The sequence below is a fragment of the Oncorhynchus tshawytscha genome, linkage group LG09 (genome assembly GCF_018296145.1).
Source record: "Oncorhynchus tshawytscha isolate Ot180627B linkage group LG09, Otsh_v2.0, whole genome shotgun sequence".
Lineage (NCBI taxonomy): Eukaryota > Metazoa > Chordata > Actinopteri > Salmoniformes > Salmonidae > Oncorhynchus > Oncorhynchus tshawytscha.
The window spans coordinates 56,061,346-56,131,880 of NC_056437.1; the positions used below are offsets into that span (position 1 = coordinate 56,061,346).

The following is a 70,535-nucleotide window of genomic DNA, read 5'->3' on the forward strand; positions in this document are numbered from 1 at the left end:
GCTTTATGGTGCTGTTTTGCTTTGACAGTGGGTGAATTGATCTTAGTACCAACTTGTTGTGATGTATTGAAGCGGGGGGTTTGATTATACTGGATTGATCATACTGAAATAATGTAGAATTCCTTACCACTTTGTTTTCGAGAAGGAAGTGAAATCCTTCAGATCCATGTGAAGACAAAGTGAATCCCCTGCTGCTGTTTTGTCAGCCTCAGCCTTTGTCAGCCTGGTTCAGTACACATGTTGTTCATGACTTGTTTCAAGTGACTGAGAATTGAATTGCTTCCTTGTGTACAATATTCAATATGTCAGGTCTGACATTTCGGTTACTTGAGAGTCAATAACGTTTTGTTATGGTCTCTTTAATAGTCCCCTCCCCGTTTTTATTTGTATTTCAGTCTGTCCCCTGGCCTCCAGTGACTCCAGGCCTCTCCCATCTGGGCTACCAAGTCCCCACATCTGGCTTCTCCTCTGTACCTTGCTGGGCAGGTTTTGTGTGTGTGTGTGTGTGTGTGTGTGTGTGTGTGTGTGTGTGTGTGTGTGTGTGTGTGTGTGTGTGTGTGTGTGTGTGTGTGTGTGTGTTGTGTGTGTGTGTGTGTGTGTGTGTGTGTGTGTGTGTGTGTGTGTGTGTGTGTGTGTGTGTGTGTGTGTGTCTTTCTGTCTGTCTGTCTGACTAGTCCTGGGACCAAGCTCTCTCTCCCTCCAATGGTGCACAGCCTTGACGTGTGGCACATCCTGTCCCCGTTCCTCACTTCCGTCCATGTGGCTCCATGGTTCAGTGTTGATTATTCCCCATCTCTCAATGGCTGCTGATGCTGCTCCCCACTGGGGGCCTGGTGCACAGGGGGCTTGTCTGCCTGATCTCCTTCCGCCACATGACTGTGTTTCTGTTTCTGCTGAGGAATCTGAGAAGCAATGTTTAGATTGAGATCATTTGGTTTTTCCATGCAGTTTGCCGCTGAGGTGTCCTGGTTGTCAGCTTGAGGCTCTTGAGGGTACGCTGATCTGACACATCCAGACAGACATTGTATTGCGTTGTCTGTCTGTCACAAACACAATGAACTGGGTGGTAGTAACATTATAGAGTCAGCAATTAATTGTAAAAAAAAATAGATTGGTTAAGTATCTTCATTCTGTAAATGAACTGTGAAATTAAAGTCTAATAGAAGTTGATGTTACAGGCAGAATTAAGCATATGAACATGTGAAAGCACATTCTGTACAGTTGAGCAACAGACCCTCAGGGTTACACTTCAAAAGCTCATTGAATTTGACCCTAAAAATAACTTGTACTTTGTATTGGTGCACTTTCACAACTATTTTTTTAAAAAGGCAGTATTACCTGTTGCTGTGCAACATAAAATATCTTAGGCTTTCCTGACTGAGAAATCATCAGTACACTATGTAGCCTACGGTGTAGTTGCCTAATGTTCCATCTGTTTTAACACACATTTCCCAGGAAGACGAACTTGCAGTCAATACTTGCACAGCAAACATTCACTGTATAGTGCTCCCATCATGTGGCAAAAAAATGTAATTGCATTTTTTTTAAAACTTTATTTAATTTATTTAACAAGGCAAGTCAGTTAAGAACAAATTATTATTTTCAATGACGGCCTACCAAAAGGCTAAAGGACTCCTGCGGAGACGTGGCTGGGATAAAATATATATATATATACATACAGTTGAAGTCGGAAGTGTACATACACCTTAGCCAAATACATTGAAACTCAGTTTCACAATTCCTGACATTTGATCCTTGTAAAAATGCACTGTCTTAGGCCAGTTAGGATCACCACTTTATTTTAAGAATGTGAAATGTCAGAATAATAGTAGAGAGAATTATTTGTTTCAGCTTTTATTTCTTTCATCACATTCCCAGTGGGTCAGAAGTTTACATACACTCAATTAGTATTTAGTAGCATTGCCTTTAAATTGTTTAACATGGGTCAAACGTTTCGGGTAGCCATCCACAAGCTTCCCACAATAAGTTGGGTGAATTTTGGACCATTCCTCCTGACAGACCTGGTGTAACTGAGTCAGGTTTGCAGGCCTCCTTGCTTGCGCATGCTTTTTAAGTTCTGCCCACACATTTTCTATGGGATTGAGGTCAGGGCTTTGGCCACTCCAATACCTTAACTTTGTTGTCCTTAAGCTATTTTGCCACAACTTTGGAAGTATGCTTGGGGTCATTGTCCATTTGGAAGACCCATTTGCGACCAAGCTTTAACTTCCTGACTGACGTCTTTGTTACGGTTTTCTTCCGTTGAAGGAGAGTCGGACCAAAATGCAGCGTGGTTAGTTCGATACATGTTTAATGTAGACAAACCACGATCAATACAAAACAACAAACGGACCGTGAAAACCTATACAGCCCATCTGGTGAAATCAAAACACGGAGACAGGAACAATCACCCACGAAACACTCAAAGAATATGGCTGCCTAAATATAGTTCCCAATCAGAGACAACGAGAATCACCTGCCTCTGATTGAGAACCGCCTCAGGCAACCATAGACTTTGCTAGAACACCCCACTAAGCCACAATCCCAAAACCTACGAAAAACCCCAATACACAAACACACCACAAAATAAACCCATGTCACACCCTGGCCTGACCAAATAAAGAAAGAAAACACAAAATACTAAGACCAGGGCGTGACAGTCTTGAGATGTTGCTTCAATATAACCGCATAATTTTCCTTCTCATGAAGCCATCTATTTTGTGAAGTGCACCAGTCCCTCCTGCAGCAAAGCACCCCCACAACATGATGCTGCCACCCCCATAATTCACAGTTGAGATAGTGTCCTTCAGCTTGCAAGCCTCCCCCTTCTTCCTCCTAACATAACGATGGTCATTATGGCCAAACAGTTCTATTTTTGTTTCATCAGACCAGAGGTTATTTCTCCAAAAAGATCTTTGTGCAGTTGCAGACCGTAGTCTGACTTTTTTTATGGTGGTTTTGGAGCCGTGGCATCTTCCTTGCCGAGTGGTCTTTCAGGTTATGTCGATATAGGACTCATTTTACTGTGGATATAGATACTTTTGTACCTGTTTCCTCCAACATCTCACAAGGTCCTTTGCTGTTGTTCTATGATTGATTTGCACTTTTCTCACCAAAGTACGTTCATCTCTAGGAGACAGAACGCGTCTCCTTCCTGAGAGGTATGACGGCTGCGTGATCCCATGGTGTTTATACTTGCGTACTATTGTTTGTACAGATTTGGTACCTTCAGGCGTTTGGAAATGTTCTGACATTTCACATTCTTAAAATAAACTGGTGATCCTAACTGACCTAAATGTATAAAACTCCTAAAAGGAGACCAGTGATTCAACTTAAAATACGTGGCTATGAAAAATAATTTGGCAGGAGAATTTTGCATGCAGCACCATTCCCTTCCCCCTACATCCATTCTGCCTGTGCCTTTGTTGTCAAAGAGAATCCACTAGAGGAAAAAAATTGTCTCTTTGTTTTCTTGGGGGTATAGCCTCTAGAAATTCCAAACGTTGAACACCATGTTAATTATCAACAAAATTACTGGTTGGGTTTACTTGATGTTTTATTAGAAAGAGACTAAATTCAGACAGTTTGTAAAAAACAATCCAACACTGTGTATCAAGAAGAAAAAAATCACACAGTACAATAACAATGTAGAAAAAGTGAATAAAAACATTTTACATGGGGGGGAAGTGAGGACAGCCAGTTTGATGTCTGTGTGCCACAGTGGGTGCGTCCCAAAAGGCACCCTGTTTCCTACATACTGTATGTGGCACTACATTTGACCAGAGTCCTGGTCAAAAGTAGTGCACCATATCGGGAATAGGTCCCTCCTCCCTTGTCCAGAGTACAGATGTTCTCCTCCACAGGTCTCCTCATGCGAATCTCATAGATGATGTGGGGCAGCTCCTTGGCTGACAAACTAGGGAAGCAGCACAACATCATCACACGCTGATCATAGACAGGTTTAACTGTAACCTAGTGCAGTACATTCCTGTACACATAAGTATACCAGACATGTAAAACATATTGCACACAAAACATAAACATTTACCAAGACAATTATTGCTTTATGTTTTGTGTTCAATATGTTTGCATGTCTGTTACGCTTATCACGTGTTTGCTTACCAGCCTGCCTTTAGAGCTCTTCTGTGCATCCCTCACGAGAAGAAAAGAAATAGTTCAAATCAGCATAAAGTCAAATCCACGTTTATTAGTCGTATGCACAGGAGGATACACACAGCGTACTGTACACGGTTCAATGAAACGCTTACTCTTACTTAGTTAGCGGCAATGCACTTTCACATGGGCAAACATTTCACATCACAGCAAGATGTCGGAATAAGTGATCATTGGCACACTGGGCTTTTCTACAGAGGATGTGAGTTTGTGGTACATACGTTTGAACCCCAGTATGACCAATGCCCCCACTATGAGTAGGAGTAGACTGAGGGAGAGAGAGAGCACCGGGATGTTGATCTGGAGAGAGAGGCTGGGGAAAGGGTCATCCACCTGGTTCCAGAGCACAGAGAGAGAAGCGAGCGGGTTAAACACATGGGGGCTTATTTTGTCTCTCATAGTCTTCCATTAACGCTGAGTAAAGGGTGATTATATGCCGGTGGTGTTACGGTATACAGTTTACTCACCAGTGTTACAGAATGCAAAACACTGGTGTTCTGTCTTGGAATGGCTATGTGTGACGACTCAACAGCTTTCCAGTGGTCTACAAAGGGAGAAACGACACAATGGAGATGATGATGATGGCACAAGCAAGTCATCTCTTCCCCATCACTTCTCAGGAAATCATGACATTTTATCACCCCTGAGACGTCATCAACCACTGCTGCTTGATATGCTCTTGAAATGAGAGCTGTCATTTCAACGCTAGTTTGTGGTTTCCTATGAGGTCTGCTGCACTTGCACTGAGCAACCCACTGGGATTCAAGATCACACTGCACAGCCAAACAGCACACCCTGTTTCATCAAGGTTATGTTTGAGATGAGGCTCTTTCAGTGATCAATCAGCCCTAGAAAAGGACTTAGAATTGTGGTCTGAGACTACTCTCTCTGAGAAGGGGTCTCCTCGTAGTCATTTTGAAAGTGAATGTTTGTAAGGCACAATGGTTAGCACATTTTACTCCCTTTGATGAATAACCACATCCTGGAACTGTGGGAGGCAAAGTAGTTTAATAATTGACATTGTACCACTGATGTGTGAATGAGGGGTAAATGTTTAAGTCGGCAGTTTTCTTTCCCATCGCTCCTTCTTCTTCTTTGGAATGTTATCGCAGACTACACCTGCTTCCTCTGTGTTTCCACTTTCCTCTCCGTTTGTGCTGTGCAGTTGACAACCACAGTAATAAAACGCTATAAAGTCCACCTTCCTAACATGCAACACATCGGGATCCCTCTGTTGAGAAGGAATAGTATCAAGGTGTCTCTCCTCCTGCTACCGTTACTTCTTCAACATCCCTCCTTTCTTCCACTCTTCTCACCGCCTCTGGATAGGAGACTTGCTGGACAGCCCTTATTATTGCCACCTCTGTCTCCTTCAGCCTAACAGGTTACTTCAGGAATTCGCGTGCATGTTCCTGGCCACAATTGCAGCGTTTAGGCTCAGCTGGCATTAAAATACTCCTCCCGTCTGCATATACACTTGACACATGGCCGAGTCATTTACATTCATCACACATGCATGTGTTTGGGTACGAAGGCTCTCACAGGTAATCTCGTATGACCCAAATACATGTGAGAAGGAAGAGACTCTTCATCAAAAAAAACAATAGAATGGATGGAGTGGTCTTCGTCACTCCATCCAACATGTGGGTCAGCCGGTGTGCACCAACCAGTTGATCCAATTCGTCACGTATATCCTTTGCGTTTACTTTCATCCCCACCCCAGAGATAACACCCTTGATAGGCGCCCTGCTTCGAGGTTCCACACACGACACATTCCAATCGGACATCTTCTTGAGTTGCGAAGCACGCTCCTTCTGTTCCATAGAAACGCCCAAAAAAAAACTATGAAATAAGCCCACTTCTTGTTATTCTTATTGCCGCCACCTCATCCAACACATCCACGATTTTAACTTCAACCGGATCTCTCAGGGAACAACATGGGATCCAAAACCCTTATTCCAACCAAAAAAAGACTCCAAACCTGGTTTTGATTTACTAGATTCCATTACCACTTTAATTCTCTTATTTCCTTTTGCATTCTCCACTGTGATCTAGGTCTTCTCACTCTCCTCTCCACGCCATCTGATTCAAACAGAACATCTGCCTTCGCCATTTTCCCGTCCTCCCCGTCTTTAAATGACTCTTTCTCCTTCCTCTTCCCCATCTCGTAAGGATTTCTCAACTTCAACTAACCACACATGAGTCATCATCATTACCACCGTCATTATCAACGCAGAAATAATATCCATTTTAATATCATCTCTGATAAGGAATATGCATCACACACACACACACACACACACCTGGATCACATTAGGTTTTTTATTATTATTATTTTTTTTACAATATACTCACCTGTGGCAGGGTTAGCTTCTGTGGTTGTTGACATAATGGTTACTGGAGCAGCTAAAAAAAAAACATTTTTTTTTTTATAACAGACGTATTAGGAGATTCAATTGCATTTTAGGTCTAAAGTTCTGAGTTCACAATGTAAGTCTGCTGTACAAAGCAAATGAAAACTAGAAAGTCCATCGATCCCCATTTTTGCCCAAGAATTTTAAATAGGGACATAAAATAATATTTTGCCACAAATTACCTTTCATGACCCTCAAGTTTTGGATTACTTTTTTGTCGTTGAAAATGCCGTCTATGTCCACTCTGCAACAGTATGGCCCGCTGTCCGTCTGCTTGACGTCGAGAATTCCAAGGTCCATTTCTCCCGCGAGGACATCACCTGTCATTCTGTATCTGTCCGAAACCTTGGAGATGACCCCATGTTCGTCTGTCTGCACGAGAATGTTATTGCACCAGAACGTGCCACATTCTCGGCCCCAACACACACCGCTCAAACCCAAACGGCCCACTGAATATTGACAGGACAATGTCGCAGTAGCACCTTCCATCACCTTGAACGCCGACACCGAACACCTGGCTGTTGAGTGGGGGAAAGAAACACAGGTCTGACAAGGCTATTTCCTTGTTCCAGAGTTCCATACACACGTTGTCAACATCCCGAGGTCGACTACGAAACTTTCTCAATAGTCGCCTGACGTTATGGTCAAAAGGCTATATTTTGTAGCTTGCTAGGTAGGCCCTTCAACTCGGTTGCTATAATTAAAGTAAAAGTAGGGTAGTCTTCTAAATAGTATATAAAGTGCATTCGGGAAAGTATTCAAACCCCTTGACTTTTCCCACATTTTGTTACGTAACAGCCTCATTCTAAAATGGATTAAACAAAACGTGGGAAAAGGTCAAGGGGTCTGAGTACTTTCCCGAAGGCACTGTGGGTTAGGCCTTTGTTGGTGGGAATACAAGCTAATACACAGCAATGCTAAAGAACTCAGAGTAACATCTTAACAAAACAGCCTAATTGTACAAAAATGTCCATGTCTCGTTGAATAGTTAGGCCTAGTCAATATAGCTACAGACAGCAAACACCATCACTTCCAACCTACATGTCTAGAACAAAGCCATTGGAGAGCTTGTCACTATTTAGAGGTGAACAAAGGCACAAAGAGTGAGCTGTCCTTTCTGTGGTGTTTGAGTCCATTTATGGGGACATTCAATTTAAACTACATCAACGTACCCAATCCCTCAATAGCCTAACCTCCAATTATTTGTGGTGTTTTAGATTAAATGTCCTTGCCTGAGACTGTTAGGAGGACAAGGATCCAACGCAGGAAAGATGGTCCAGAACCAGCAGCCATTCTGTATATCCAGTATGTAGGAGTGGAGGGTGCACACGACACTGCGTTGTGCTGGGCGCGGACAGGACGGCTCAGAGACAGGGCATCTGAATGGGCAACTGTGTTCTCGGTGCCACTGCCTGTGACATCTCCAGGTTGGACAGCCAGAGTCACTTTGACCCTTCTGTCAAACTCCTCCCATTGTTGATGGGATTTCCATCTGCATTTTCCAGCATAAAAAAAACTGCATTGATGAGTTAGGAGGCTCATCTCTCACGGTTCACAGTGTACATATCTGCACACAGGGATGGACTTTTTAAAAGCTATCCCCTAGCCTGGAGCTAGTAATAGCTTGGCTGGCCAGTGCCCAAAATCCTTAAATTGATTTTGTTAGGGCTTTTAGTAGTTTATTACAATGTATAAGTGGACCAACAGTGCTAACCTATCAATAATAAGACATGTTTGAGTTTCAAGTTAGAGTTTTTATTCATTATCATGCAACAGGTTGAGTTTGAATAAGACAGTACAGTGCCAAGTTGGGTGGAGACAATGTATGAAGAAAGCTGTGGTTATGTTTGACCTTTTACTTCGCTGCCTTTCTATGCCTGGTTCCTGTTGCAGATGGGTGAAGCTAAATGTCATGGTTAGAGGAGATGGAGGGGGCAGAAAAGGCTCCTTCAGAGAAAAGTAATTGCTTTTGAGCCATTCTTTGTACCTTTTATTACATACAAAAAAATACAGTCATTGTAATTGTTAGTGCTGAATACACATCGATAGCCATACTAGCGAGCCTTTCCTTTCAAACAAACATTTCAGAAATACAAATCAAGTAAAGTTTTACTCATTTATCACCAAAAAGCATCTGATTTTATAGTAGCTTGTCTTGTCCAGTTGAATCATTAGCCTATAAGTTCAGACTCAGCCCTGTAAACACAGAGCTACCGCGTGTTAACAGCATGACTGTGGTGATGTGTCCATGCTTTGTCGGGGGCACTCCTCATAGTCGTCTCTCTCGTTGTCATCTATTTGATAGACGTTCTCCACCGCCATCTCTCGAGTATGCACACCCAAGCTGGACTCTGAGTTGCTGTACAGGACTGAGCTGCCAGAGTGCTCTGGTCTGATAAAGGAAAGAACAGTAAATACACAGCCAAGGGAGACATGGATGCTTTTATTGACTGCATTATATTTTGCTTAGTTCCACTCTAGTGATTTCACCAATCCAGAAGAATTAATGCTGAGGAAAGTTTTGGAGTTTTAGTGTACAAGCTGACATAGCAAATAAAGTTTGTATTGATTTAAGATACTTATTTTGCTCTGCATTGTGACTATGGAGCATTTCCCCAAAAATATTTTACCTTTATTTAACTAGACAAGTCAGTTAAGAACAAATTCTTATTTACAATGACGGCCTACCCCTGCCAAAGCCTAACCCGGACGACGCTGGGCCAATTGTGCGCCGCACTATGGGACTCCCAATCACGGCCGGTCGTGACACATCCTGGAGAATACTGTATTTGTAATGTGTATTAGATTCTAAAAGCAATGACCTACTGGCCAGTTAGGTCCTCTCAAGTCATATTTCTTAACGACACAGACAAGAGTAGCAATGGCTCACAAGATGTTCACATGAGTGTTCAGAAGAAGCCCGGTTGTTTCACTTCCTCAGAGTGTTGTGTTCTTGGGTCTCATTAGTCAAAGTTTCAGTATTACCTCAGGTCAGTTGCCATAATGTTTTTGCTAATTAGGCAGACATGTCTCATGGAGGGACATTGCACTTTGACTCAGTTATTCTATTGGCATATTGTGGTATTTCATCTACTCTTGTCAGTTGGAAGAAATACAGGCATGGTTAGCATACTTACATTTGGACTACCGTAGCAATTGTTTTCCATCGCTTTCCTGTAATTACGTTAACAAAGACTGTGTTAGAGTATTCAGAAAAACTTAAATAGCAAACTATTGCTTCTTGTAACACTGTCAACACCATTCGAGATATATTCATGAGAATTAGTACTTATTATGCAGGCAAATGTAGAGATGTGTGTACTTACTCAAGACGACAAGTACAGACACAATCACCACCCCTGTCAGAACCAGTAGAATGGACACCAGGATCACAGGCTGACCTGTCATCTGCTCCTGTTAACATCACGGATTCAGTTAAAACGACATCTCGGTACAGTACCAGATCACACAGTGGCATTTCTTATTTGCCAGAATTTGCAGTGTGGAACTATGCATACCAAAATTGATTCGCTGTAAAGTGGCGTGGAAGTGTCTGAATACTCTATGGAATTTGTGGTCACATGACCTACACAGTGAGGAATTGACAGGTTGTATTTTCAGATGTAAGAATAATGTTGCACTAAAAACGATATAAAAGTATGATTTTGATGGACTGATGTTATTCTGTGCGCTGTGTTCCATACAGTGTGTGTGGTTGTCCATGGTCTGTTGAGTTATGGTCACATTAGCCGGTGCCTGAGATGTTGTCGAGACAGGTGCTGAAATCAGAAAGCAATACAGTACTAACTGCTCAGCTTGAAAAATATAGATGCTAAGAAATCATAATATATGTCAAGGCTGTGGGTAACTGGTGAAAGGAGTCAGGCGCAGGAGAGCCGAGATGCGTGGACAATGTATTTAATTCAAGAAAACACCAGTATAAACACAATACTATGGTGCTGGAAAAATACCGGTACCAGGAAATAAACGGGCGTGATAACAAAACCCGGCAATAAAATTCCAGACGTCAGATACAGCCTTACAATAAAACAAACACGCACAGAAACATGGGGAAACCAGAGGGTTAAATAATGAACATGTAATGGGGAATTGAAAACAGGTGTGTAAAAACAAAGACAAAGCAAATAAAAAGTGGATCGGTGGTGGCTAGAAGGCCGGTGACGTTGAACGCTGCTCGAACAAGGAGAGGGACCGACTCCGGCGGAAGTCGTGACAATATCACTCATTATGCTGACAATGATCACCTGTAAAGCATCAAGTTACTGTATATCATAGCATGTTGTGCATTTCTTACCTTTCTCAATTTTCAAGTTGACATGATATTTCTCATCATTCCACAATCCGTGAACATGCACACGACAGCCGTATTGTCCAGAGTCTTTTCAGTGACATTGAGGATTGTGAGAGAGACATCCCCTGTCTTCAGCACCCCGAAGAAATGATATCTAACCGAAGATCTCCATGTCACTTTAGTGCCATCAGATGAGATGATTTCCTTGTTACAACCAGAGTTCGGTATGGCTCCTCTCCCCAGCATATGGCTGATACACCTTGCTTTATGGTGTTATATTTACATGGCAGAGTGACATTCTGGCCCTCAATACCAATGACTTTAGGGTCAATGCATTCACTGACTGGAAAAGAGGGAGGGAGAGGAGGACAGAGATACTTTCAATTGTAAATTATGAATTCACTTATTATCAAGTAAATAACCAGCCTAAAAATCAAATCAAATCAAACTTTATTTGTCACTTGCGCCGAATACAACAAGTGTAGACCTCACAATAACATAACAATATTGTGTTACTTTTAATTATTTTGTACTTTAGTCTATTTGGTAAATATTTTCGTAAACCTTCTTGAACAAAAAGAGATGGGACCATCGTGCATCACTTACCTGAAAGTAGACAGAGGAGAAACCAGCCTAAAGCACAGGGAGTCTCCATGATAGGGTCATATCACTTCACCCTTTGCCATTCAAACACCAACTGCATATATACACAGTCATCTGAACAGTCATAGTCATATATACACAGTCATCTCTCTCTCTTTGACAAAGTCGACCCTCCTGAGCACATGACTTCATCTTGACATCTGCTTTCAGATGTTTCCGTTGCACTCAGAGAGGCAGAGATGGTCATTGTGGTTATTTTTTTTGTAGGTTTCAATTTCCATATTATATAACACACGGAACTGCACAGGATTTTAGAAAGTTCACAAAGTTCTTAATTGAAAAGAAATTAAAACCAAAACCATTTGTTCATGTCAATTCTGTGGGAGGTTGTATTTCATGTTCTGTAGTGTACTGTAGAATCAAGACTCCAGGGAACAAACGTTCTCTTCAGTGGTATTTATTCTTATTTTAATTTACACCTTATCACAAGAAACTATAGCTAGATAGCACACACTGAGTATACAAAACATTAAAAACACCTGCTCTTTCCATGACATATACTGACCAGGGGAATCCAGGTGAAAGCTATGATCCTTTATTGATGTCACGTGTTAAATTCACATCAATCAGTCTAGATGAAGGGGAGGAGACAGGTTAAAGGAGGATTTTTAAGCCTTGAGACAATTGAGACATGGATTGTGTATGTGTTGCATTAAGAGGGTGAATGGGCAAGACAAAAAGCTCAGTATTAGTAACCTTATGAGTGGTCCTATATTAGCTACGTCACAGCGTGTTGAAGAACTGAGTATGCCTATGCTAGAGGGGACCCAGATGTTTCTGTGATGGTCAGTGGTTGTTCTGTCACGTTTGGGACAATAGTTGGGATGACAGGTGCTAAAGGAGTTTTTATTTATTTAAACAACAACATACATTTCTGTTTAAAAACACAACACTGCTGGGGCAGTTGTGACAAAAGGTGCTAGAAATGAAAGCATAGATTTTATGGGATATTTTTTGTTTACAAACATATAGCCTAACACATTGAAGGAAACCTCAACCTATAAGGAGACACACGAGGTTACGTTAAAGACAGTGACAGACAAAAGGTGTGTCTGTGGATGGGCAGTAGTTGTGCTGGTGCAGTTGGGATGACAGTTGGGATGACAGTTGCTACAGGAGTAAAAACAACAACATTGATTTCTCTTTAAAAACACACTAAATAAGTGATATTACAGACGGTTTCAAAATTAAAACTTTGTTTTTATAGACTTGTTGTTTCTGGAAAAAGCGCACATTTTGCATAGTAGCGATGGCCCTTGTTGCAACAGAATAATCATTCATGATTCATGCGTCAATGAAACAGAAGCCACAAATCAGGAGGAAAATCAATACAGCTACATATCGGTATATCATTTTCGATGCTATATTGTGCCTTATCATTTTGACAATATTGCAATATTGTTTTTGTGCTAGTTGGTTGTAACTGCACGAAAACTCCAGTATGTTTCCTTCATAGCGTGTTCATCACTTTTATTTCCATGACTGATCAAAACTTGTTTTCTCATGGCTGGCTCTCTCTTGTCCCTCTGCAGCAGACATACAGTGCATACGAAAAGTATTCAGACCCCTTCACTTTTTCCATATTCTTTTACGTTACATCAATCTACACACAAAACACCATAAAGACAAAGCGAAAACAGGTTGAGACATTTTTTTAAATGTATTAAAAGTAAAAAAACATAATGACCTAATTTACATAATTATTCAGACCCTTTGCTATGAGACTCGAAATTGAGGCACAGATCTGGGGAAGGGTACCAAAACATTTCTGCAGCATTGAAGGGCCCCAAGAAAACATTGGCCTCCATCATTCTTAAATGGAAGAAGTTTGGAACCACCAAGACTCTTCCTAGACCTGGCCGCCTGGCCAAACTGAGCAATCGGGGGAGAGGGGCTCAGTATTATTCTTGGTCAGGAGGTGACCAAGAAACCTATGGTCAATCTGGCAGAGCTCCAGAGTTCCTCTGTGGAGATGGGAGAACCTTCCAGAAGGACAATCATCTATGCAACACTGCACCAATCAGGCCTTTATGGTAGAGTGGCCAGACAGAAGCTACTTCTCAGTAAAAAGCACATGACAGCCCGCTTGGAGATTGCCAAAAGGCACGTAAAGGACTAACAGACCATGAGAAACAAGATTCTCTGGTCTGATGAAACAAGAATGAACCCATATAGAATCCTGAGAATACATATTGATGAGGGCACTTAGAGTGTGGTGTCAGGAAAACAACCTCTCACTCAAAGTCAAGAAAACAAAGGAGATGATTGTGAAGTTCAGGAAACAGCAGAGAGATCAGCCCCCTATCCACATCGACGGGACAGCAGTGGAGAAGGTGGAAAGTTTTAAGTCCCTCGGAGTACACATCACGGACAAACTGAAATGGTTCACCCACACATTGTGGTGAAGAAGGTGCAACAGCGCCTCTTCAACCTCAGGCTGAAGAAATTTGTCTTGTCACCTAAAACACTCACAAACTTTTACAGATGCACAATCGATAGCATCCTGTTGGGCTGTATCACCGCCTGGTACGGCAACTGCTCCGCCCACAACCATATGTCTCTCCAGAGGGTAGTGAGGTCTGCACAACGCATCACCGGGGGCAAACTACCTGCCCTCCAGGACACCTACAGCAACCGATGTCACAGGAAGGCCAAAAAGATCATCAAGGTCAACAACCACCCGAGCCACTGCCTGTTCACCCTGCTTACCATCCAGAAGGCGAGGTCAGTACAGGTGCATCAAAACTGAGACCGAGAGACTGAAAAACAGCTTCTATCTCAAGGCCATCAGACTGTTAAACAGCCATCACTAACACAGAGAGGCTGCTGCCTACATACAGACTTGAAATCATTGGGCACTTTTATAAACGGATCACTAGTCACTTTAATAATGTTTACATATCTTGCATATCTCCTCTCATATGTATATACTGTATTTTATACAATTTATTGCAGCTTGCCTATGCCGTTCTGTCATTGCTCATCCATATATTGATATGTATATATTCTTATCCAATTCCTTTACTTAGATTTGTGTGTATTAGGTAGTTTTGTGGAATTGTTAGATTACGTGTTAGATATTTCCACACTGTCGGAACTAGAAGCACAAGCATTTTGCTGCACTCGCTAACCATGTGTATGTGACAAATACAATTTGATTTGATTTGATCGGCACCTATGTACACCACATGGCCAAAAATATCCGGACACCCCTTCAAATGAGTTGATTCAGCTACTTCAGCCACACTCGTTGCTGACAGGTGCATAAAATTGAGCACACAGCCATGCAATCTCCATAGACAAAACAATGGCAGTAGAAAGGCCCGTAATTAAGAGCTCAGAGATTTTTAACGTTGCACAGTCACAGGATGCCACTTTTCCAACAAGTCAGTTTGTCAAATTTCTGCCCTGCTAGAGTTGCCCCGATAAACTGTAAGTGCTGTTATTTTGACTGGAAGGGTCTAGGCGCAACAACGGCTTACTACATCAAGAAAATACAGTCATTGTAATTGAAACCTACACTGTTAGTGCTGAATACACATCGATAGCCATATTAGTGAGCTTTTCCTTTCAAACAAACATTTAAAATATACAAATCAAGTAAAGTTGGACTAATTTATCACCAAAAAGCATCTGATTTTATAATAGCTTGTCTTGTCCGGTTGAATCATTAGCCTATAAATTCAGACTCAGCCCTGTAAACACAGAGCTACCGCGTGTTAACAGCATGACTGTGGTGATGTGTCCATGCTTTGTCGGGGGCACTCCTCCTAGTCGTCTCTCTCGTTGTCATCTATTTGATAGACGTTCTCCACCGCCATCTCTCGAGTATGCACACCCAAGCTGGACTCTGAGTTGCTGTACAGGACTGAGCTGCCAGAGTGCTCTGGTCTGATAAAGGAAAGAACAGTAAATACACAGCCAAGGGAGACATGCATGCTTTTATTGACTGCATTATATTGCATATTAGTTCCACTCTAGTGATTTCACCAATCCAGATGAATTAATGCTGAGAAAAGTTTTGGAGTTTTAGTGTACAAGCTGACATAGCAAATAAAGTTTGTATTGATTTAAAATACTTATTTTGCTCTGCATTGCGACTATTGAGCATTTTTTTTATTTTTTTTTATTTTTATTTAACTTATATTTAACTAGGCAAGTCAGTTAATAACTTAAGAACAAATTCATATTTACAATGACGGCCTACCCCGGGCAATCCCTAACCCGGACGACGCTGGGCCAATTGTGCGCCGCACTATGGGACTCCCAATCACGGCCGGTCGTGACACAGCCTGGAGAATACTGTATTTGTAATGTGTATTAGATTCTAAAAGCAATGACCTACTGGCCAGTTAGGTCCTCTCAAGTCATATTTCTTAACGACACAGACAAGAGTAGCAATGGCTCACAAGATGTTCACATGAGTGTTCAGAAGAAGCCCGGTTGTTTCACTTCCTCAGAGTGTTGTGTTCTTGGGTCTCATTAGTCAAAGTTTCAGTATTACCTCAGGTCAGTTGCCATAATGTTTTTGATAATTAGGCAGACATGTCTCATGGAGGGACATTGCACTTTGACTCAGTTATTCTATTGGCATATTGTGGTATTTCATCTACTCTTGTCAGTTGGAAGAAATACAGGCATGGTTAGCATACTTACATTTGGACTACCGTAGCAATTGTTTTCCATCGCCTTTCTGTAATTACGTTAACAAAGACTGTGTTAGAGTATTCAGAAAAACTTAAATAGCAAACTATTGCTTCTTGTAACACTGTCAACACCATTAGGGATATATTCATGAGAATTAGTACTTATTATGCAGGCAAATGTAGAGATGTGTGTACTTACTCAAGACGACAAGTACAGACACAATCACCACCCCTGTCAGAACCAGTAGAATGGACACCAGGATCACAGGCTGACCTGTCATCTGCTCCTGTTAACATCACGGATTCAGTTAAAACGACATCTCGGTACAGTACCAGATCACACAGTGGCATTTCTTATTTGCCAGAATTTGCAGTGTGGAACTATGCATACCAAAATTGATTCGCTGTAAAGTGGCGTGGAAGTGTCTGAATACTCTATGGAATTTGTGGTCACATGACCTACACAGTGAGGAATTGACAGGTTGTATTTTCAGATGTAAGAATAATGTTGCACTAAAAACGATATAAAAGTATGATTTTGATGGACTGATGTTATTCTGTGCGCTGTGTTCCATACAGTGTGTGTGGTTGTCCATGGTCTGTTGAGTTATGGTCACATTAGCCGGTGCCTGAGATGTTGTCGAGACAGGTGCTGAAATCAGAAAGCAATACAGTACTAACTGCTCAGCTTGAAAAATATAGATGCTAAGAAATCATAATATATGTCAAGGCTGTGGGTAACTGGTGAAAGGAGTCAGGCGCAGGAGAGCCGAGATGCGTGGACAATGTATTTAATTCAAGAAAACACCAGTATAAACACAATACTATGGTGCTGGAAAAATACCGGTACCAGGAAATAAACAGGCGTAATAACAAAACCCGGCAATAAAATTCCAGCCGTCAGATACAGCCTTACAATAAAACAAACACGCACAGAAACATGGGGGAAACCAGAGGGTGAACATGTAATGAGGGAATTGAAAACAGGTGTGTAAAAAACAAAGACAAAGCAAATAAAAAGTGGATCGGTGGTGGCTAGAAGGCCGGTGACGTTGAACGCTGCTCGAACAAGGAGAGGGACCGACTCCGGCGGAAGTCGTGACAATATCACTCATTATGCTGACAATGATCACCTGTAAAGCATCAACTTACTGTATATCATAGCATGTTGTGCATTTCTTACCTTTCTCAATGTTCAAGTTGACATGATATTTCTCATCATTCCACAATCCGTAAACATGCACACGACAGCCGTATTGTCCAGAGTCTTTTTCAGTGACATTGAGGATTGTGAGAGAGACATCCCCTGTCTTCAGCACCCCGAATAAATTATATCTAACCGAACATCTCCATGTCACTTTAGTGCCATCAGATGAGATGATTTCCTTGTTACAACCAGAGTTCGGTATGGCTCCTCTCCCCCAGCATATGGCTAATACACCTTGCTTTATGGTGTTATATTTACATGGCAGAGTGACATTCTGGCCCTCAATACCAATGACTTTAGGGTCAATGCATTCACTGACTGGAAAAGAGGGAGGGAGAGGAGGACAGAGATACTTTCAATTGTAAATTATGAATTCACTTATTATCAAGTAAATAACCAGCCTAAAAATCAAATCAAATCAAACTTTATTTGTCACTTGCGCCGAATACAACAAGTGTAGACCTCACAATAACATAACAATATTGTGTTACTTTTAATTATTTTGTACTTTAGTCTATTTGGTAAATATTTTCGTAAACCTTCTTGAACAAAAAGAGATGGGACCATCGTGCATCACTTACCTGAAAGTAGACAGAGGAGAAACCAGCCTAAAGCACAGGGAGTCTCCATGATAGGGTCATATCACTTCACCCTTTGCCATTCAAACACCAACTGCATATATACACAGTCATCTGAACAGTCATAGTCATATATACACAGTCATCTCTCTCTCTTTGACAAAGTCGACCCTCCTGAGCACATGACTTCATCTTGACATCTGCTTTCAGATGTTTCCGTTGCACTCAGAGAGGCAGAGATGGTCATTGTGGTTATTTTTTTTGTAGGTTTCAATTTCCATATTATATAACACACGGAACTGCACAGGATTTTAGAAAGTTCACAAAGTTCTTAATTGAAAAGAAATTAAAACCAAAACCATTTGTTCATGTCAATTCTGTGGGAGGTTGTATTTCATGTTCTGTAGTGTACTGTAGAATCAAGACTCCAGGGAACAAACGTTCTCTTCAGTGGTATTTATTCTTATTTTAATTTACACCTTATCACAAGAAACTATAGCTAGATAGCACACACTGAGTATACAAAACATTAAAAACACCTGCTCTTTCCATGACATATACTGACCAGGGGAATCCAGGTGAAAGCTATGATCCTTTATTGATGTCACGTGTTAAATTCACATCAATCAGTCTAGATGAAGGGGAGGAGACAGGTTAAAGGAGGATTTTTAAGCCTTGAGACAATTGAGACATGGATTGTGTATGTGTTGCATTAAGAGGGTGAATGGGCAAGACAAAAAGCTCAGTATTAGTAACCTTATGAGTGGTCCTATATTAGCTACGTCACAGCGTGTTGAAGAACTGAGTATGCCTATGCTAGAGGGGACCCAGATGTTTCTGTGATGGTCAGTGGTTGTTCTGTCGCGTTTGGGACAATAGTTGGGATGACAGGTGCTAAAGGAGTTTTTATTTATTTAAACAACAACATACATTTCTGTTTAAAAACACAACACTGCTGGGGCAGTTGTGACAAAAGGTGCTAGAAATGAAAGCATAGATTTTATGGGATATTTCTTTGTTTACAAACATATAGCCTAACACATTGAAGGAAACCTCAACCTATAAGGAGACACACGAGGTTACGTTAAAGACAGTGACAGACAAAAGGTGTGTCTGTGGATGGGCAGTAGTTGTGCTGGTGCAGTTGGGATGACAGTTGGGATGACAGTTGCTACAGGAGTAAAAACAACAACATTGATTTCTCTTTAAAAACACACTAAATAAGGTGATATTACAGACGGTTTCAAAATTAAAACTTTGTTTTTTATAGACTTGTTGTTTCTGGAAAAAGCGCACATTTTGCATAGTAGCGATGGCCCTTGTTGCAACAGAATAATCATTCATGATTCATGCGTCAATGAAACAGAAGCCACAAATCAGGAGGAAAATCAATACAGCTACATATCGGTATATCATTTTCGATGCTATATTGTGCCTTATCATTTTGACAATATTGCAATATTGTTTTTGTGCTAGTTGGTTGTAACTGCACGAAAACTCCAGTATGTTTCCTTCATAGCGTGTTCATCACTTTTATTTCCATGACTGATCAAAACTTGTTTTCTCATGGCTGGCTCTCTCTTGTCCCTCTGCAGCAGACATACAGTGCATACGAAAAGTATTCAGACCCCTTCACTTTTTCCATATTCTTTTACGTTACATCAATCTACACACAAAACACCATAAAGACAAAGCGAAAACAGGTTGAGACATTTTTTTAAATGTATTAAAAGTAAAAAAACATAATGACCTAATTTACATAATTATTCAGACCCTTTGCTATGAGACTCGAAATTGAGGCACAGATCTGGGGAAGGGTACCAAAACATTTCTGCAGCATTGAAGGGCCCCAAGAAAACATTGGCCTCCATCATTCTTAAATGGAAGAAGTTTGGAACCACCAAGACTCTTCCTAGACCTGGCCGCCTGGCCAAACTGAGCAATCGGGGGAGAGGGGCTCAGTATTATTCTTGGTCAGGGAGGTGACCAAGAAACCTATGGTCAATCTGGCAGAGCTCCAGAGTTCCTCTGTGGAGATGGGAGAACCTTCCAGAAGGACAATCATCTATGCAACACTGCACCAATCAGGCCTTTATGGTAGAGTGGCCAGACAGAAGCTACTTCTCAGTAAAAAGCACATGACAGCCCGCTTGGAGATTGCCAAAAGGCACGTAAAGGACTAACAGACCATGAGAAACAAGATTCTCTGGTCTGATGAAACAAGAATGAACCCATATAGAATCCTGAGAATACATATTGATGAGGGCACTTAGAGTGTGGTGTCAGGAAAACAACCTCTCACTCAAAGTCAAGAAAACAAAGGAGATGATTGTGAAGTTCAGGAAACAGCAGAGAGATCAGCCCCTATCCACATCGACGGGACAGCAGTGGAGAAGGTGGAAAGTTTTAAGTCCCTCGGAGTACACATCACGGACAAACTGAAATGGTTCACCCACACATTGTGGTGAAGAAGGTGCAACAGCGCCTCTTCAACCTCAGGCTGAAGAAATTTGTCTTGTCACCTAAAACACTCACAAACTTTTACAGATGCACAATCGATAGCATCCTGTTGGGCTGTATCACCGCCTGGTACGGCAACTGCTCCGCCCACAACCATATGTCTCTCAGAGGGTAGTGAGGTCTGCACAACGCATCACCGGGGGCAAACTACCTGCCCTCCAGGACACCTACAGCAACCGATGTCACAGGAAGGCCAAAAAGATCATCAAGGTCAACAACCACCCGAGCCACTGCCTGTTCACCCTGCTTACCATCCAGAAGGCGAGGTCAGTACAGGTGCATCAAAACTGAGACCGAGAGACTGAAAAACAGCTTCTATCTCAAGGCCATCAGACTGTTAAACAGCCATCACTAACACAGAGAGGCTGCTGCCTACATACAGACTTGAAATCATTGGGCACTTTTATAAACGGATCACTAGTCACTATAATAATGCCACTTGAATAATGTTTACATATCTTGCATATCTCATCTCATATGTATATACTGTATTTTATACAATTTATTGCAGCTTGCCTATGCCGTTCTGTCATTGCTCATCCATATATTGATATGTATATATTCTTATCCAATTTCTTTACTTAGATTTGTGTGTATTAGGTAGTTTTGTGGAATTGTTAGATTACGTGTTAGATATTTCCACACTGTCGGAACTAGAAGCACAAGCATTTTGCTGCACTCGCTAACCATGTGTATGTGACAAATACAATTTGATTTGATTTGATCGGCACCTATGTACACCACATGGCCAAAAATATCCGGACACCCCTTCAAATGAGTTGATTCAGCTACTTCAGCCACACTCGTTGCTGACAGGTGCATAAAATTGAGCACACAGCCATGCAATCTCCATAGACAAAACAATGGCAGTAGAAAGGCCCGTAATTAAGAGCTCAGAGATTTTTAACGTTGCACAGTCACAGGATGCCACTTTTCCAACAAGTCAGTTTGTCAAATTTCTGCCCTGCTAGAGTTGCCCCGATAAACTGTAAGTGCTGTTATTTTGACTGGAAGGGTCTAGGCGCAACAACGGCTTACTACATCAAGAAAATACAGTCATTGTAATTGAAACCTACACTGTTAGTGCTGAATACACATCGATAGCCATATTAGTGAGCTTTTCCTTTCAAACAAACATTTAAAATATACAAATCAAGTAAAGTTTTACTCATTTATCACCAAAAAGCATCTGATTTTATAGTAGCTTGTCTTGTCCGGTTGAATCATTAGCCTATAAATTCAGACACAGCCCTGTAAACACAGAGCTACCGCGTGTTAACAGCATGACTGTGGTGATGTGTCCATGCTTTGTCGGGGGCACTCCTCCTAGTCGTCTCTCTCGTTGTCATCTATTTGATAGACGTTCTCCACCGCCATCTCTCGAGTATGCACACTCAAGCTGGACTCTGAGTTGCTGTACAGGACTGAGCTGCCAGAGTGCTCTGGTCTGATAAAGGAAAGAACAGTAAATACACAGCCAAGGGAGACATGGATGCTTTTATTGACTGCATTATATTTTGCTTAGTTCCACTCTAGTGATTTCACCAATCCAGATGAATTAATGCTGAGGAAAGTTTTGGAGTTTTAGTGTACAAGCTGACATAGCAAATAAAGTTTGTATTGATTTAAGATACTTATTTTGCTCTGCATTGTGACTATGGAGCATTTCCCCAAAAATATTTTACCTTTATTTAACTAGACAAGTCAGTTAAGAACAAATTCTTATTTACAATGACGGCCTACCCCTGCCAAAGCCTAACCCGGACGATGCTGGGCCAATTGTGCGCCGCACTATGGGACTCCCAATCACGGCCGGTCGTGACACAGCCTGGAGAATACTGTATTTGTAATGTGTATTAGATTCTAAAAGCAATGACCTACTGGCCAGTTAGGTCCTCTCAAGTCATATTTCTTAACGACACAGACAAGAGTGGCAATGGCTCACAAGATGTTCACATGAGTGTTCAGAAGAAGCCCGGTTGTTTCACTTCCTCAGAGTGTTGTGTTCTTGGGTCTCATTAGTCAAAGTTTCAGTATTACCTCAGGTCAGTTGCCATAATGTTTTTGATAATTAGGCAGACATGTCTCATGGAGGGACATTGCACTTTGACTCAGTTATTCTATTGGCATATTGTGGTATTTCATCTACTCTTGTCAGTTGGAAGAAATACAGGCATGGTTAGCATACTTACATTTGGACTACCGTAGCAATTGTTTTCCATCGCCTTTCTGTATTTACGTTAACAAAGACTGTGTTAGAGTATTCAGAAAAACTTAAATAGCAAACTATTGCTTCTTGTAACACTGTCAACACCATTAGGGATATATTCATGAGAATTAGTACTTATTATGCAGGCAAATGTAGAGATGTGTGTACTTACTCAAGACGACAAGTACAGACACAATCACCACCCCTGTCAGAACCAGTAGAATGGACACCAGGATCACAGGCTGACCTGTCATCTGCTCCTGTTAACATCACGGATTCAGTTAAAACGACATCTCGGTACAGTACCAGATCACACAGTGGCATTTCTTATTTGCCAGAATTTGCAGTGTGGAACTATGCATACCAAAATTGATTCGCTGTAAAGTGGCGTGGAAGTGTCTGAATACTCTATGGAATTTGTGGTCACATGACCTACACAGTGAGGAATTGACAGGTTGTATTTTCAGATGTAAGAATAATGTTGCACTAAAAACGATATAAAAGTATGATTTTGATGGACTGATGTTATTCTGTGCGCTGTGTTCCATACAGTGTGTGTGGTTGTCCATGGTCTGTTGAGTTATGGTCACATTAGCCGGTGCCTGAGATGTTGTCGAGACAGGTGCTGAAATCAGAAAGCAATACAGTACTAACTGCTCAGCTTGAAAAATATAGATGCTAAGAAATCATAATATATGTCAAGGCTGTGGGTAACTGGTGAAAGGAGTCAGGCGCAGGAGAGCCGAGATGCGTGGACAATGTATTTAATTCAAGAAAACACCAGTATAAACACAATACTATGGTGCTGGAAAATACCGGTACCAGGAAATAAACGGGCGTAATAACAAAACCCGGCAATAAAATTCCAGCCGTCAGATACAGCCTTACAATAAAACAAACACGCACAGAAACATGGGGGAAACCAGAGGGTTAAATAATGAACATGTAATGAGGGAATTGAAAACAGGTGTGTAAAAAACAAAGACAAAGCAAATAAAAAGTGGATCGGTGGTGGCTAGAAGGCCGGTGACGTCGAACGCTGCTCGAACAAGGAGAGGGACCGACTCCGGCGGAAGTCGTGACAATATCACTCATTAGAATGACAATGATCACCTGTAAAGCATCAAGTTACTGTATATCATAGCATGTTGTGCATTTCTTACCTTTCTCAATGTTCAAGTTGACATGATATTTCTCATCATTCCACAATCCGTAAACATGCACACGACAGCCGTATTGTCCAGAGTCTTTTTCAGTGACATTGAGGATTGTGAGAGAGACATCCCCTGTCTTCAGCACCCCGAATAAATGATATCTAACCGAAGATCTCCATGTCACTTTAGTGCCATCAGATGAGATGATTTCCTTGTTACAACCAGAGTTCGGTATGGCTCCTCTCCCCCAGCATATGGCTAATACACCTTGCTTTATGGTGTTATATTTACATGGCAGAGTGACATTCTGGCCCTCAATACCAATGACTTTAGGGTCAATGCATTCACTGACTGGAAAAGAGGGAGGGAGAGGAGGACAGAGATACTTTCAATTGTAAATTATGAATTCACTTATTATCAAGTAAATAACCAGCCTAAAAATCAAATCAAATCAAACTTTATTTGTCACTTGCGCCGAATACAACAAGTGTAGACCTCACAATAACATAACAATATTGTGTTACTTTTAATTATTTTGTACTTTAGTCTATTTGGTAAATATTTTCGTAAACCTTCTTGAACAAAAAGAGATGGGACCATCGTGCATCACTTACCTGAAAGTAGACAGAGGAGAAACCAGCCTAAAGCACAGGGAGTCTCCATGATAGGGTCATATCACTTCACCCTTTGCCATTCAAACACCAACTGCATATATACACAGTCATCTGAACAGTCATAGTCATATATACACAGTCATCTCTCTCTCTTGACAAAGTCGACCCTCCTGAGCACATGACTTCATCTTGACATCTGCTTTCAGATGTTTCCGTTGCACTCAGAGAGGCAGAGATGGTCATTGTGGTTATTTTTTTGTAGGTTTCAATTTCCATATTATATAACACACGGAACTGCACAGGATTTTAGAAAGTTCACAAAGTTCTTAATTGAAAAGAAATTAAAACCAAAACCATTTGTTCATGTCAATTCTGTGGGAGGTTGTATTTCATGTTCTGTAGTGTACTGTAGAATCAAGACTCCAGGGAACAAACGTTCTCTTCAGTGGTATTTATTCTTATTTTAATTTACACCTTATCACAAGAAACTATAGCTAGATAGCACACACTGAGTATACAAAACATTAAAAACACCTGCTCTTTCCATGACATATACTGACCAGGGGAATCCAGGTGAAAGCTATGATCCTTTATTGATGTCACGTGTTAAATTCACATCAATCAGTCTAGATGAAGGGGAGGAGACAGGTTAAAGGAGGATTTTTAAGCCTTGAGACAATTGAGACATGGATTGTGTATGTGTTGCATTAAGAGGGTGAATGGGCAAGACAAAAAGCTCAGTATTAGTAACTTTATGAGTGGTTCTATATTAGCTACGTCACAGCGTGTTGAAGAACTGAGTATGCCTATGCTAGAGGGGACCCAGATGTTTCTGTGATGGTCAGTGGTTGTTCTGTCACGTTTGGGACAATAGTTGGGATGACAGGTGCTAAAGGAGTTTTTATTTATTTAAACAACAACATACATTTCTGTTTAAAAACACAACACTGCTGGGGCAGTTGTGACAAAAGGTGCTAGAAATGAAAGCATAGATTTTATGGGATATTTCTTTGTTTACAAACATATAGCCTAACACATTGAAGGAAACCTCAACCTATAAGGAGACACACGAGGTTACGTTAAAGACAGTGACAGACAAAAGGTGTGTCTGTGGATGGGCAGTAGTTGTGCTGGTGCAGTTGGGATGACAGTTGGGATGACAGTTGCTACAGGAGTAAAAACAACAACATTGATTTCTCTTTAAAAACACACTAAATAAGTAGATATTACAGACGGTTTCAAAATTAAAACTTTGTTTTTTATAGACTTGTTGTTTCTGGAAAAAGCGCACATTTTGCATAGTAGCGATGGCCCTTGTTGCAACAGAATAATCATTCATGATTCATGCGTCAATGAAACAGAAGCCACAAATCAGGAGGAAAATCAATACAGCTACATATCGGTATATCATTTTCGATGCTATATTGTGCCTTATCATTTTGACAATATTGCAATATTGTTTTTGTGCTAGTTGGCTGTAACTGCACGAAAACTCCAGTATGTTTCCTTCATAGCGTGTTCATCACTTTTATTTCCATGACTGATCAAAACTTGTTTTCTCATGGCTGGCTCTCTCTTGTCCCTCTGCAGCAGACATACAGTGCATACGAAAAGTATTCAGACCCCTTCACTTTTTCCATATTATTTTACGTTACATCAATCTACACACAAAACACCATAAAGACAAAGCGAAAACAGGTTGAGACATTTTTTTAAATGTATTAAAAGTAAAAAAACATAATGACCTAATTTACATAATTATTCAGACCCTTTGCTATGAGACTCGAAATTGAGGCACAGATCTGGGGAAGGGTACCAAAACATTTCTGCAGCATTGAAGGGCCCCAAGAAAACATTGGCCTCCATCATTCTTAAATGGAAGAAGTTTGGAACCACCAAGACTCTTCCTAGACCTGGCCGCCTGGCCAAACTGAGCAATTGGGGGAGAGGGGCTCAGTATTATTCTTGGTCAGGGAGGTGACCAAGAAACCTATGGTCAATCTGGCAGAGCTCCAGAGTTCCTCTGTGGAGATGGGAGAACCTTCCAGAAGGACAATCATCTATGCAACACTGCACCAATCAGGCCTTTATGGTAGAGTGGCCAGACAGAAGCTACTTCTCAGTAAAAAGCACATGACAGCCCGCTTGGAGATTGCCAAAAGGCACGTAAAGGACTAACAGACCATGAGAAACAAGATTCTCTGGTCTGATGAAACAAGAATGAACCCATATAGAATCCTGAGAATACATATTGATGAGGGCACTTAGAGTGTGGTGTCAGGAAAACAACCTCTCACTCAAAGTCAAGAAAACAAAGGAGATGATCGTGAACTTCAGGAAACAGCAGAGAGATCAGCCCCCTATCCACATCGACGGGACAGCAGTGGAGAAGGTGGAAAGTTTTAAGTCCCTCGGAGTACACATCACGGACAAACTGAAATGGTTCACCCACACATTGTGGTGAAGAAGGTGCAACAGCGCCTCTTCAACCTCAGGCTGAAGAAATTTGTCTTGTCACCTAAAACACTCACAAACTTTTACAGATGCACAATCGATAGCATCCTGTTGGGCTGTATCACCGCCTGGTACGGCAACTGCTCCGCCCACAACCATATGTCTCTCCAGAGGGTAGTGAGGTCTGCACAACGCATCACCGGGGGCAAACTACCTGCCCTCCAGGACACCTACAGCAACCGATGTCACAGGAAGGCCAAAAAGATCATCAAGGTCAACAACCACCCGAGCCACTGCCTGTTCACCCTGCTACCATCCAGAAGGCGAGGTCAGTACAGGTGCATCAAAGCTGAGACCGAGAGACTGAAAAACCGCCTCTATCTCAAGGCCATCAGACTGTTAAACAGCCATCACTAACACAGAGAGGCTGCTGCCTACATACAGACTTGAAATCATTGGGCACTTTTATAAACGGATCACTAGTCACTTTAATAATGCCACTTGAATAATGTTTACATATCTTGCATATCTCATCTCATATGTATATACTGTATTTTATACAATTTATTGCAGCTTGCCTATGCCGTTCTGTCATTGCTCATCCATATATTGATATGTATATATTCTTATCCAATTCCTTTACTTAGATTTGTGTGTATTAGGTAGTTTTGTGGAATTGTTAGATTACGTGTTAGATATTTCCACACAGTCGGAACTAGAAGCACAAGCATTTTGCTGCACTCGCTAACCATGTGTATGTGACAAATACAATTTGATTTGATCGGCACCTATGTACACCACATGGCCAAAAATATCCGGACACCCCTTCAAATGAGTTGATTCAGCTACTTCAGCCACACTCGTTGCTGACAGGTGCATAAAATTGAGCACACAGCCATGCAATCTCCATAGACAAAACAATGGCAGTAGAATGGCCCGTAATTAAGAGCTCAGAGATTTTTAACGTTGCACAGTCAGAGGATGCCACTTTTCCAACAAGTCAGTTTGTCAAATTTCTTGCCCTGCTAGAGTTGCCCCGATAAACTGTAAGTGCTGTTATTTTGACGTGGAAGGGTCTAGGCGCAACAATGGCTTACTACATCAAGAAAATACAGTCATTGTAATTGAAACCTACACTGTTAGTGCTGAATACACATCGATAGCCATATTAGTGAGCTTTTCCTTTCAAACAAACATTTAAAATATACAAATCAAGTAAAGTTGGACTAATTTATCACCAAAAAGCATCTGATTTTATAATAGCTTGTCTTGTCCGGTTGAATCATTAGCCTATAAATTCAGACTCAGCCCTGTAAACACAGAGCTACCGCGTGTTAACAGCATGACTGTGGTGATGTGTCCATGCTTTGTCGGGGGCACTCCTCCTAGTCGTCTCTCTCGTTGTCATCTATTTGATAGACGTTCTCCACCGCCATCTCTCGAGTATGCACACCCAAGCTGGACTCTGAGTTGCTGTACAGGACTGAGCTGCCAGAGTGCTCTGGTCTGATAAAGGAAAGAACAGTAAATACACAGCCAAGGGAGACATGCATGCTTTTATTGACTGCATTATATTGCATATTAGTTCCACTCTAGTGATTTCACCAATCCAGATGAATTAATGCTGAGAAAAGTTTTGGAGTTTTAGTGTACAAGCTGACATAGCAAATAAAGTTTGTATTGATTTAAAATACTTATTTTGCTCTGCATTGCGACTATTGAGCATTTTTTATTTATTTTTTTATTTTTATTTAACTTATATTTAACTAGGCAAGTCAGTTAATAACTTAAGAACAAATTCATATTTACAATGACGGCCTACCCCGGGCAATCCCTAACCCGGACGACGCTGGGCCAATTGTGCGCCGCACTATGGGACTCCCAATCACGGCCGGTCGTGACACAGCCTGGAGAATACTGTATTTGTAATGTGTATTAGATTCTAAAAGCAATGACCTACTGGCCAGTTAGGTCCTCTCAAGTCATATTTCTTAACGACACAGACAAGAGTGGCAATGGCTCACAAGATGTTCACATGAGTGTTCAGAAGAAGCCCGGTTGTTTCACTTCCTCAGAGTGTTGTGTTCTTGGGTCTCATTAGTCAAAGTTTCAGTATTACCTCAGGTCAGTTGCCATAATGTTTTTGCTAATTAGGCAGACATGTCTCATGGAGGGACATTGCACTTTGACTCAGTTATTCTATTGGCATATTGTGGTATTTCATCTACTCTTGTCAGTTGGAAGAAATACAGTCATGATTAGCATACTTACATTTGGACTACCGTAGCAATTGTTTTCCATCGCCTTTCTGTAATTACGTTAACAAAGACTGTGTTAGAGTATTCAGAAAAACTTAAATAGCAAACTATTGCTTCTTGTAACACTGTCAACACCATTAGGGATATATTCATGAGAATTAGTACTTATTATGCAGGCAAATGTAGAGATGTGTGTACTTACTCAAGACGACAAGTACAGACACAATCACCACCCCTGTCAGAACCAGTAGAATGGACACCAGGATCACAGGCTGACCTGTCATCTGCTCCTGTTAACATCACGGATTCAGTTAAAACGACATCTCGGTACAGTACCAGATCACACAGTGGGATTTCTTATTTGCTGAAATCAGAAAGCAATAAAATACTAACTGCTCAGCTTGAAAAGTATAGATGCTAAGAAATCATGATGTCACTCATTATGCTGACAATGATCACCTGTAAAAGCATCAACTTACTGTATATCATAGCATGTTGTGCATTTCTTACCTTTCTCAATGTTCAAGTTGACATGATATTTCTCATCATTCCACAATCCGTAAACATGCACACGACAGCCGTATTGTCCAGAGTCTTTTTCAGTGACATTGAGGATTGTGAGAGAGACATCCCCTGTCTTCAGCACCCCGAATAAATTATATCTAACCGAAGATCTCCATGTCACTTTAGTGCCATCAGATGAGATGATTTCCTTGTTACAACCAGAGTTCGGTATGGCTCCTCTCCCCCAGCATATGGCTAATACACCTTGCTTTATGGTGTTATATTTACATGGCAGAGTGACATTCTGGCCCTCAATACCAATGACTTTAGGGTCAATGCATTCACTGACTGGAAAAGGGGGAGGGAGAGGAGGACAGAGATACTTTCAATTGTAAATTATGAATTCACTTATTATCAAGTAAATAACCAGCCTAAAATAGATGGGACCATCGTGCATCACTTACCTGAAAGTAGACAGAGGAGAAACCAGCCTAAAACACAGGGAGTCTCCATGATACGGTCATATCACTTCACCCTTCGCCATTCAAACACCAACTGCATATATACACAGTCATCTGAACTCTTTCTCTTCAATAAAGTCGAATCTCCTGAGCACATGACTTCATCTACTTGACATCTGCTTTCAGATGTTTCCGTTGCACTCAGAAAGGCAGAGATGGTCATTGTGGTTATTTTTTTTTGAAGGCCACACATCATCCAAATAATATAACACACAGAACTGCACAGGTTTTTGGAAAGTTCATAAAGTTCTTAATTGAAAATATATTAAAACCAAAATCATTTGTTCATGTCAATTCTGTTGAAGGTTGCATTTAATGTTATGTAAGTGCAGAATCAAGACTCAAAGGAACAAACTTTCTCTTAAATGGTATTTATTTATCTTTTCATTACACCTCATCACAAGAAAAACATGGCTCGATAACATAGCTAGAGTGTACAAAACATAAACAATTCCTGCTCTTTCCATAACATAGACTGACCAGGTGAATTGAGCTGAAAGCAATAATCCCTAATTGATGTCACTTGTCCACTTCAATCAGTGTATATGCAGGGGAGGAGACAGGTTGAAAGATAATTTTTAAGCCTTGAAACATGGATTATGTATGTGTGTCATTCAGAGGGTGAATGGGCAAGACAAAAAATGTAAGTGCCTTTAAACAGGGTATAATAGTAGGTGGGGTGGGGGTGGGGGTGCAACTCAGTGTTAGTAACCTCTTATGAGTGGTCCTACATTGGCAATGTCACAACGTGTTGAAAAACTGAAGACCTGAGTGTGCATACGCTAAATTGTTTTAGTTCTCTCAATACTTAATGAATTATTGAGTGAAATAGTACACAATATAGTGTATTTTGATGAGTCTACACTTCTGTAGGAGCATCATAGATCCAGGCATCTGTATCATGGTGACTGAGGGGTATTTCCGCTCTAGGGTTCCTGCTGCTGACACTGGGGGAACTGGCAGGTTCTCCTCTGACTCGGCTATTTCTGGACCGTCTCAGACCTAGATGCAGGGGGGAGGGGCCAGACAGACTTTTAATGCACACTATGCAGAAATAACGGGAGTCACCACTTTCACATCCACTTTGAGAGGCAAACTGTTTTAAGCAGCTCAATTCTTCTCGAACATGATTTGCCCCTGAACAAAGAATTGGTACAATAGGATCAAGAACAGACCGTTGCAACACATTGATTAAGCTAATGCCCTGATAGAACAAGAAAAGTATTATATTCATGTCATCATTGATGAAAGAAATGTAATTGCTGTGACTGCTCCACCACTCACGAAGAAGAACTGCTAGGATCAGACCAGGGATGAAGGCGATTGCTCCCACTCGGACAGTGTGTCCTATGTAGCTATCCAGAGATGGAGATGCCATTTTCTGCTGTGGGTTACAGTCATAGTTTTGCTTCAGGCACAGTGATTGAAGACAAAGTTGAAACAGAAATGTTGAAGTATTTGCATAAGATTTGCGTTTTGCTACATTACAGCTCATAAGGCATTTAGGTTTTTATGTACAATATTCTGGTTGTATGTAGCTTATGGACATTTTGGATATAATTTGCTTCATATCCAGTAGCACTGTACCTTAATTCCCTTGACAAGACCTATTATTGGGCCTGTAGTGCAGTCATAAAGGATATCGGGACCTTGCTCACCTAGTAAGAAAAAAAATGCCGACATCTCAAACCTTGACTAACTGTAGTATCTATTACTTTTTCTGATCTATCTTTATGTGCAATACAGGTTTATCAAACATATTCAGTGTTGGTGTTGATATCAGATACCTTCTCTGCTCTTCTCTGGTGTGAAAGGGGACCCAGATGTTTCTGTGATGGGCAGTGGTTGTTCTTCTGTCGCAGTTGGGACAATAGTTGGGATGACAGTTGGGATGAGAGGTGCTAAAGGAGTAAAAAACAACAACAACATATATTTCTGTTTAAAAACACAACACTGCTGGGGCAGTTGTGACAAAAGGTGCTAGAAATGAAAGCATAGATTTTATGGGATATTCTTTTGTTTACAAACATATAGCCTAACACATTGAAGGAACTTCAAAGTATAAGGAGAAACACAAGGTTACGTTAAAGACAGTGAGAGACAAAACATACATTGTCTGTTATTTTCTGGTATAACAGAGGACCCAGATGTGTCTGTGATGGGCAGGAGTTGGGCTGGTACTGTTGGGATGACAGTTGGTGCGACAGTTGGGATGACAGTTGGTGCTACAGGAGTAGAAAACAACATTGATTTCTATTTAAAAACACATTAAATAAGGTGATATTGCAGACGGTTTCAAAATTATAACTATGGTTTTTATAGTCTTGTTGTTTCTGGAAAAAGTGTACATTTTGCGTAGTTGCGATGGCCCTTATTGCAACAGAATAATCATTCATGATTTATGCGTCAATGAAACAGAAGCCACACTATTTGTGATGGGGAGGAAAATCCATACAGCTACATATCGGTATATTGTTGTTACAGTACCAGTCAAAAGTTTGGACACACCTACTCATTCAAGGATTTTTCTTTATTTTGACAAATTTCTACATTGCGGAATAATAGTGAAGACATCAAAACTATGAAATAGAATGGATATGGAATAATGTAGTAACCAAAAAAGTGATAAACAAATCTAAATATATTTTATATTTGAGATTCTTCAAAGTAGCCACCCTTTGCCTTGATGACAGCTTGCACACTCTTGGCATTCTCTCAACCAGCTTCACCTGGAATGCTTTTCCAACAATCTTGAAAGAGTTCCCACATATGCTGAGCACTTGTTGGCTGCTTATCCTTTACTCTGCAGTCCAACTCATCCCAAACCATCTCAATTGGGTTGAGGTCGAAGGGGGCTGCAGGGCATGGGTTAACTTCTACATCACCAGAGGAACAGAGATGGCATAGCAGTCAGACATGTGTATCTACACCAAGATGGCGTAGCAGTCAGACGTGTGTATCTACACCAAGATGGCGTAGCAGTCAGACGTGTATTTGTCTTGTCCCATCCTGTAACGTGTTTATATAGTTTTCTTCGTATATATTTTAATTTCTTATGTATATACTTTAATCTCACTTTCCTTCTACGAACTGAATATACTCTCCTGCAACCCACCTCACCCAATGTGGTACAGATCTGCTATTTTTATACTTTAGAACCGGAACCCTGATCAGAAGCAAGCCAGCAAACTAGCTGCTAGCTAGTAGTCAGTTAGCCACTGCTAGCGGTCCTCACCGTTAACTCGGACATCAGCCAGCCTCAACCAGGTCAATTCCTGCCAGTCTGCACAGCGCGATATCAACCCAGAGCATATCGGACTGCTTTTTCTCTACCACATCTCTTGATTCCTACCGCAAGCTATGAACCTTTACACTGTATAATCACAGCTAGCTAGCTGCTATCCGAGTGGCTACTCCTGGCTAACATCTCTGTCCCAAAGCAAGCACCAGTTAGCCTGGAGCTAGGCCCATCTCCCGACTAGCCAAAGAGGTCCACCAGCCAATTATTGGGCTACATACAAGAGGCCTGGACCCTTTACTGCCGACACGGCGCCCCGCAGATCTATCACGACTGGTCTGCCGACATAACCGTCCGAGGTGGTTTCAACAGGCTCTTCCGTTGCAACGTTGCCCATCTGCTAGCCCCGGCCTGCTAGCTGTCTGAATCGCCGTGTCTCCAGCTCCTCTAGTGTAGCAGCGACTACGGAATTGCCTCCCTGACTCATCTTGTGCAACTCTTTGGACCCTATGATCACTCGTCTACACATGCCTCTCCCTAATGTCAATATGCCTTGTCTATTGCTGTTTGGTTTGTGATTATTGTCTTATCTCATTGTACAGCCCCTAGCCCTGTCCAATATGCCTTAGATAGCCCTTATGTTACAACCCCACACATGCAGTGACCTCACCTGGCATAACTGGTGCCTCTAGAGTCAAAACCTCTATCTTCGTCACTCAATGCCTAGGTTTACCTCCACTGTACTCACATCCTACCATACTGTACGTTATGCCTTGAATCTATTCTTCCGTGCCCAGAAATCTGCTCCTTTTACTCTCTGTTCTGAACGCACTAGACGACTAGTTCTTATAGCCCTTAGCCATACCCTTATCCTACTTCTTCTCTCTTCCTCTGGTGATGTAGAGGTTAACTCAGGCCCTGCAGCCCCCAGCACCACTTCCAATCCCCAGGCGCTCTCATTTGTTGACTTCTGTAACCGTAAATGCCTTGGTTTCATGCATGTTAACATTAGAAGCCTCCTCCCTAAGTTTGTTTTATTCACTGCTTTAGTACACTCCCCAAACCCTGATGTCCTAGCAGTGTCTGAAATGGTTGCATATCCCAGAACCAATGTACTGCTGTGAGCAGGGGTGTGAGAGAGCTTTCAATGTTGTTCAGATGCTGGATAACCTTTTTATAATGAATTATACATCTTATTTATTTATTGTCCTATCATGGGGAACAACATTTTTCAAATAAATTATATTTTATTAATTTATTTATGATCCTACGGTCCACAACCCTATACACTGGACACCAACCTGAATGACCCAGATACTAAGGAGAAGTCCCTAACTGTTTTATGGGCCTCCTAACTGTTTTATGGGCCTGCTGTAAGCGGTCTGTATGCAGCCAGAATGCGGTCAGAGACCTAGTGCAGCACTGCCCCCTCAACATTCTGAGCCTGCTTGGCAGGGTTGGTTCTGCAAAGTCAAAGCCCCCTAAAGGGAGAGCATACTATACAAGGACATTCTCAAAGCTGCTAATGAGAACCTTGACGACCTTGTACCTAGCCGGTGGGGATTCCGGTGGGGTGCCCCCACCCAGGCAGTGGCAGTGCTGGCAACACTAGCTGCAGTAACCCATGGGGAGGGGGTCACACTCGGACATTCAGAGAGGGGGTATATTATTGTGGCCCTAGAGGCACAATATCAAAAGTCTGACTGCATGGAGATGCTTGGGAATATGGTCAATATGGGGGACCGTGTTGTGGGTGTTTCAGGGAAAAGGTGTACATTTGACCTCCCTCATCTTCTCATAACGGCTGCAACTGTAAATGCATTTGTAAATCAAGACCTTTCTTGAGTTGGGCTCTGGGATGGTGCAACTGTTGAGAATGTGAGCCTATGGTTGTGTGGGGGGAAAGGGTTGAGTGTGTATGAGCGTGTGTGTGGGTGTATGTGTGTATCCCACAACTGTTGCAAAGGAGTAAAAGATGTTAGGGACAATAGAAGATGACTAACAACAATTGTTTGCTAATATAATAATTGCTTGTAATAATGTAATTTTGATAATGGCGAGACTGGTGAGGTAAAATCCTTTTCATAAATTGCCTACATTACTACAAATATTAATAGCTAATTATGTAAAATAAGAAACTGGATTCTTATATATATATATATATATATTGATGGCTATGTATAATACAAATCGAGGTAAGGGTGTTGGAAATAGATTTGGCAGTTGATCTACTGCTGTTCTGTAAATGGCACGGTGTGCTCTTTTCGAAGGATGGATCCCAGTCTCTTCAGGGCTATGGGATACGGGTGGTCGAGGGTGGTCTGCCGGGCATTGGGATGACAACCCAACTCGGGATGAGGAGGGCTTTTAGAGGGTGGAATAGTTGGGACCAATTGGAGGTTTACTTAGTAGCAATGCAAATATCATGGTACAGCTATATAGACGCTCAATCATCATGTTACTTTTTAATGGTACATTTACAAACATATATTTGATAAATAGAATTGAAAGTTGTGTATCATTATGGTAAGTGGTGGAATAAGTATAGCCAGTTATAATTTTACATTACCATGTCGTTTACCAATTAAATGGTCTGACGGAGATGTGGACATACTCGGTATACGAATCCCAAAAGAAAGAAATGATCTCACTCCAATAATATTTATATAAGTTAGCAAAACTAGATAAGATCTTGCTACCATCTATTTGTGGAAAAATCACCCTGATTAACTATTTAGTCATATCACAGTTTACCTATTTGCTTATGGTTTTGCCTACACCTAATGACCTGCTTTTTAAATTATATGAACAAAAAATATTCTATTTTATTTGGAACGGCAAGATAGGCCCTTTTAACTTTGTCTGTTTATAAAACGAATATGAATTCGGAGGGCAGAAATGATTAAATATTAAAGCATTAGACCTCTCACTAAAGGCATCAGTCATACAAAAGTTATACTTAAATCCAAACTGGTTCTCTAGTAAATTGGTAAGAATGTCTCATCCTATGTTCAAGAAGGGCCTTTTTCACATTATTCAGATTGCACCTGGGAAAGTTCCTTACTTTTTCCCCTTCTACTTGCTTCTTCCATTTTGTCAGCCCTGTATTAATGTCGGCCCTGTATTAATGTCGGCCCTGTATTAATGTCGGCCCTGTATTAATGTCGGCCCTGTATTAAAGAACATAAATGGTTAAAGACAAGTATGATAAATAAAAACTTATACCAATTTCATTTAAGGACCAAAAAACTGACAGCTGTGCCATATAAATTGCAAAATATTTGGAGAAGAGATTTTCAATGTACCCATTCCATGGCACATGGTTTATGAATTGATACGCAAAACAACGCCGGATTCAAAACTTCGAATTTTTCAATTTAAATTATTATACAAAATTCTTGCAGCCAATAGAGTGTTATATATATGGGGGATACAATCTTCCCAACTCTGCAGATTCTGCTGTGAGCAGGCAGAGTCATTAGATCATTTATTTTGGTAATATAACTATTATAAAATAGATTGTGTCTGTAAAATGTGTATAATATGTATAAACTGAAGGTAGAAGCCTGTCTTATTGTTTATTAGTTTCTCCAATTGGGGGAGGGGTGGTAGGTTTTGCGGGGAATAATAAAGGTATATTCTAAAAAAAAGTATGTATGTCTATATAGGTGTGTGTATGTATATATGTGTATATGTATGCATGTGTGTATGTATATGGTTATATATATTTACCAAGTTTATTTTTTTAAATGCATGCTCTTCAACCGATTGTTGCCCACACCCACCCGCCCGACTAGCATCACTACGCTGGACGGTTCTGGACTTAGAATTTGTGGACAAAAACTACAAATACCAAGTTGTCTGGTTAGATTGTCAACTCTCCTTCCAGACTCACATTAAGCATCTCTAATCCAAAATTAGATCTAGAATCAGCTTCCTATTTTGCAACAAAGCCTCCTTCCCTCATGCTGTTAAACATACCATCGTAAAACTGATGGTTTATTCTACCGATCCTTGATTTCGGCAATGTCATTTACAAAATAGCCTCCAACACTCTACTAAGCAAACTGGGTGTAGTCTATCACAGTGCCATCCATTTTGTCACCAAAGCCCCATATACTACCCACCATATATATACATATACTACCTGTATGCTCTCGTTGGCTGGCCCTCACTACATATTAGTCGCCAAACCCACTGGCTCCAGGTCATCTACACATTTTTGCTAGGTAAAGCCCCGCCTTATCTCAGCTCACTGGTCACCATAGCAACACCCACCAATAGCACAAGCTCCAGCAGGTATATTTCACTGGTCATCCCCAAATCCAACATTTACTTTAGCCGCCTTTCCTTCCAGTTCTCTACTGCCAATGACTGGAACAAATTGCAAAAATCACTGAAGCTGGAGTCTTACATCTCCCTCTCTAACTTTAAGCATCAGCTGTCAGAGCAGCTTACCGATCACTGTACCTGTACACATCCCATCTGTAAATAGCACACCGAACTACCTCATCCCCATACTGTTATTTATCTTCTTGCTCTTTTGCTCCCCAGTATCTCTACTTGCACATCATCATCTGCACATCTATCACCCCAGTGTTAATGCTAAATTGTAATTATTTCGCCTCTATGGCCTATTTATTGTCTTACCACACTACTGTTCTACATTTGCACACACTGTACATAGATTGTTCTATTGTGTTATTGACTGTATGTTTGTTTATGTGTAACTATGTGTTGTTGTTTTTGTCGCACTGCTTTGCTTTATCTTGGCCAGGTCGCAGTTGTAAATGGGAACTTGTTCTCAACTGGCCTACCTGGTTAAATAAAGGTGAAATACATTTTTTTTTATATAACAAAAGGTTGGGTGATTGTGGCAGCCAGGTCATCTGATGCAGCACTCCATCACTCTCCTTCTTGGTCAAATAGCTCTTACACAGCCTTAAATGGAAGAAGTTTGGAACCACCAATACTCTTCAAAGAACTTGCAAGATTCTCTGGTCTGATGAAACCAAGATTGAACTCTTTGGCCTGAATGCTGAGCGGCACATCTGGAGGAAACCTTGCACCATGCCTACGGTGAAGCATCGTGGTGGCAGCATCGTGCTGTGGGGATGTTTTTCAGTGGCAGGAACTGGGAGACTAGTCAGGATCGAGGGAAAGATTAACAGACCAAAGCACAGAGAGATCCTTGATGAAAACCTGCTACAGAGCGCTCTGGACGTCAGACTGAGGCGAAGGTTCAACTTCCAACAGGACAACGACCCTAAGCACCCAGCCAGGACAAAGCAGGAGTGGCTTTGGTACAAGTCTCTGAATGTCCTTGAGTGGCCCAGCCCGAGCCCGGACTTGAACCCGATCGATCATCTCTGGAGAGACCTGATAATAGTTATGCAGCGACGCTCCCCATCCAACCTGACAGAGCTTGAGAAGATCTGCAGAGAAAAATGGGAGCAACTCACCAAATACAGGTGTGCCACGCTTGTAGCGTCATATCCAAGAAGAATCGAGGCTGTAAGCGCTGCCAAAGGTGCTTCAACAAAGTACTGAGTAAAGGGTCTGAATACTTTTTTATTTTTAATACATTTGAAAAAATGTTGGCTTTGTCATTATGGGGTATTGTGTGTAGATTGATGAGGGGAAAAAACAATTTAATCCATTTTAGAATAAGGCTGTAACGTAACAAAATGTGGAAAAAATGTGGGAAAAAAGAGGTCTGAATACTTTCCAAATGCACTCTGTGTTGAACAATATGTTTACAACATCAAATCTCAATAAAATCACAGTAACAAATCATTATACATATAGAATCGTGAGAATCTGAATTCATATCATATTGGCAACTAAATACACTACATGGTCAAAAGTATGTGGTCACCCCTTCAAATGAGTGGATTCAGCTACTTCAGCCACACTCATTGCTGACAGGGGTATAAAATCGAGCACACAACCATGCAATCTCCATGGACAAACATTGGCAATAGAATGGCCTGTAATTAAGAGCTCAGTGACTTTCAACGTGGCACTGTCATAGGATGCCACCTTTCCGACAAGTCAGTTTGTCAAGTTAATACCCTGCTAGAGTGCTGTTATTTTGAATGGAAGCGTCTAGGAGCAACAACGACTCAGCCGCAAAGTGGTAGGCCGCACAACCTCCCCAAATGGCACCGCTGAGTGCTGAATTGTCTGTCCTCGTTTGCATCACTCACCACCTGAGTTCCAACTGGAAGCAACATCAGCACAATAGCTGTTAGTCGGGAGCTTCATGAATTGGGTTTCCATGGCCGAGCAGCCACACACAAGCCTAAGATCACCATGCGCAATGTCAAGCGTCGGCTGGAGTGGTGTAAAGCTTGATTCCATTGGACTTTGGAGCAGTGGAAACGTCTCTGGAGTGATAAGTCACGCTTCACCATCTGGCAGCCCGACGGACGATCTGGGTTTGGTGGATGCCAGGAGAACGCTACCTGCCTGAATGCATAGTGCCAACTGTAAAGTTTGGTGGAGGAGGAATAATGGTCTGGGACTGTTTTTTTATGGTTTCTGTTAGGCCCCTTAGATCCAGTGAAGGGAAATCTGAATGCTACAGTATACAATGACATTTTAGACAATTCGGTGCTTCCATCTTTGAGGCAACAGTTTGGGGAAGGCCGTTTCTTGTTTCAGCATGACAATGCCCCCGTGCACAAAGAGAGGTCCATACAGAAATGGTTTGCCAAATTGTGGAAGAACTTGACTGACCTGCACAGAGCCCTGACCTCAACCCCATTGAATACCTTTGGGATGAATTGGAACGCCAACTCTGAGCCAGGCCTAATTGCCCAACATCTGTGCCCAACCTCACTAATGCTCTTATGGCTGAATGTAAGCAAGTCCCCACAGCAATGTTCCAACATCTAGTGGAAAGCCTTCCCAAGAAGAGTTATAGCAGCAAAGTGGGGACCAGCTCCATATTAATGCCCATGATTTAGGAATGAGATGCTCGACGAACAGTTGTCCACATACCCATGGCCATGTAGTGTATCATTGTGAGGTCCCTGACAATTCCCAGCCTTAACATTTGTATTCATGATAACAGTTGTATATTCTCACCTTGTCGAACAATTAAATGAACGGTGTGCGTCAGGTCGTTGAACAGTCCAGATAGCGCCACACGGCAGTGGTAGAACCCAGAGTCTCCCTCTCCGGCGTTGTAGATAATGAGAGAAACATCTCCACTCTGAAGCTTCCCTGGTAACCTGTGTCTGTAGGACCTCCTGTAGGTTACCTCTACTCCATTAGTAGCAATGACTGTGTTCTCACAGCCGAAGAGAGACGGCTGTGCTCCTCTCCCCCAGCACACCTCTGTCAGACCCAGGGTAGCGGTGTCATACCTGCAGGTCAGAGATACCGTCCTACCTGCAACACCAACCACTGTCTCCATGACGCCATCACACACTGCAGGCAACAGAAACACAATCGCGGACACGTTAGTGGGACCTCAATAGTGCGCCAGTCTCGGACAAACAGAAGAGTGCGTTAGACATTTCCTTCAAGTTTTTTGGGATGGATTCATTTTACCTGACTGAGGTTCCTGGTTTACAGAGATTAAGACAGGCAGGACTTACATGCCAACAGAGAGACTGTGAGAAGGGTATGAAGTGTAGACCGCATTCTCGTTGTGTTCATCGAAACAAGACAGACAATCAGTTTTGTCTCACAGTCTGGCACCGCTTCCTTTTTTTAACTGAATGTATCACAGATGGCTTTAAACAGACTGTGTGTGCCAATCAACCTCGAATAGCACAGCACTTCTCTACCATCGCCCACAAACCTTGCCAGGGATTTCAGCATTCACCCACCAGGGGGAGTAGTGAGACTGTCTTTTATATTCACAGCAACAGGCCAACGCTTCAGAAATCAACATTACTGTGAAACAATGTGTATTAGAGGGATCTTGGAATGGCTGTTTTACTACATTTTCTTTGTTTATCTCCATCCCTACAAGTATAACTTGGCAACGCCATAATAACTGTCTTTCATAGTGTCGTTGTGAAGGGATGATTTCCCATGATAACTCTGTGGTTTATATATCTTTAACCTGCAGTTTGTTTAGACACTTATCCAGGAACAAAATCTATCTCCCACTTGACGGCAGAGTTGTAATTTGATCACACACGGAGGAGTGGGAATAGGATATAAATAAATGTCAGGTATAAATGTTTGGCTTGTGCTTTTCATCTGAGTGATCTTCTCTGAAGATCGTGTGTGTGACATATCCCACAGATAGTTGAGACACTGTTCATGGCCATTGTCTAATGTGGCTGATCTACTTTTTCCGGTATGTCCAGACGTTCCATTTGATGATTTAAATAAGAGAGCAGGGGTGTGTGAGAGCAGACCTAGAGAAGGGGTGTTTTTTACATGGGTTGCTTGCCCTGCTGAATGCTCTAGCGCTACACGGAGGTGCTGTCGATGTACACTGAGGCCCAGCGTACCTTCGGTACGCATGCTGTTCCACATTCCAAATTAAGACAGAGCGACTCAGTATATTAGCTATGAATAGATCTGTTGTTACGGAACAGCTGTTTTCCTAGTCACTGAAAAGCAGTAGGACCAGGTCCCTGTTCTGAGAAAGAATTTAAGAGGGGGTTTCAGATGAGTCATGAAGGTTTATGTCTAACTGCACTGGAATTGAGAGCGTTACAATCAGTTGCAAACAGTAAATGTCCCTCTAGTGCCTTATTCATCTCATGTCTCATAGTTTCACAATGTGCACAGTGTAGACCACACTGTGTGTGACGTGGTGAGGTTAGACCCAGGTGCAGATTAAAGACCAGACGAGGAATCAGGGGTTAAGGATAAACATAATACTTCACTGATAAACAGTAGCCGCAGGATCACAGTACACTAGAAAAAGAAAAAACCCACAAACACTAAGTCTCAAACTCACTCAGGAAACAACCGCATAAGGTAAACAATTCAAAAGCTTCAGCAAAGGACAACAGAAAACACACCTTTTTCAACAGGGAAATCATAATGAGTAAATAGGACACACCTGAGTGTCGTTAATGTCTCTAGGAGGGTGTCTGCCGTCCTCTGGTGACAGGTGGAACCATGACACTGTACAGCATGGTGCTGTGTAGAACACAGAACACACTAGTTGTGTTCGAATACTCATGCTAACCCACTAACCATACTATTTGTAATGTAAATTGAGTATGTACTATGATTATTAGTCATAGTATGGATATAGTTAGTATGCCAAAAGTTGCCATATGTCCTACTACATTTGCCCAAATACTAAGTATACAAGCAGTGGACAATATATCCGTCCTTTTGGGGCCTATAATGAAATTCTTCAGAAAATGAGTGTGGCTTAACAACATTTTCAGATTTGAAATAAATGGAAAATATGGAAAATATGCAGCCAAAGTCCAACGAGAGCAGATACAAATTCATTGCTTCAACTAATTATGACAAATGTTTAAAAAAAATGTTAAGCAATGTAATAAAGTATTGACTTTTCAAATAAATGAAGTTACACGTTATGCTGTCTGACAATTTGTTAGCTTTGCTAGCCTTATGCACCGCATAGCATATCATGACAGCAGTTGCTTGTATGTACCGCCGGTATGTTAGCTAGCTACCGTCCTAACGTTGGTTGGCTATTAATATATTGAACTCGCCAGTATATTAACTATATGCTATCTAACTAACTACCCAATGTTTATTGACTTGATTATTCAAGTAATTCTTGGCTTAGCTAAGTGGTATAGTCTTTGTGCGTTCTCAAAAGACATTGTTAATGAAGTTGTAAGATGTCAAGCTAGTAACTTGTTAGCTATGCTAACAAGCTAGCAAGAAGTTGCATAGCAACAGCATCACCTTCCGGTAGAAAGGCGAAGCGCTAGTACTCTCAACTGAAAGGAGAGCGTTCGTTTACATTATACTAAAATGAACTAATAGTATGTAGTATGTACTATACAGTATGTTAGTATGGGTATTCAAACACAGCTACTGTGTACAGAATGGTGCTGTGTAGAACACACTGCCTCCAGAATGTTGCTGTGTAGAACTGCGTAGAACACACTGTGTACAGAATGGTTGTGTGCAGCATGATGCTGCGTAAATGTCTGCTGCCCAGGTGTATTTTACGCCAACCACTGTATGTCATTTCACATTGGGGCTGCCATGTGAACTTCCTCCCTCTATTATGTACATTGAAATTGTATAGGCCATTGTATGCCAAGCAATTATTTTAGGGTTAGCGACCCTACAGTCCGAAGCAGTTTTTGGTTAAAAAAAATAATCTGTTGCTAAGTATTCTCACGAATAATAAAAGAGACGAGATCATGTCTCAATTTGCAAATGTACAAATGATTATATTATGTTACGGCCCCCCCGACCATCTACTTAGACAAAAATCATCTAGCAGCTGAATCTAGTTACCTACCCCTGGTCTACAGGTTCTTTGGGGGCACTGAATAGCAAGGGCACCAAACGGGAGGTCATGTTTGTGTTGGTGTAGAGGTAGTTGCTGTCAACAGCAGTGCTGCTGAGAAAAGAGAGCCTATGAGTCTGGTGCGAAAGATTATTATCCTTGATCTCTTGAGCCACTCAATTTTGTTGCAGGAAAAGAGGGGACTTCCATTCTCTGGACAACCTATTGTGACCATTAACCAGAAACATTGAACGGAATGATTGCTCTTGACCATCGCTCTTTGTCAGACTGTGAGACGAGACACTCTCTTCACAGGGGAAACATGGTCTAGAAGGGGGATGTTTAGGGAGCACTGCAGTGGTTGCACACTGCACAGGCTGTGTGAGCACAAGTCAGGTGTACTCATTCTTCGATTGCAGTGAGACTACTGAGACCGAGAACCTCTTTTAGCGAAGCCACCGGTGCATCCCATTTATTTAATTAAAAGTTAGTGAGGGAATACTCTGATGCACCCGTGTCTTTTTCAACTCTTTGAAAAACGGTGAGGTCGAGATAAAGGCAGTGTGGACTTAATGATGTGGTAATGTCATTGTGTTGAGGATGACACTGCAGAAGAGAGGGTTAAAGGGACAAAGCCCTGGAGCAGATCCAGTAGATATCTCCCTGATCTGCTCTTGTCATTCCCTTCACTTTTCGCTTTTATCTTGGTTCAGCAGTAAGCATCACAGAAACCCTGAGTCAGCGGCTAAGGGGCTCGAACGAAGGTCACTTCCTGAGTGGCCATCACGTAGAGACGGGCAGTAAACAATGACGTTCATTAAGATGAACCACAATTACACACCTAATTACACGCACATCATACACACAATACAGTACACAGGCACGCACATACAACAAGCACGCACAAAACACACATGCGGTCACGCTTTCTCACTCAACAACACACAATATTGAAGTACCACACAGAACTTGACTAGATTATCTTGAAATTGATCTGTATTAGCAGTGTAACCTAATGAAGAAGACCAAAGGAGCAGATGATGTGTCAGAGTTTGATCTGGACAGAGGAACAGTGTGTTTAATACCATAACAATGTTTCACACTTCCATCTTAGAGGTTGTAACCGTCAGAAGGACACATTGCTACACAAACAGAGCTTTATTTTATTTTTTGACAGTCCGGTTACAAAACTACTTTCTCAGCGTCATTTAACCCATAAGAAGTTCACTAATCTGATTACATTCCTGGGTAACAAAATAAGAAAGAAAGGCCTAGCCTTTTCGCTCTTATTTTTGTCTCTTCCCATCTCTCTCGCTCTCTATCTCATTGGCTAATTCAATCATTTGTCCAAGACGATTCTGTTTGTTCCCCTTGTTTTTTCGTTTTATTACAGAGTTACGTACTTGTGACTTTTCTTCTGATAATTCCACTTATCATGCCAGTAAAATGGACCGCTGATATCCTTCCTGGTAGTGTACAATTAGTACTACCATACATCTACTGTATTGATGGATTCTGTAACTAATAGCCGTATATACTGTTGGTTCAGTCAAGTACAGTAAAATATGTGAATTAGGAGGTGGTTGTGTGATTTGAGGTTATGGCCACATGTTGATGAGGGATTAGAGGGGGCGCTGTATCCTCATACTTGATGAGGAGGAAGACTTCCACCAACTTCCTCTTCCAATTAGTCTTATTCTCTAAGGGCAATATTGCTCTGAGGCCAAAAGCAGGACTGATCTACGGTGCAATTTATAACACTTCTATTCTGGAAAAAAGGGTAATGCTGTTTTTTGTTTGAAAATGTGCTATACGGTAAACCTAGTAAACCACTTTTCTAGTAGCTTGCTGTGTTTTATAGTGTTAAATGAAAGCAATAATTCAAATAACTATTGTGCTGAGGTGTAAATGTATTGAATATATATAACACTTGTAATGCAGCAAGTCTTACATTCAAAACCTTCAATTGTGCATTAATTTAGTTTGGAGACATCTTTCACCCCACAGCCATTGATCCAAAATATATGTTTGCTGTGAAATACCATGAGAACATTGGTTTAATCAGCAAAACACAACATAATGATATCTTCTCAATTCCTTTGTTGAAACAACCAATTCATCCAATAGCCAAAAAAAATCAAGAAACATTTCAAAATTGCCCTTGAAATGTAATATGCTACAGTACTGTAAACTAACCTGTACCCCTGCACATTGATCCGGTACCGGTACATCTGTATATAGCCTCGGTATTGTTATTTTATTGTGTTTCTTTTTATTTTATTCTTTACTTGAGTTTATTTAGTAAATTATTTTCTTAACTCTATTTCTTGAACTGTATTGTTGGTTAAGTGCTTCTAAGTAAGCATTTCACAAGAGGACATACCTAAACCAAACAAAAAGCAAATGTACTTATAATGAGTTTATATAATTAGATAGATTCAAGTATTTTAGTACAAGAAATACATTGACCACTTTCCACAGAACTGCTGCACAAGATTGTCTCAACCAAAACAGCCGATCAATATTTCAATGGTTTATACTCGGCAGGCAATTTCAGTCTATATGTGAGTAGTCAGGGACAAAGCAGCGACATGGGTCTCTCTGAAACCTTGTGTCTGATCTCCAGACAGAGGTAAATGTAATAGTAAGGCTAATGAGCGTCATAGGTCTGAGCAGGCTACCTCAGGATCATGTGTACATTGGAACAGGCTCTTTTGAGCCTACCCCTTTTGTTTTTCTCCACAAACCAACCATGTTCATCTCCAGTAATAGATTCATCCATTCAGATCTGCAGAACACATCTTCACTTTTGCCTGCGGTGGTAGATTCAAAGGAGCACCAGTTGTCAAAGTGTTTTGTCAAGTACAATTTGTTCTTTAACCAAAATATATTATCAAAGCAAGTTTTTAAAAACAAATCTGTCAGGTTGTCCACCAGCAAGATGCTAATATAAAGTTTAATATCAACAGTTGTATTCCATAGCGAGATAACAGACAGAACAAATAAAATATTAATTCTCGAGTTGATTTGAGGAAACAGTTTGGTTTTTGTATTTTTTCTTAAAAGCCAATTTTCCAGGATGTTCTTTTCAATGGCCTTAAACATTTTGTGTTCCTGGGACCTGACACGTACATGCATTAGTTTAGCCTAAAGGGAATGCGTAATGCGGTGAAAGGAGGGATATTTCATTGATTTCTCTACAAAAGGCCTGATAGACAGTGACGTGTACTCATGGATGCCTTGGGAAGCCAGGTTTCCCCAAAAAACAATCAATATTTTGTCTATCTGTGTTTTCATAATGTTCCTTCAATTCGCAAGAGGCTGGATGTATCTCGCCAGAAAAAGCATCTAAGCGAGCGAAGCAGTGCCCATCTATCTCTGTATGTGTAGGCCATCTATTTGATGCAATCTGGTCATAAAGAGTATGGACATTGTTACCGCCCATAGCATTGAATGCAAGGGAAGTCAACGAGCATTCGGCCTCCCTTTGATAAAAACAGTTTAAATAATAGTCAATCAGGGTTGAGAGCAGATCCCCCACCAGCTGCAACCTGTTCCATAATCAAGAACTGTACAAATACTCAGTCCTGCCACTTCCACACTGCCAGAACCTAATCTCTGCCCAGTCAGTCCATGGTTCTAGTATGTTCCTGTTGTGCCTGTTTTCCCTTGCCTGGCGCTGTTTTCCTCTCTGCTACAGTTCTGCGCGATCTGACTCTGGTCCCTGTCTCCAGTCAGACTTCTGATCAGTCCTGCTACTCTGTCCTGGATTCCCCAATCTACGCTCCCTTGGATTCCCCTCCGGACCTACTTACCCTGTCCCCACACCTCTCGCTCCAGCCTCAGCCTCCGCACCTGGTTTCCAACAACCCGCCCGAGCTTCACCTGGCCTGCACTCAATCCCCCCCCCCCGTGTTTCAATAAATACCTTGGTTACCTCATCCTAGTCTTGTCAACTGAGTCTGTTCTTGGGTTCACCTGTTCCGCTCCGTGTGACACCAATAACATACTACTTATTTGAGTAAAAGTTTAAAAGTATTTGGTTTGTAATATACTTATGTATCAAAAGTAAATGGAATTGCTAAAATATACTTAAGTATCAAAAGTAAAGTATAAGTCTATTATAATTCCTTATATTATGCAAACCAGATTGCACAATGTTCTTCTTTTTTTTATATTTACGATAGCTAGGTGCACACTCCAACAAGCATTTGTGTTTAGTGAGTCCACCAGATAAGAAGCAGTAAGGATGAACAGGGATGTTCTCTTGAGTGTATGAATTGGACAATTTTCCTGTCCTGCTAAGCATTCAAAATGTAACAAGTACTTTTGGGTGGCGGGGAAAATGTATGGAGTAGAAAGTATATGCTTTTCTTGAGGAATGTAGTGAAGTAAAAGTAAAAGTTGTCAAAAATATAAATAGTAAAGTAAAGTACAGATAACCCCCCAAAAAAACAATTGAACTGTTTGTTACATGCAATGTGTAGCCACCTTGCAACGGGAAGTGCGTACAAGTGGTTAACCTGTACCAGTGTGAGGTGTGAAAAGTAAATGTTTTTTTGCATATGTCAAGTACCCCTGAGACACCCTCGGAGAGTGGGCCACGGCCAGGGTTCAGCCATTATTGACGGCAACCCTGGGCATTTAAGGTTAAGTGCCTTGCTCAATGACAAACCAACTGAATTTTTTTATAACAACATGTTTGATGTACAAACTACATCTAATATAGACATTTGAATTCCATGTTTTTTATTTATTTACCTAGGAAAGTCAGTTAAGAACAAATTCTTATTTTCAATGACAGCCTAGGAACAGTGGGTTAACTGCCTTGTTCAAGAGCAGAACAACAGATGTTTACCTTGTCACCTCAGGGATTTGATCTTGCAACCTTTTGGTTACTAGTCCAAAGCGCAAACCACTAGGCTACCTGTCACTCCACAGAACATTTGTGCCGCCCCGCAGAACACTATATCCTTTCATTTAAATTTGAATTGCAGTTCTGTATCCTGTTCACTACTTCAAATTCCTTTTAAATGGGGTGCATGCTTAATCCCTTCTGTACTCCCTGTTCATCAATGACTGTGTGGCCACGCACGACTCCACCACCATCATTAAGTTTTCCAACGACACAACGGTGGTCGGCCTGCTCAACAACGACGATGAGACAGCCTACAGGGAGGAGGTCAGTGACCTGGCAGTGTGGTGGACAACAACCTCTCCCTCAACGTCAGTAAGACAAAAGTGCTGATCATGGACTACAGGAAACAAAGAGCTGAGCACGCTCCTGTTCACATCGACGGGGCTATAGTGGAGCAGGTCGAGAGCTTCTAATGTTCACATCAAAGGATCTATCATGGTCCAAACACACCAACACATTTGTGAGGGAGCATAACAATGCCTCTTCCCCCTTCTACAGCTGCACCATTGAGAGCATCTTGATTTGCTGCATCACCGCTTGGTATGGCAACTGCTTGGCATCTGACCGCAATGTGCTACAGAGGGTAGTTTGTACGGCCCAGTACATCACTGGGGCCGAGCTCCTTGCCATCCAGAACCTCTATACCAGGCGGTGTCGCAGGAAGGCTCTAAAATTGGCAAAGACTCCAGCCACCCAAGTCATAGACTGTTGTCTCTGCTGTCGCACAGCAAGCGGTACCAATGCAGCAAGTCTGGAACCAACAGGACCCTGAACAGAGTCTACCCCCAAGCCATAAGACTGCTAAAGAGTTAGCTAAAGAGTTAACCAAATAGCTACTCGAACTATCTGCATTGACCCTTTTTGCACTAACTTTTTTGATTCATCACATACACTGCTGCTACTGTTTATGATCTGTCCCTTTATTCCTAGTTATATATACATACAGTGCATTCGGAAAGTATCGAATCAAATGTTTTTGGTCACATACAGATGGTTAGGAGATGTTAACGCGGGTGTAACGAAATGCTTGTGCTTCTTGTTTCGGCCGTGCATTAATATCTAACAAGTAATCTAACAATTTCACAACTACCTTATACACACAAGTGTAAAGGAATGAATAAGAATATGTACATATAAATATATGGATGAGCGATGGCATAGAGTACAGTATACACATTTGTGTAACCTTTATTTCACTAAGCAACTCAGTAGGAACAAATTCTTATTTTCAATGACGGCCTACACTGGCCAAACCCAGACGGCGCTGGGCCAATTGTGCGCCGCCCTAAGGGACCACTGCACCACTCGGGAGCCCATATGAGATGAGTAATGTAGGGTATGTAAACATTATATAAAGTGGCATTGTTTAAAGTGACTAGTGATACGTATATTACATCCATTTTTTTATTATTAAAGTGGCTAGAGATTTGAGTCAGTATGTTGGCAGCAGCCACTCAATGTTAGTGATGGCTGTTTAACAGTCTGATGGCCGTGAGATAGAAGCTGTTTTTCAGTCTCTCGGTCCCCGCTTTGATCACCTGTACTGACCTCCCCTTCTGGATAACAGCGGGGTGGACAGGCAGTGGCTCGGGTGGTTGTTGTCCTTTTTGGCCTTCCTGTGACATCAGGTGATGTAGGTGTCCTGGAGGGCAGGTAGTTTGCCTTATTGTTGTGGGTGGAGCAGTTGCCGTACCAGGTGGTGATACAGCCCGACAGGATGCTCTCAATTGTGCATCTGTAAAGGTTTGTGAGTGTTTTCGGGTGACAAGCCACATTTCTTCAGCCTCCTGAGGTTGCTTCTTCACCACACTGTCTGTGTGGGTGGACCATTTCAGTATGTCCGTGTTGTGTACGCCGAGGGACTTAAAACTTTCCACCTTCTCCACTGCTGTCCCATTAATGTGGACAGGGGGGTGCCACCTCTGCTGTTTCCTGAAGTCCACGATCATCTCCTTTGATTTGTTGACGTTGAGTGTGAGGTTATTTTCCTGACACCACACTCTGAGGACCCTCACCTCCTCCCTCTCATCATTGATGGTAATCAAGCCTACCACTGTAGTGTTGTCTGCAAACTTGTTAATTGAGTTGTTAGGCGTGCATGGCCACGCAGTCATGGGTGAACAGGGAGTACAGGAGAGGGCTCAGAACGCACCCTTGTGGGGCCCCAGTGTTGAGGATCAGCGGGGTGGAGGTGTTGTTTCCTACCTTCACCACCTGGGGGAGGCCCGTCAGGAAGTACAAGACCCAGTTGCACAGGGCGGGGTTCAGACACAAGGCCTTGAGCTTAATGATGAGTTTGGAGGGTACTATGATGTTAAATGCTGAGCTGTAATCGATGAACAGCATTCTTAGATAGGTATTTCTCTTGTCCAGATGCATTAGGGCAGTGTGCAGTGTGATTGCGTAGTCTGTGGACCTATTGGGGCAGTAAGCAAATTGTAGTGTGTCTAGGGTGTCCGGTAAGGTGGAGGTGATATGATCCTAGACTAGTCTCTCAAAGCATGATGATGGAAGTAATTTCGCTCAGTTACCTTAGCTTTCTTGTGAACAGGAACAATGGTGGCCCTCTTGAAGCATGTGGGAACAGCAGACTGGGACAGGGATTGATTGAATATGTTCGTAAACACATCAGCCAGCTGGTCTGCACATGCTCTGAGGACACGGCTAGGGATGCCATCTGGGCCGGCAGCCTTGCGGGGGTTAACACGTTTAAATGTTTTACTCATGTTGGCAGTGGTAAAGGAGAGCCCGCAGGTTTTGGTAGCGGGCAGTGTCAGTGGCACTGTATTGTCCTCAAAGCGAGCAAAGAAGTTGTTTAATTTGTTTGAGAGCAAGACGTCAGTGTCCGCGATGAGGCTGGTTTTCTTTTTGTAATCCATGATTGACTGTAGACCCTGCCACATACGTCTCGTGTCTGAGCCTTTGAATTGTGACTCTACTTTGTCTCTATACTGACACTTAGCTTATTTGATTGCCTTGCGAAGGGAATAACTACACTGTTTGTATTCGGTCAAACAGTCAAGGGGTATTCAGACCCCTTGACTTTTTCTACATTTTGTTATATTACAGCCTTATTTTAGTCAATTTAATTAAAAAAATACAAAACTGAAATATCACATTTACATAAGACCCTTTACGCTGTACTTTGTTGAAGAACCTTTGGCTCTGAAAGTAGCCTTGAGTCTTCTTGGGTATGACGATACAAGCATGGCACAACTGTTTTGGGGAGTTTCTCCCATTCTTCTCTGCAGATCCTCTCAAGCTCTGTCAGGTTGGATGGGGAGCATCGCTGCACAGCTATTTTAAGTCCCGGCTCTGGATGGGCCACTCAAGGACATTCAGAGACTTGTCCCGAAGCCCCTCCTGCGTTGTCTTGGCTGTGTGCTTAGGGTCGTTGCACTGTTGGAAGGTGAACCTTCACCCCAGTCTTAGATCCTGTGCGCTCTGGAGCAGGTTTTCATCAATGATCTCTCTGTGATCTCTCTGTGTTTTGCTCCGTTCATCTTTCCCTCGATCCTGGCTAGTCACCGATTCCCTGCCACTAAAAAACATCCCCACAATGTGATGCTGCAACCACCATGCTTCACAGATTGACTATTAGGCTGGGGGTGAAACCCGAAGGACAGGCTGGCCAACAAACCAATGAGTGTGCAGAACGCCTTCCAGAACTGGGACGAGAACTGAGGACCACAGTTGGAGAAAATGTCCACCAGAAGACCATGGATCCGGAAGACGTGCTGCACCATGAGCTGGGCCATCTCCTTGGCTGAGGGTACCTTGGGGAGGGGAATGAAATGGGCGGCTTTGGAAAGCCTGTCCTCCACTGTAAGGACAGTGGTGTTGCTATCAGATGGAGGGAGACCAGTGACGAAGTCCAGAGATATGTGACCAGGGATGAAGCTGGAGTAACTTCCGGGCAGCCTCTCTCCCGGACAACAAAGAATCTAAAACCTTTTTCACCTCAGCCACGAAATCCTCCAGACTAAATCACATGGAAGATTGTTATTCCCACACGACCGTAGCCCAGATGAGGGCCATACTGGACATCAGCATTATGAGGTATTCTATCCTCGAGCTCCGAGGGAAAGGACGAGGGCTGCAGCTCAAAGATGAGGGAACACTGCGAGAGCAATGTATTCCGGAGAAGGTAAGCAGGGTTCTCGGGAAGCTGGGGTGTCCTGGAGAGACATGCTGTTGACAGCGGGGTTACTGAGGAGCTGGGAGGTTACTGTTGTGGCTGGATGCCTAACATTGTATTTAAGGCATGGTCTGGTAGGCTTGACGTGACACGACGAACTGACAACCGACAAACAGAAAACGCAGGTATAAATGGGAAAAATGGGCGACACCTGGATGGGGGCACAAGACAGGTGAAACAGATCAGGGTGTGACAGTTATATCTACAACAGCTTTATTTGGACTGATCCTTTCAACACCATACTTCAAAATCTTAGCTTAGTTTGCAGTCATCATCATGAATCAAGTCAATCAATCTAATGACAAATCCTTGTCATATGAAGAGAAATTATAAATCAAATGCATCGGTGCCATTGTACATAAACATTACACAACAAGTTGGAAATCTCAAATTCAACAATGATTGGTTTGGAAGGAATCAGTGGCTAACTGCAAGCATTGCATTGCAAATCACTAACCTGATATTGTAACGGCCGCCATACGTGGAAGAAGGTGAGGACCAAGGTGCAGGGTGGTATGTGTCCATATTTATTAAATGAACACGGAAATAACAAAATAACAAAGAGAAACGACCGAAAACAGTTCTGGCTGGTGCAGACACAACAGAAAACAGAAAACAATCACCCATGAAACACAACAGAAAACAGGCTACCTAAATATGGTTCTCAATCAGGGACAACGATTGACAGCTGCCTCTGATTGAGAACCATACCAGGCCAAACACAGAAATATTAAATCATAGAAAAAGTAACATAGACAACCCACCCAACACACGCCCTGACCATACTAAAACAAAGACAATAAAAGAACTAAGGTCAGAACGTGACAGATATTCAGTGGAGTGGGTGTGTGTTCCCAAGTCTGGGTTTAACGGTCTCTTTTCCAAGTTCGAAAATATTAACATTCAGCATTACTTCTGCCGTGCTCAAAACAACTGGAAACACAGAACTGGGAAATTTGTTTTCATTGAGTTCAAAACAACTGGGAACTCTGAGTAAAGAACGAGCTCCAACTGGGAAAATAAGTTTTGAACTGTCATCCAACTCGGAATTGCAAGTCGGGAACCCCTTTCTAGAGCTCTGACCTGAAGATCACTGATGTCATCATGATTCCACCTTGTTTTTTTCTGAGTTCCCGGTTGTCTTGAAAGTACCATAAATCCAGAGAATGCCAGACTTTGATGGCAAAGTTTGATGACAAAATTTGCCCATGAAGGACCACCTTTCTGTTTAAGTGAGCACAGCACAACAAGGTAGTCCGAAAATGTCTGGTATGCTGCTGCATAAATTATGTAATATGCCAAGGAGATATGTGTACTGTAGCTAAGAAAGTAATACTAAGTGCATGTTGTGTAGTAAGATGTTAGTAGCCAATGTGCCTCCCCTAATAGTTTGGTCCTGTTTCCCTCCTAATTTTATCTACTGTTCTGATTTGGTGCTGCACATGTAGCATGTAGCCTGTTTTAGAGAAATGCAATCATTGAGCTTTCATTGTCTGCTTATATTCCCCCTTTATTTATCCTACTTTTCTGACTTGGTGTACAGGGAGAATATGCTAGGAACAGCCCATGTTCTGAATTCTGTTCGCTGTACACTTCAAAAGTGCTGAACAAATAGTTATATTGACTACGTCCATCCTAGCTTGCTCATTAATGTCTTAATCGAAATTACGGATTGCCTCTTATATGCTCATTGTCCCCTTATGCCATAGTTTATACAGCTCAATTTTCAGTAGAAACCACATTTGTTTAATAAACCAATTAGGCACATTTGGGCAGTCTTGATACAACATTTTGAACAGAAATGCAATGGTTCATTGAATCAGTGTAAAACTTTGCACATACACTGCTGCCATCTAGTGGCCAAAATCTAAGTTCCGCCTATGCTGGAATAATACACAAAAAACTTTTTTTTCTCTGTATTATCTTTTACCAGCTCTAATGTGTTATATTCTCCTACATTAATTTCACATTTTCACAAACTTCAAAGTTTTCCCCTTCAAATGGTTTTCAAGAATAAGCATATGCTTGCTTCAGGTCCTGAGCTACTGGCAGTTCGATTTTTATTTAACCTTTATTTAACTAGGCGAGTCAGTAAAGAACTAATTCTCATTTACAATGACAGCCTACCGGGGAACAGAGGGTTAACTGCCTTGTTCAGGGGCAGAACAAAATATTTTTACCTTGTTAGCTCAGAGATTTGATCCAGCAACCTTTCAGTTACTGGCCCAATGCTCTAACCACTATGCTACCTGTGGCCCAAGATTTGGTTATGTCATTTTAGGTGAAAACTGTAAATGAGGCTGAACGAACTGCCAGACAAGGCTCCACTGATATCCAGGTGATGCAGTGGTAAGGTGTTGGGACAGCTTTATGTAGGCGCTAACAGTGTTTGGGCACAGTTTGTCACCGTTATAGTGCAATTAATGTGTTGTGTTGTGTTGTGTAGTGGGTTTGCTGGCATGCATCTAAAAATAAAAATAAGTATTTTGCCCCACCAAGATTTACAGGCTAAAATCTCCGCTGATGAAGCCCAAAACAAGCTTTAGTGGAACTTCTAGTTTCCTTTCCGAGCGTAAAGGCTTTGATTTATCCCGCTCCCTTATATCAAGACGTACAGTACTAACGAACCCTAATCTGACAATTTATGGCAAAAAAATATAAATACTTTTCAGCAGCAGTGCCCTAGCTACCCTGTCCCTGGTCTGATGAAATGGCTAGTCATAATTCATTCACCTGGAACCAACAGTGTGTGCTGCTACCTGAATGTAGAGTCACCTCCTCATCAAGAGAACACAAGGGGTATAAGGAGCAGTCTGTCAGTCACCCTGCCCTGGCTGGCTGGCTGTCTATTGTGGCTCCGTGCTTCTGGCAGAGAGAGCATGCTCTCTTCACACTGGAGCAGTTCCCTTAATACACATTGCCTTTTACTGAGAGTGTAAGCCACAGTGGAAAACTACTCAGGGTAATAACAGATGGATTAACAGTAAATGAACACATGCAGTGCTGACCACTGAATGTAATCATCACCATGGAAACAACATTACTTCCTTAATGTTGCATTATTCATGTCTGTACAGGTAACTCAGATTTATGCATAGACCATGCATTTATGTCAATGTGAGTTTGGTTTCAGCCCATTTTTAAAAAGCCTTTATGGTACCTTAAAATCGCATATATGTCTCAAATCTCCATCTTGCTGTCCATGTTGTTTAAGTTTTATATTGTGAAGAAAGGTGATTACCGTACTTGGCATTCACTTTTTCTTGTATTGAGTTGACCTTGTGTAATAGTGACGTTACTTCAGCTTCACACCACAGATTAGTCACCTTACCTGGAAGTGATGTAATAAAACATTCCCCGGAGACAGAGTGGCAATTCCAGCCTTCGCTGCCCACCGGCCCTTCAGCCCACCACCATGGGTTTGGTGTATCTTTGGGTTTATTTATGGGGGCTGTTTTACAGGTCTATATGATTTGCTGCAACTGGTTGCTGCTGATGTTTTTGTTCTCTCTGTGTGTTGAGCCTGCTCTTTTCCAGCCTTATACGGGGCTCTCTCCCACTGAGCTCCATGGCATTCATCATCCCAGACAGTGTCACTGCTGTAAAAGTCTATCTCTGGCCGTGTCACATGTGACTCATCTGAGCTCATGGGCAGGGATGACATCCCATCACCCCCTCTGCGATTTATCCCCTTCCCATTGAGACACCAGATTGAACACCTGGGAAATGAGCTGGAGTCGAAATGGGCGAAATGTTTTGGAATCCTGCTCTCAGGGTACCAGCCCCCATGTCGTGTCTGCTGCTGTGGGCAGCTGCCGTGAAGCGTTGCATGGGCACCGATCACTAGGCATACCTCACCCGTGTTATAGGCATACCTCACCCGTGTTATAGGCATACCTCACCCGTGTTATAGGCATACCTCACCCGTGTTATAGGCATACCTCACCCGTGTTATAAAATTAACCTCATAACAGGAAAACCATATGTGTTAAAACGGCCAGCTTCAGTCAGCTGATTCTAGCCATCCCTTCTGGTTAGTTCTCGTCGGCAGATTAGTCTACCATTCAGAGGACCCCCAATTTATTAGTGTCTTATTGGTCAAAGTCACACCAAATACTTATCACCACATCTCCACACCACATTCTCAGTTATCTTAACCATGAGTGGTCAGATGTGTGTGTGTGTGTGTGTGAATGTGGACATCTTCTTCCATTTAATTAACTCCCCTTAACCTGGACATCCGCCTCATTGGTTATCCGTGCAGTTGGTCCTTGTCATGGTAGGAATGTAAAACAAAACATGCAATGAAAAGTATCATTACATTAACTTTTCAGAGTGCTGGTACTGTGTTCAGCTGTTAGAAATTAATCATACCAAGTTCCTATTTGAGTCCCCTAGCTGGCATGGCCAGCAGCAGTATCAATCTCTAGCCAGAGAAAGGACAACAAGGGAATTATAACAATAAGGGCCATCCCTTTGCCTTCTGTTTTAAGATTTATTATCAATAATTGGTGTATCTAAAATGGATCAAATCAAATCAAATTTGATTTGTTACATGCGCCGGAAAAAAACAGGTGTAGACCTTACAGTGAAAGAAAAGCAGAACCTGACATTAGCTAGAACAGTATGTTTAGTTACACAGTATGAATAGACATTGCCTGAGTCTTAATTCAAAATATTGATATATATATATATATATATATATAATATATTTTTTGTTATAATATGGTGGGGGTTGACTTTTATATAGTCTAACATTCACATCTAGGATGATACCTTTGTGAGTCACAACACCCCAGACAGCAATGAATCACCCTTCAGAAAGTCCTGGACTGGAAACCATATCTATGATCAGAGGGTTAGAAAATAGAATTTAGTGTCAAAACATATTTTGCCTGATCCACTCATAAATTACATAAATGGATGCTGGAGCAAAGTCAAACATAGTAGCCTTGGATAGATATTGTCTTTGTTTTCCTAGTCTCATATTTCCCTGATATGTACTGGACTTTTATGAATTGTTCTCTCCGTAATGTCAGTGTTTTACTGATGTCATCTCACATGTAAGGTGCCACTGAAAACTAAATATTCATTTAAAAAAGGTGACGACTTAAACAATCTGTAATAACACAATAAGGTTAGACACATCCATTCAGGAATTGAAAGTTGCTATGGTAATCATAACTAGCTATGCTGTGATCGGTTCGATCCTATAATAATTGTCAACCATCTCTTGGAAGGGGCATGCTGTGTTGCCATAGAGATTATTCGGGGTTACCCTGGGGGTCAGGTGTGGGGCTACACCAATGCCATGATTACTGTATATATGTGATAACCTTTGTATGCTTGCAATGTGCAATGATGGAAAAGTACCGGGTAAATGGAGATGTACTGCTTTAGTTCTCAGGCTGAGAATTGCCTGCACCTGCTGATAGCCACACAGGCTCAAGGCTGAGATAGCAGAGTGAGAAACCACAGTCTAGACATGTTTTTCTCATCTTAGATACTTTATATGTAATCCAATGCAACAATGACTACTGAGGTATACTGTATGTGAAACTCTGTCTGCAGTTGCATTGTATTACTAAAGAGTTGTATACCAAGGTTCCTGTGTCTGTGTCATCTATCTGGAAGACTGACTGTTAAAGGAAACTTTCATCACCCCATGCAAAGGACCACCCAACAAGATAACAGGTGACATCAGCCTTGGGATCACCAACCCCCATTACAGGCCTTCTGGTGGTGGATGTTAGCCTTGTGAGATAGATAATGGAAAACTGACTGTAAGCAGCCTACAGTATGCTTCTCATAATGCTCTCAGTTGAGCAGAAGCTTTCCGTATGGGGCTCAAAACATTTCAGTCCTGAACCTTTAATGGGCCTGTCCCAAACAGGATTCTATCCAACCTATTTGTGAGAGTAAAGTATGTCGGAAATAAAACATTGATGGAAACAGCTAAATTGTCGATAAATATTCCAGATGTCAATAAAATAAAATATACTAGACAAGATGGAATCTTTTTCTGTCAGAAAAATTAATTATGCAAGAAATGGCAGTGTGGACACCTCTTTATGCACAAATATTTACATCATAACCATCATATCGAAGTAAAATTGGAGACACGCGATGACATGTGTGGTCCTCTTACTATGACTCGGGAAAGCATGCAGTTTATTAGGCTACAAAGTAAATAAATGGTGATGCACTTCACAGGGTGTTGAAAGTGCACGGTGATGAGCTTTCCAATAAATATCAAGGGTCTTATTCTGGTGACATGATGATCGATGTTTGGCTGCCGATTGACAAATAAAAATAATGTAGCTCTTTTCTCCATAATAATCTCATCGTGTAGGTAGCCTATACCCGCACTGTATCTGCGAGCTGTTAGCTAGAACGCAAGTGTCAAGACCAGTGTGCACATTCGCTATATAACGCAACATTATTGCGGGGAAAACAAATCTTGTATTTTTTTATTCGGAACATGGGAATTTAACGGCAAAATATTATTTTTTTGTGCATTATGTCATCACGCACAGCCTTTTATCCGCAATTCAATTTGATGGAACAGATCTCTGGTTGGAAAATTCGCATATAGCTTATATGTGGATTTTACAATTGTCGAACTAAAATCTGTCAACAATTGGATGGAAAACCTTTTTTTTCCTGGTAATACCGTCTGCAGTTCCGGCTCTTCTCGTTGCCAATTTGACTAGACTACAGCGGTCAATTTGCATTACAATAGTGAATTACATGTCTTTGATGTTTTCTATTTTGGATAGACTTGATCACTATTGAATCCTCGACTAATATGAAATAGTAGAGTTTCTAGGAAGCAGTATTTAAACGAGTGATTAAACGAAACATGATACCTGAGGTGTGTTCAACAAACTGTTTTAAAAAAAACACAGTTAGCTGCTAACGATTAAGAGGACATTCCTTGTTGATCTCACCTCAGATCATCTGACAATATCAATAACCTTTTTCGGTGTCTTGATTGATACCAATTAACTTTTTTTGCCATGAATTGGAACAGTGCCTCATTTTTTTTTTACATGTCCCCAGAAATGTTCAAACATTTTTGTTATAGATTATAAAACTATATGAATAGTTTTAATTCGTTTCACAAAACCCCCGAGCCTGATCTGAATTGCCTTGACTAGAGTGGTGCATTGTACAGTGCACCACTGAATCCCCACCTGCACTGTGTACCCAGCCTCTCACCTAGTCAGACTGCTCTCTGTTACCTGGCCCTGCTCCAGCTCCCTGAGTAGTCCAATCAAAAAAGCCAGACAGGAATGTATCTGAATCTAACAGCAGGACTGAAGGTTATCACCCTTTTATTCGTTATGTTTTTCTTTACTCTTCTTTCAAGATATCATCAAATTATTCCTACACACCTGCAAGGATCAACTTCAGATGTGTGAGTGCTTTTCCTATGTCGGTGTTATCTAAAGTCTGTCATTTAGATCACCTCAGTGAGACTCGGTCCAATCCACAGGCTTTATTATCACCTGAAGTTAACACCAGGTAGGAGTGTCTCTTCTATGCAAAACTTCTTTCTTTACTAATGATTTCTTTATATCAATACGTATGTATGTCCTAACATTGTTGATGCTGTTGGAGAATGGCAGGTGTGTGAGGGGAGCAGTGAGCGCGTCCGGCTGTCCATGAAGGTGAATCTCCAACAATTAGGACTTTATCCCAAATGATGAAAGTGAATTAGACCGTGTGGGAGGAGCATGGAGGTATAAGTGAGTATACAGCTGAGAGTGCTGATTCAGTTACCCCCCTCTCCCCCCTCATCCCCCAGTCTCCTCGCTCTAGTACCATGCTGCTGTGACACTGCAGGATGCAGCATTTATCTGCAAAGCCCCAAATTAGATAAAGGAGTTCAATACACCAGGGGGCAGCCACCATCACCACCCCCATAACACGCACCTGCACCTCTAATGAAGATATTTTCTTCAACAGCGTGCCAAATGAATTCATGTCGGATTCCAAACAACGCTAGGTTGACACTAATGTTTTCCTCCCCCTCTCTCCTTTTCCTTGATCAGCTAATCAGATTAAGGTGCCATTTTAGCTAAGGGAAATAGCTAATTAAGATTTGAATGTTGCAGAGGTTCTTGAGCACACATGACTGATGTGTTGGAGCACTAGAGGGTATAATGGCCCAGTTCATCCGTTGATCAAAACCGATGACCGCTGAGAGAGTGTTACGTCATGTACACGGCGGCATCATTTTCAAATCAATGTGAGTCGGTCAGACGTGATGCTTTTTATTGAACTCTTAGGCAGTTGCAAGGATCCAGTTTATAAACTTACTCCCAGACTGAGAAGAATGCTTCGTGTCCAGGAATAGGCTTCATAGTGTTGTTTATCCAACTTCCCCATAGTGTTTGAGACAGATCGTAACACAACTTAATAAGGCTGTGATAGAACAGTTGCTTAGAGCTTACTTTTGTCTCCTCAATAGCAATGACATATGTTCCTAAATTGTCAAAACTGTGAGGACAGATGCTGGAAGATGAGAAGCAAGTACAGTGAGTAAATATTTAATAAATGACGGACATGAAACAAGACAAGGACAGCGTCTGGACAGGGGGAACAAAACAACATTAATGCAGACACAGGGAAGAAACTGAGGATGTGACAGATATAGGGGAGGCAATCAATAAAGTAATAGAGTCCAGGTGAGTCCCATGAAGCACTGATGAGCGTAACGATGGTGACAGGTGTGTGTAATGATGGGCCACCTGGCGCCAGAGAGGGGGAGCGGGAGCAGGCGTGACAAATACTGCAATGAAAATGGACTACGCCAGACTGTGTATATCTTTGATTTGTGTACTCAAATGTTGTTTTTATTAGGATGCTGAGATTAGTCATTATTCCTATGAAGTCAAAATCTACTGCTGGCTGTTTCCAGCTGTCAATTCATGTCTCATCCTTCATTAGTTTGTAACCTTCCCTTCCCTTCCCTGTGTTGATGCTGAAAACAGATAAAGCTGTGAAAGTCTCGCTCAAATATACAGCACTTTTTAAGAGATTAGTTTACCAAAACCTTAACCTATTTTGCTTCTTTCATCAGTGTCACAGCCAGGTCAGTGATGTTCAATCTCTAGGTGGTTGTGATTGTTAAACACCTGTAAATCTAAGCAGTTGGGGGGAGGGGGTTCTAAGCTATCATTGGAATTGTTTTAAGATGGTCATGCTCTTGATCATTTAGCTATTTGATTTTGAATTTTAGGACCCCTTTAGGTCAATTTTTAAAAATAATGTTTTGGGGGAATACAATATTGAATTTGGCCTTTTCTACTATAGCCCAGAAAAACGCATTGAATAACACACTCATAAATGGCAAGAAAGACAGTGAAGAAAAATTATAATAAGAAACAAGTATTTAGCTCTGCTACCTTTCACCTCATATGCAGAAGTGCAACATTGGCAGATGTGGTGGATTGAGATGCAACCAGTGCAAAAAACATATCTCTAGTTTAAACTGACGGATTTGGGGAGTTTTTTATAATGTTACTTAACTTTCTGACTGATATCTTGAGATGTTTCTTCAATATATCCACATAATTTTCCATCCTCATGATGCCATCTATTTTGTGAAGTACACCAGTCCCTCCTGCAGCAAAGCACCCCCCACAACATGATGCTGCTTCACGGTTGGGATGGTGTTCTTCGGCTTGCAAGCCTCCCCTTTTTACCTCCAAACATAACGATGGTCATTATGGCCAAACAGTTCTATTTTTGTTTCATTAGACCAGAAGACATTTCTCCAAAAAGTACGATCTTTGTCCCCATGTGCAGTTGCAAACCGTAGTCTGGCTTTTTTATGGCGGTTTTGGAGCAGTGTATTCTTCCTTTCTGAGCGGCCTGAATGCATATCTGTATTCCCAGTCATGTGGAATCCATAGATTAGGGCCTAATTCATTCATTTCAAATGACTGATTTCCTCATATGTAACAGTAAAATATTTGAAATTGTTGCATGTTGCATTTATACTTTTGTTCAGTATAGGGGTTAAAATACTATATCTATTATTCTGTGGGCATTTTCACAGGTATTATTATTGCATCAACTTTATGTATCAAAGAAATTGACATTGGGACAACTTATTTGAGGTTTAAAAATCTATATTTTCTAGACTCAACAACCAAAACACAATGTTGATAAATTAAGTTTTACACGCAGGGTTGTTTCCTTCCACACAAGAGACAACCATGTAATCTAGTATGTCCAAAGAGCTCAAGGGCCCTTGGATGGGCTGCCCCTCCCTATCTCCCAGATGAATGCCAAGGAACATTTATTTGTGGACATGATAAACTGCAAACTCATCCGAAAAATGTTAACAGAGCTACTGAATTTTCACCAGTGATACATGAATAATGCCATATGAATAGAACTTAATTCCCTTAGGGGGAAAGCTAGTGTGGAGCTCTCTGCATGTCTGGGAAGGAATTCCAGAAGCCTTTCACCATCTCTGTCTTTTAATATTTTTGTATTTATATATTTTTTATTTTTTAGGGGGTGGATCAGCTTTAATATTGCGTATAGATTGTTGATTCCTTCAATGTAATTGTCTGCATCATTTCCAATCCCCCATATATTTTTGGGGTAAATATACTGTATATATAGATACAGTGCCTTGCGAAAGTATTCGGCCCCCTTGAACTTTGCGACCTTTTTCCACATTTCAGGCTTCAAACATAAAGATATAAAACTGTATTTCTTTGTGAAGAATCAACAACAAGTGGGACACAATCATGAAGTGGAACGACATTTATTGGATATTTCAAACTTTTTTAACAAATCAAAAACTGAAAAATTGGGCGTGCAAAATTATTCAGCCCCTTTACTTTCAGTGCAGCAAACTCTCTCCAGAAGTTCAGTGAGGATCTCTGAATGATCCAATGTTGACCTTAATGACTAATGATGATAAATACAATCCACCTGTGTGTAATCAAGTCTCTGTATAAATGCACCTGCACTGTGATAGTCTCAGAGGTCCGTTAAAAGCGCAGAGAGCATCATGAAGAACAAGGAACACACCAGGCAGGTCCGAGATACTGTTGTGAAGAAGTTTAAAGCCGGATTTGGATACAAAAAGATTTCCCAAGCTTTAAACATCCCAAGGAGCACTGTGCAAGCGATAATATTGAAATGGAAGGAGTGCACTGCAAATCTACCAAGACCTGGCCGTCCCTCTAAACTTTCAGCTCATACAAGGAGAAGACTGACCAGAGATGCAGCCAAGAGGCCATGATCACTCTGGATGAACTGCAGAGATCTACAGCTGAGGTGGGAGACTCTGTCCATAGGACAACAATCAGTCGTATATTGCACAAATCTGGCCTTTATGGAAGCTTGGCAAGAAGAAAGCCATTTCTTAAAGATATCCATGAAAAGTGTCGTTTAAAGTTTGCCACAAGCCAACTGGGAGACACACCAAACATGTGGAAGAAGGTGCTCTGGTCAGATGAAATCAAAATTGAACTTTTTGGCAACAATGCAAAACGTTATGTTTGGCGTAAAAGCAACACAGCTCATCACCCTGAACACACCATCCCCACTGTAAAACATGGTGGTGGCAGCATCATGGTTTGGGCCTGATTTTCTTCAGCAGGGACAGGGAAGATGGTTAAAATTGATGGGAAGATGGATGGAGCCAAATACAGGACCATTCTGGAAGAAAACCTGATGGAATCTGCAAAAGATCTGAGACTGGGACGGAGATTTGTCTTCCAACAAGACAATGATCCAAAACATAAAGCAAAATCTACAATGGAATGGTTCAAAAATAAACATGTCCACGTGTTAGAATGGCCAAGTCAAAGTCCAGACCTGAATCCAATCGAGAATCTGTGGAAAGAACTGAAAACTGCTGTTCACAAATGCTCTCCATCCAACCTCACTGAGCTCGAGCTGTTTTGCAAGGAGGAATGGGAAAACATTTCAGTCTCTCGATGTGCAAAACTGATAGAGACATACCCCAAGCGACTTACAGCTGTAATCGCAGCAAAAGGTGGCGCTACAAAGTATTAACTTAAGGGGGCTGAATAATTTTGCACGCCCAATTTTTCAGTTTTTGATTTGTTAAAAAAGTTTGAAATATCCAATAAATGTCGTTCCACTTCATGATTGTGTCCCACTTGTTGTTGATTCTTCACAAAAAAATACAGTTTTATATCTTTATGTTTGAAGTTTGAAATGTGGCAAAAGGTCGCAAAGTTCAAGGGGGCCAAATACTTTCGCAAGGCACTGTATATATATCTATATATACATACATACACATACCCACATATATACATACCAGTCCAGAGCGTCCGGGAACAGTACCCAGTCCAGAGCGTCCGGCAACAGTCTACAGACCGGAACCTCCTACGACGGGCCGCAGTCCGGAACCTACAACGACGGGTCGCAGTCCGTAACCTACCACGACGGGTCGCAGTCCGGAACCTACCACGATGGGTCGCAGTCCGGAACCTACCACGACGTGTCGCAGTCCGGAATCTACCACGACGGGTTGCAGTCCGGAACCTACCACGACGGGTCACAGTCCGGAACCTACCACGACGGGTCGCAGTCCGGAACCTACCACGACAGGTCGCAGTCCGGAACCTACCACGACGGGCCACAGTTCGGAACCTACCACGACGGGTCACAGTCCGGAACCTACCACGACGGGTCGCAGTCCGGAACCTACCAATCCAGATCCGCCAGAGTCTCCCTCCAGTCCGGATCTGCCAGAGTCTCCCTCCAGTCCGGATCCGCCAGAATCTACCTCCAATCCAGAGGTGCCACTCACTCCAGACTCGACCATCAGTCCAGTGGCGTCCTCTAGTCCGTGGTCGGCGGTGAGGGTTCCCGCTCCAGAGACATTATGTAAGGGTGAAGTGGAGCGGGGTTCACGTCCTGAGCCAGAACCGCCATCTCGGAGTCATGCCCACCCACACCCTCCCATATAGGTTTAGGTGTGCGGCCGGGAGTCCACATCTTTGGGGGTGTGGGGTACTGTCACGCCCTGACCTTAGTATTCTTTGTTTTCTTTATTGTTTTGGTTAGGTCAGGGTGTGGCATGGGTGATGTATGTGTTTTTGCACTGTCTAGGGTTTTGTAGGTTTATGGGTTCGTTTACTATCTAGGTGTTTATGTATGTCTATGGTTGCCTAGATTGGTTCTCAATTAGAGGCAGCTGTTTATCGTTGTCTCTAATTGGGAACAAAATTTAGGCAGCCATCTTCTTTGAGTATTTCGTGGGTTATTGTCTATGTCTATGTCTACTTGCCTATGTCTGCACATTTAGATTATATAGCGACACGTTTGTTTGTTATTTTGTATAGTTTGTTTAGTGTCTATCTTTATTAAAAGTAACATGTATTCTTATCACGCTGCGCCTTGGTCTCCTCACTATGACGATCGTGACACTATTGGTTGCAAGATTTTTGTATAATAATTTAAATAGAAAAATTCTAAGTTTTGAATCTTGTGTCGTTTTGCATGTCATTTCATAAACCATGTGCCATGGAATCATTACATCGAAAATCTCTTCCCAACTATTTAGCAAGCTATATGGCACAGCTGTCCATTTTTTGGTCTTTAAATGAAACTGGTATATATTTTTATTTACCACAATTTTCTTTAACCAATTTTGGTCTTTAATGCAGACAGACAAGTTCCTTACTTTTTCTCCCTTCCAACTTGCCTCTTCCATTTTTGTGGTAATGCTGCAATTAGTTGGTTGTAATTTTGGGTAGAACATGTCTGTGTTAACTGCATGTGTGACATAAATCTACCGGTCCTATTTATGATATCATTTACAAAGATTATACCTTTTTTATCAATTAGTATATTTGAGTTTAACCACAATATTTGTTGTATTATTTGCTCTGTCTTTTCAGGTGGATTAAACTGAAATTGCAACCAACTTTCTATGGCTTGTTTAAAAAAATAACGATATATCGTAGATTATTTCATTTTCAAATAACCAAAAGTGAGCGGTTGTAATCTGAATAAAGTGAAAAAGGTCACTCATGAACATGGGGTGAGACATTCTTACTAATTTACTAGAGAACGATTTCGGATTTAAGTATCAGGGTGATATTTTCACAAATAGACAGGTATTTCCCTTTCCATGGTATCAAGATCTTATCTATTTTTTCTAACTTTCTATTAAAATGTATCAGAGTGATAATTTATTTATTTTTGGAATATGTATACCAAGAATGTCCACATCCTCGTCAAACCATTTTAATGGTAAACTACACGTTAATGTAAAAATTTCATTTTTTGGTGATCCAATACGTATCATAATTTGGTTTTAATCTAGAGGTTAGAAAAAGTATCTAGATCCTCTGAGGCTGTGGAGGGATTCTAATTGTGTTTTAATCTAGAGGTTAGAAAAAGTATCTAGATCCTCTGAGGCTGTGGAGGGATTCTAATTGTGTTTTAAAAGAAAACATGAATCATCAGCGTACAATGACACCTTTGTTTTTAAGCCATAGATTTCAAATATTTTAATATTATTGTTGGATCTAATTTTAACAGCTAACATTTGGCAGTAATAAATAGATATGCCGATATTGGACAACCTTGTTCTACTTGTTCTACTCCTCTTGACAGTTTAAAACTTTCTGAGATGGAGCCATTATTTACTATTTTACACTTAGGATTACTATACATAACTTCAACACATTTTTTAAGAGATTCTCCAAAATGTAAATATTCCAGGCATTTATATATAAACTCCAGTTGTACTATATCAAAAGCCTTTTCAAAGTCAGCTATGAAAACCAGGCCTGGTTCCCCCAATATTTCACGGTGTTGTATTGTTTCCTATGCTTGTCTTTATATTATCTCCAATGTATCGTCCATGTAAAAAACTGTCTGATTTGGATTAATAATATCTGACAAAAACAATTGAATTCTATGCGCTAAGCATTTAGCTAGTTTTTGCATCACAACACTGTGTAAGAGGCCTCCAATTTTTTTAATATACCTCTTGAATACTGTTTCAGTAATAATGAAATCAGACCTTCTTGTTGAGTGTCCGATAATCTACCATTTATATTGGACTGTTTAAAACATGCTAATAAAAAAGTTTGGTATACTTCCACTGGAATGCCATCCTGCCCTGGAGATTTCCCAGACTTAAAGGCTTTAATTGCATCAAGAAGTTCCTCCTCAGTAATTTGGCCTTCACATGAGTCTTTCTGTACAGATGCTAATTTTACATTATTAATAGGAAAATAATCCATACAATTCTCCATCTCTGTTTCTTTTAGTATCTCAAAGGCTGTCCCGTGCATGTTGACAACGTATGCTGCTTGATGTCTTAAGACTTCATTTACAGGCTAAAAAGATTACATGTACTCTAGTTGTGATGTACACAACCATTCAAACGTTTGGGGTCACTTAGAAATGTCCTTGTTTTTCATGAAAACATACATGAAATGAGTTGCAAAATGAATGGGAAATATAGTCAAGATGTTGACAAGGTTATAAATAATGATTTTTATTTGAAATAATTGTGTCCTTCAAACTTTGCTTTCGTCAAAGAATACTCCATTTGCGGAAATGACAGCCTTGCAGACCTTTGGCATTCTAGTTGTCAATTTGTTGAGGTATTCTGAAGAGATTTCACCCCATGCTTCCTGAAGCACATCCCACAAATTGGACTGGCTTGATGGGCACTTCTTATGTACCATACGGTCAAGCTGTTCCCACAACAGCTCAATTGGGTTGAGATCCGGTGACTGTGCTGGCCACTCCATTATAGACAGAAAACCAGCTGACTGCTTCTTCCCTAAATAGTTATTGCATGGTTTGGAGCTGTGCTTGGGTCATTGTCCTGTTGTAGGAGAAAATTGGTTCCAATTAAGCACCGTCCACAGTGTATGGAATGGCATTGCAAAATGGAGTCATCTTTGTACCCTGTACAAATCTCCCACTTTGCCACCATCATAGCACCCCAGACCATCACATTGCCTCCACCACGCTTGACAGATGGCGTCAAGCACTCCTCCAGCATCTTTCAGTTTTTCTGTATCTCACAAATGTTTTTCTTTGTGATCCGAACACCTCAAACTTAGATTCATCTGTCCATAACATTTTTTCCAATCTTTCTCTGTCCAGTGTCTGTGTTATTTTGCCCACCTTAATATTTTATTTTTATTGGCCAGTCTGAGATATGTCTTTTTCTTCGCAACTCTGCCTAGAAGGCCAGCATCCCGGAGTCGCCTCTTCACTGTTGACGCTGAGACTGGTGTTTTGCGAGTACTATTTAATGAAGCTGCCAGTTGAGGACTTGTGAGGCATCTGTTTGTCAAACTAGATGCTCTAATGTACTTGTCCTCTTGCTCAGTTGTGCACCGGGGCCTCCCACTCCTCTTTCTATTCTGGTTAGAGCCAGTATGAGCTGTTCTGTGAAGGGAGTAGTACACAGCGTTGTACGAGATCTTCAGTTTCTTGGCAATTTCTCGCATGGAATAGCCGTCATTTCTCAGAACAAGAATAGACTGAGGAGTTTCAGAAGGAAGTTCTTTGTTTCTGGTCATTTTGAGTCTGTAATCAAACCCACAAATGCTGATGCTCCAGATACTCAACTAGTCTAAAGAAGGACAGTTTTATTGTTTCTTTAATCAGAACAACAGTTTTCAGCTGTGCTAATATAATTGCAAAAGGGTTTTCTAATGATCAATTCGCCTTTTAAAATGATACACTTGGATTAGCTAACACAGCATGCCATTGGAACACAGGAGTGATGGTTGCTGATAATGGGCCTCTGTACGCCTATGGAAATATTCCATTTTAAAAAATCTGCCGTTTCCAGCTACAATAGTCATGTACAACATTAACGATGTCTACACTGTATTTCAATTTGATGTTATTTTAATGGAGAAAAATGTGTGCTTTTCCTTCAAAAACAAGGACATTTCTAAGTGACCCCAAACGTTTGAACGGTAGTGTACATCCATAGGTGTATGCGTACATCAACATCTTGACCTGATTCCCATGGTAATGGTGTACCCTACTCACAGAGTGACAGGTACATATGCTTTCACACAGATGGCCAGGGACACAACCTTTCTATGGTAGCCTACATTTTGAGACCTTGTCATCCCTTAATTCAGAGAACATGCACTGGATATCTGTATTACTGTATACTGTGAAAATGTTTAACGGAGGAACATGTTTGTGTATGGTCATTTTGTTTTTGTCAACAAGATGGTTTTGACAAATTTACAAAGTCATACAGTATACTAATATACAGTAAAGCTACAGAATCCAACTAAGGGTGAACGGCCCTATACTGCATATAGCTGTATGTTTATGTAGATAAGATAATGTATTTGAAGGACATTTACATATATAATATCAGCTACTGCAGTTAATGTAAGGACTGACGCTGGAGATTTATTCAGGAACAGACAGGTAACAAAACAGGAACAGCGTTAGCACATGGGTAAACAACGACAAACGACAATTAATGCTGAAGCAGGGAACAGAGCGGGGAACCAGAGAGA

At 41.4% G+C, this 70,535-nt stretch overlaps 6 protein-coding genes across 14 annotated transcripts; all 6 read right to left on the reverse strand.

Moving 5' to 3' along the window:
* Positions 1-3,227: 3,227 nt before the first annotated feature.
* On the reverse strand, positions 3,228-7,996 carry timd4 (T cell immunoglobulin and mucin domain containing 4). Its single transcript, XM_024432603.2, has 7 exons — positions 7,820-7,996; positions 6,770-7,105; positions 6,529-6,579; positions 4,641-4,717; positions 4,395-4,506; positions 4,123-4,143; positions 3,228-3,916 (listed from the first exon to the last, which is right to left on the reverse strand). The coding sequence occupies exons 1-6, from the start codon at positions 7,878-7,880 to the stop codon at positions 4,133-4,135; spliced, it is 648 nt and encodes a 215-aa protein (XP_024288371.1). The 5' UTR covers positions 7,881-7,996; the 3' UTR covers positions 3,228-3,916; positions 4,123-4,132.
* Positions 7,997-8,326: 330 nt separating this feature from the next.
* Positions 8,327-11,829, reverse strand: havcr1 (hepatitis A virus cellular receptor 1). Its single transcript, XM_042327091.1, is given in 9 exon segments — positions 8,327-8,979; positions 9,725-9,761; positions 9,914-10,001; positions 10,106-10,173; positions 10,292-10,366; positions 10,903-10,992; positions 10,995-11,135; positions 11,138-11,242; positions 11,506-11,829. Coding segments are annotated over 9 exon segments (825 nt in total). The 5' UTR covers positions 11,555-11,829; the 3' UTR covers positions 8,327-8,807.
* A 114-nt stretch (positions 11,830-11,943) lies between these two features.
* LOC121847174 (T-cell immunoglobulin and mucin domain-containing protein 4-like) lies at positions 11,944-18,265 on the reverse strand. Of its 3 annotated transcripts, none has more exons than XM_042327093.1 (7): positions 17,997-18,259; positions 17,392-17,733; positions 16,786-16,860; positions 16,600-16,667; positions 16,408-16,495; positions 16,219-16,255; positions 11,944-12,672 (listed from the first exon to the last, which is right to left on the reverse strand). In XM_042327093.1, exons 1-7 carry the CDS (start codon positions 18,043-18,045, stop codon positions 12,561-12,563), a joined length of 771 nt encoding a protein of 256 aa, XP_042183027.1. In that variant the 5' UTR covers positions 18,046-18,259; the 3' UTR covers positions 11,944-12,560. The 3 variants fall into 3 exon arrangements, with proteins under 3 accessions (XP_042183027.1, XP_042183026.1, XP_042183028.1); XM_042327092.1 differs by lacking the exon at positions 11,944-12,672 and adding an exon at positions 14,612-15,453 and having other exon boundaries at positions 17,997-18,255; XM_042327094.1 differs by lacking the exons at positions 11,944-12,672; positions 16,219-16,255 and adding an exon at positions 14,612-15,453 and having other exon boundaries at positions 17,997-18,265.
* Positions 18,266-18,434: 169 nt separating this feature from the next.
* Positions 18,435-24,633, reverse strand: LOC121847175 (T-cell immunoglobulin and mucin domain-containing protein 4-like). Of its 2 annotated transcripts, none has more exons than XM_042327096.1 (7): positions 24,491-24,633; positions 23,886-24,227; positions 23,273-23,347; positions 23,087-23,154; positions 22,895-22,982; positions 22,706-22,742; positions 18,435-19,164 (listed from the first exon to the last, which is right to left on the reverse strand). In XM_042327096.1, the coding sequence occupies exons 1-7, from the start codon at positions 24,537-24,539 to the stop codon at positions 19,053-19,055; spliced, it is 771 nt and encodes a 256-aa protein (XP_042183030.1). In that variant the 5' UTR covers positions 24,540-24,633; the 3' UTR covers positions 18,435-19,052. The 2 variants fall into 2 exon arrangements, with proteins under 2 accessions (XP_042183030.1, XP_042183029.1); XM_042327095.1 differs by lacking the exon at positions 18,435-19,164 and adding an exon at positions 21,119-21,960.
* On the reverse strand, positions 21,210-30,313 carry LOC112258312 (T-cell immunoglobulin and mucin domain-containing protein 4-like). Of its 4 annotated transcripts, XR_006084111.1 has the most exons (6): positions 30,171-30,304; positions 29,713-30,054; positions 29,405-29,492; positions 29,216-29,252; positions 27,733-28,450; positions 21,210-21,244 (listed from the first exon to the last, which is right to left on the reverse strand). XR_006084111.1 is itself a non-coding variant. In XM_042327098.1 (5 exons), the coding sequence occupies exons 1-5, from the start codon at positions 30,217-30,219 to the stop codon at positions 25,570-25,572; spliced, it is 603 nt and encodes a 200-aa protein (XP_042183032.1). In that variant the 5' UTR covers positions 30,220-30,306; the 3' UTR covers positions 24,927-25,569. The 4 variants fall into 4 exon arrangements, 3 of the variants coding, with proteins under 3 accessions (XP_042183032.1, XP_042183031.1, XP_042183033.1); XM_042327098.1 differs by lacking the exons at positions 21,210-21,244; positions 27,733-28,450 and adding an exon at positions 24,927-25,656 and having other exon boundaries at positions 30,171-30,306; XM_042327097.1 differs by lacking the exon at positions 21,210-21,244 and having other exon boundaries at positions 27,610-28,450.
* A 275-nt stretch (positions 30,314-30,588) lies between these two features.
* On the reverse strand, positions 30,589-41,196 carry havcr2 (hepatitis A virus cellular receptor 2). 3 transcript variants are annotated; one of them, XM_024432605.2, is made up of 7 exons: positions 41,073-41,196; positions 40,558-40,902; positions 32,339-32,452; positions 32,015-32,128; positions 31,815-31,885; positions 31,512-31,608; positions 30,589-31,229 (listed from the first exon to the last, which is right to left on the reverse strand). In XM_024432605.2, the coding sequence occupies exons 1-7, from the start codon at positions 41,131-41,133 to the stop codon at positions 31,087-31,089; spliced, it is 945 nt and encodes a 314-aa protein (XP_024288373.1). In that variant the 5' UTR covers positions 41,134-41,196; the 3' UTR covers positions 30,589-31,086. The 3 variants fall into 3 exon arrangements, with proteins under 3 accessions (XP_024288373.1, XP_024288372.1, XP_024288374.1); XM_024432604.2 differs by having other exon boundaries at positions 31,512-31,611; XM_024432606.2 differs by having other exon boundaries at positions 31,512-31,611; positions 41,026-41,185.
* Positions 41,197-70,535: the final 29,339 nt, after the last annotated feature.

Bases quoted from the DNA above. Each gene is read 5' to 3' on its own strand.
- timd4 (XM_024432603.2), bottom strand. From the start codon at position 7,880: ATGGCTGCTGGTTCTGGACCATCTTTCCTGCGTTGGATCCTTGTCCTC. The intron at 6,580-6,769 runs GTAATTTGTGGC...TTTTTTTTTTAG, and splicing joins AAACTTGAGGGTCATGAAAG to CTGCTCCAGTAACCATTATG. The intron at 4,718-6,528 runs GTGAGTATATTG...CTCCCTTTGTAG, and splicing joins AGAAGCTAACCCTGCCACAG to ACCACTGGAAAGCTGTTGAG.
- LOC121847175 (XM_042327095.1), bottom strand. From the start codon at position 24,539: ATGGAGACTCCCTGTGCTTTAGGCTGGTTTCTCCTCTGTCTACTTTCA. The intron at 24,228-24,490 runs GTAAGTGATGCA...CCTCTTTTCCAG, and splicing joins TCTCCTCTGTCTACTTTCAG to TCAGTGAATGCATTGACCCT. The intron at 22,743-22,894 runs GTAAGTACACAC...ACGTAAATACAG, and splicing joins GTCTGTACTTGTCGTCTTGA to AAAGGCGATGGAAAACAATT.
- havcr2 (XM_024432604.2), bottom strand. From the start codon at position 41,133: ATGAACACAACGAGAATGCGGTCTACACTTCATACCCTTCTCACAGTC. The intron at 32,453-40,557 runs GTGAGAATATAC...CTACTCCTGTAG, and splicing joins TCATTTAATTGTTCGACAAG to CACCAACTGTCATCCCAACT. The intron at 32,129-32,338 runs GTATGTTTTGTC...TTACTCCTTTAG, and splicing joins ACCAGAAAATAACAGACAAT to CACCTCTCATCCCAACTGTC.
- LOC112258312 (XM_042327097.1), bottom strand. From the start codon at position 30,219: ATGGAGACTCCCTGTGTTTTAGGCTGGTTTCTCCTCTGTCTACTTTCA. The intron at 29,493-29,712 runs GTAAGAAATGCA...TGATGTTAACAG, and splicing joins CAACTTGAACATTGAGAAAG to GAGCAGATGACAGGTCAGCC. The intron at 28,451-29,215 runs GTAAGTATGCTA...TTCCTTTATCAG, and splicing joins ATTGCTACGGTAGTCCAAAT to ACCAGAGCACTCTGGCAGCT.
- LOC121847174 (XM_042327092.1), bottom strand. From the start codon at position 18,045: ATGGAGACTCCCTGTGCTTTAGGCTGGTTTCTCCTCTGTCTACTTTCA. The intron at 16,496-16,599 runs GTATGCATAGTT...TGATGTTAACAG, and splicing joins TTTACAGCGAATCAATTTTG to GAGCAGATGACAGGTCAGCC. The intron at 16,256-16,407 runs GTAAGTACACAC...ACGTAATTACAG, and splicing joins GTCTGTACTTGTCGTCTTGA to AAAGGCGATGGAAAACAATT.